Source organism: Amblyraja radiata, chromosome 7 (genome assembly GCF_010909765.2).
Source record: "Amblyraja radiata isolate CabotCenter1 chromosome 7, sAmbRad1.1.pri, whole genome shotgun sequence".
NCBI lineage: Eukaryota > Metazoa > Chordata > Chondrichthyes > Rajiformes > Rajidae > Amblyraja > Amblyraja radiata.
Window position 1 is genome coordinate 87,534,538 of NC_045962.1, and position 65,058 is coordinate 87,599,595.

The following is a 65,058-nucleotide window of genomic DNA, read 5'->3' on the forward strand; positions in this document are numbered from 1 at the left end:
TGCCGCCTCACCTGCTGATTTTCTCCAGCATTTTTGTCTACCTAAGATTTATCTCAGTGCTTTTGAATAGTGAACTGTGCACAAAAATGAATTTCACTGTACCCCGGTGCACGTGACAAATAAAGTACACGGCCAGGAAAACAAAGGCAAGAGATTGTGAAATAAATAGTTTTATTAAAGCTCTGCAAAGTGCTGAATACCATGGACTCTTTGACCCAGAACGGTTCCAGTTCAGAGCACTAACCTGGCACTTAGACCAACACACAGGCAAATGCCCTGTGAACCAGACCCACTGGACTCATGTTGAATCAGTGAGACACAGAACGCGTACCATCAATATACAGATTTCATAGAAACAAGATTATTGGTAACAAACCGAATATAAACATGGCTTTCTTTTACAATAAGTACAAAGAACTAATAAAAAGCAGTGAAGGTAAATAATAATGACAAATAAAAATCCCAGACATTTTATACACCTATACAAGTTAAAATGTAATACAGTCAAAAATGTACAACCAGTCAAGGATTCCTGTACATGGAATTTCTCAATGTGGCCTTGTTAACAACTGGCGTCTCTCAGTGCATTCGATGCCTCTTTGCCTCTGCCCACAGATTCTCCCATCTTGTCCATCTTGCCTTAGATGAACACTAAGAAGTTGGAGTAACTCAGTGGGTCAGGCCTGGGCAGCATCTCTGGGGGAAAGGAATAGGTGACGTTTCGGGTCGAGACCCATCTTCAACGCCTTGTCAAGGGAGAATATTTGGATTGAGTTTGAGCTTCAGTCGCTGGCCCACCTGGCAAGATTCTGCCCACATCGAACAAAATAAAAAAGCTAAGGAACTGCTGTGAGCCACTCTCTCGTACAAAATGGGGGCTTGTTTAAAAAAAAAAATCCTCTCTCTCTCTACGCGGAATCACTCAATCATTTCCAGACATTGCTTCGTTTAGTTTGGAGATACACAGCTCGGAAACAGGCCCTTCGGCCCGTCGAGTCCGAGCCGACCGACGATCACCCCGTGCACTGGCACATCAGGGACAATTTACAATCTTTACCGAAGCCAATTAACCTACAAACCTGTACGTCTTTGGAGCGTGGGAGGAAACCGCAGCACACGGGGAAAACCTAGGGAGAACGTGCAAACTCCGTACTGACAGCACCCCGAAGTCCGGATCGAACCGGTCTCTGGCGCTGGACGGCAGCAACTCTGCCACCGTGCCGCCCTACACCTGCGCCAACATGCACACGCGCGCACACACACAAACACAAACACACACACACACTCTTCCATTGCATTGGTTGAATGGGTGCCTGGATGCGACACCATGAACTAGGGATGAGTATTTCTGACCCAGAATTGTGCCGTACCTCCATTGCAAACGCTACCATTCCAGCCACTAAAATGTGCCATTTCTTCTAATAGCCTTAAAAACTAAACGTTTGAATTAAACACTGTTTGTGGAAGGGGGAGGGAAAGGGTTGCTGGGAAGGGAGAAGCAACCGATTCAAGGTGACCCAGGGGAACTGGAATGTTTGTTGAAGGGAACGGGTTGTCAAGATGGTCGGGAAATCCTTCTCTCGACTCATCTCAGTTACATTATAACATATAACCATATAACAATTACAGCACGGAAACAGGCCATCTCGGCCCTTCAAGTCCGTGCCGAACACTTATTCTCCCCTAGTCCCATCTACCTGCACTCAGACCATAACCCTCCTTTCCTTTCCCGTCCATATACCTATCCAATTTATTTTTAAATGATAAAATCGATGATCATTTGCATAACATTTGCAGCCGATCGCCCCTAGTTCCCCCAACACACAACACCAGAGCCTCCCATCTCATCTCACTGCTACCGTCAGGAAGGAGGTACAGGAGCCTGAAACCTGGCACCTCCCAGTCTAAAAACAGGCTCTTGAACACTATGTAGACACAAAAAGTTGAAGTAACTGCAGTTGTATAGGGTTCTTCTGCGGTTGTATAGGGCTCTGGTAAGACCACATTTGGACTATTGTGTACAGCTTTGGTCTCCGAATTTGAGGAAGGACATCCTTGTGATTGAGGCAGTGCAGCGTAGGTTCACGAGATTGATCCCTGGGATGGCGGGACGGTCATATGGGGAAAGATTGAAAAGACCAGGCTTGTATTACTGGAGTTTGGAAAGATGAGGGGAGATCTTATAGAAACATATAAAATTATAAAAGGACAGGACAAGCTAGATGTAGGAAAAATGTTCCCAATGTTGGGAGAGTCCAGAACCAGGGGCCACAGTCTTAGAATAAAGGGGAGGCCATTTAAGACTGAGGTGAGAAAAAACTTTTTCACCCAGAGAGTTGTGAATTTGTGGAATTCCCTGCCACACAGGGCAGTGGAGGCCAAGTCACTGGATGGATTTAAGAGAGTTAGATAGAGCTCTAGGGGCTAGTGGAGTCAAAGGATATGGGGAGAAGGCAGGCACGGGTTATTGGTTGCGGACGATCAGCCATGATCGCAATGAATGGCGCTGCTGGCTCGAAGGGCCGAATGGCCTCCTCCTGCACCTATTTTCTATGTAACTCAGCGGGACTATCCTACACCAGGGACAATTTTTACAATCTTACCAATGCCAATTAATCTACAAACCTCCACGTCTTTGGAGTGTGGGAGGGAACCGAAGATCTCAGAGCAAAGCCATGCAGGTGAACGTACAAACTCCGTACAGACAGCACCCGTCGTCGGGATCGAACCTGTGTCTCTGGAGTTGCAAGCGCTGTAAAGCAGCAATTCTACCGCTGCCCCACTGTGTACCCTTTACAAATAGCTCAGTCTAGTAGCTTTAACTGTTTCGCGGTAAAAATAACAGAGTGCACAATCTATAGGGACAACAGCTGGAAAGGCTGCAGAGAAGATTTACGAGGATGTAGCCAGAACTCGAGGGTCAGAGCTACGGGGTGGGGAGGTTGTGCAGGCTGGGAGTTTATTCCGTGGAGTGCAGGATACTGAGGGGTGATCTGATAGAGGTGTATAAAACCATGAGAGGAATAGATCGGGTGAATACACAGTCAGAGTACTAAATTAAGAATCAGAAGGCGGAGGTTTAAGGTGGGAGGTGAGGAAAGATTTATAGGAACCTGAGGGGCAGGTGGTGTATGAAACAAGCTGCCAGCGGAGGTAGTTGAGGCAGATACCATAACAATATTTGGCAAAAGACATTTGGACAGTGACAATGAGAGGACAGGTTTAGAGGGATATGGGTCAGACACAAGCACGGTGGGACAATCATAGATGGGCCATTTTGGGTAAGGGTTATTTCTATGCTCTGTGACTTTATCTCGTCAGCCGTTCAAATTCTGTTGACTGTGGGTTACAACAAAATGCGACAATTATTTGGCTCGAAGGGCCGAATGGCCTCCTCCTGCACCTATTTTCTATGTTTCTATGATTAGTTTCACTTGGCATCATGTGTGGCACAAACATTGTGGGCCGGAGAGTCTGTTCATGTGATAGGAGTAGAATTAGGCCATTCGGCCCCTCAAGTCTACTCCTCCATTCAATCGTGGCTGATTTATCTCTCCCTCCAAACCTCATTCTCCTGCCTTATCCCCATAACCCCTGACAACCGTAATAATCAAAGCACAAGTTCCTGTGCTGTACTGTTTTATGTTTTATTATTTGTGGGTTTTTGGAAACGTGTGATTATCAGTTTGCCTCTGTGTAAGAACAAAAATGGAAGTTAAAAGCTGAACTATACAGCAACAAACGAGAACACTGAAGAACAATACCGCTCATAGAACTCTAGAAGTCTTCTGTTCCTTTGCATGGTGTCGATTTAGTTTAGTTTAGGAACATAGACAATAGGTGCAGGAGTAGGCCATTCGGCCCTGCGAGCCAGCACCGCCATTCAATGGCTCATCATCCACAATCAGTACCCCGTTCCTGCCTTCTCCCCATATCCCCTGACTCCACTATCTTTAAGAGCTCTATCTAACTCGTATCCCTTGATTCCGTTAGCCCAAAGAGCTAAATCTAACTCTCTCTTGAAAACATCCAGTGAATTGGCCTCCACTGCCTTCTGAGGAGGCCAATTAGTTTAGTTTAGAGATACACAGCGCGGAAACTGGACCTTTGGCCCACCAAGTCCACACCAACCGGCAATTCGAGCACAGGAACACTATCCTACACACAGGGGACAATTTATATTCACACCAAGCCAATGAATCTACAAACCTATCTTTGGTGTAAATCAGCATCTAGTGTACCTTCCTGCACATGGATTGAATGGCACCTGATTTAGATTGAGGGGGCAATGTTTTTGGTTCCTGAGATTAAACAAACTCAGATAACTTAAATTGCAGGTGAGCAGAATTGGAGAACATTGTGGTTGGCACAGCAGGGAATAACATGAAAGCACCAGTGATTTTGCTGCAATGTTCACGCTTTTGATGTGACCAGTGATTTTGTTTCGTGTCAGCATGGCGTGCCGGAGCCTCTAAACAGTCAAACACTAGATTTTCGCTGTAATTTAGAAGATTGTGAGGGGATCTTATAGAAACTTACAAAATTCTTAAGGGGTTGGACAGGCTAGATGCAGGAAGATTGTTCCCAATATTGGGGAAGTCCAGAACAATGGGGTCACAGTTTAAGGATAAGAGGGAAGTCTTTTAGGACCGAGAAGAGAAAAAAAAGAATTCACACAGAGTGGTGAATCTGTGGAATTCTCTGCCACAGAAGGTAGTTGAAGCTAGTTCATTGGCTATATTTAAGAGGGAGTTAGATGTGGCTAAAGGGATCAGGGGGTATGGAGAGAAGGCAGGTACAGGATACTGAGTTGGATGATCAGCCATCATCATGTTGAATGGCGGTGCAGGCTCGAAGGGCCGAATGGCCTACTCGTGCACCTATTTTCTATGTTTCTATGTTTCTAATTTTTAGAATTGTAGATACAAAAGCATGAGAGGAATAGATCGGGTAGACGCACAGAGTCTCTTGCCAAGAGTAGGGGAATCGAACACCAGGGGACACAGGTTTAAAGTAAAGGTTTAAAGAAAAGATTTTATACGAATCTGAGGGGTGGCATTTTCACGCAAACGACTCTACCAACCGTGCCACAGTGCCGCCCTCAAAGCGCCTCCTATCTGTCTGGAAATAAAATACAATGGGTATACTGATGTCTATTTGGCAAGGGGGATAGCACCAAGAAACAGACAATGATCAAACTTGGATCAGACAGTGCAACGGGCAAACCTGACCAGATGCCAGCCGTGGCCAGACAGAGTCTGTGTCACAGACAGTCACACACAGACAGCCCTGGTCACACACAGACAGCCCTGGCCAGACAGAGTCTGTGTCACAGTCACACACAGACAGCCTTGGTCAGACAGGGTTTGGTCACACACACACACACAGCCGTGTCCAGACGTGTCAGACAGTCACACACAGACAGCCGTGGTTAGACAGTCACACACAGACAGCCCTGGTCAGACAGGGCTTGGTCACAGACAGTCACACATACACACAGCCGTGGCCAGACGTGTCACAGACAGTTAGACACAGACAGCCGTAGCCAGACAGGGTCTGTGTCACAGACAGTCACACACATTCAGCCATGGTCAGACAGGGTTTGGTCACAGACAGCCGTGGTCAGACAGGGTCTGTGTCACAGACAGTCACACACAGACAGCCCTGGTCAGACAGGGTTTGGTCACAGACAGTCACACACAGACAGCCGTGGCCAGACAGGGGTCTTACCTCAGCAGAATCCAAGGACAAAGACACAGAGAACAAAGACACGGGCCTGTCTGGAGTGTTGCCTGTGACAGGAGCTGTAGACAAGTGCACCAACGAGAGGCTCCACACACCGACTCTACATCAACAACCACCCCTTCAAGGAGGACACATTAGCTTTTGAGACACAGCACGGAAACAGGCCCTTCGGCCCACTGAGGCCCCGCTGACCAGCTATCACCACGCACACTAGCACTATCCTACAGGGACAATTTATAATCTTACCGAAGCCTATTAACCTACAAACCCGCACGTTTTTGGAATGTGAGAGGAAACCGGAGCACCCGGAGAAAATCCACGGAGTCACGGGGAGAACGTACAAACTCCGTACAGACAGCACCCATAGTCGGGATGGAACCCGGGCCTCTGCCGCTGTGAGGCAGCAGCTCTACCCGCTGCGCCATTCTTCCACCATTTCGTCTGGGGCAAGCGGCTTGCTGATGTGGAAGTAGGAGGAAGGAGTTTGGTTACACCGTGCCCTTTCACCCCTCTCACCATAATTCTACGCGGCAATGCTGGAACATGAGCTGATCAGCGAAGATTCTAGAGGACTGAAGATAGACACAAAATGCTGGAGTAACTCGGCGGGACAGGCAGCATCTCTGGATGGAAGGAATGGGCGTTTCGGGTCGAGACCCTTCTTCAGACTCGACCAGAAACGTCACCCATTCCGACAAAGGATACAAAGGACATTTATTATCACATACACCAATTGGTTCCCTCCAGAGATGACAATAGACAAAAGACTATAGGTGCAGGAGTAGGCCAATTCGGCCCTTCGAGCCAGCACCGCCATTCAATGTGATCATGACTTATCATCCACAATCAGTACCCCGTTCCTGCTTTCTCCCCATATCTCCTGACGCTATCTTTAAGAGCCCTGTCTAGCTCTCTCTTGAAAGTATCCAGAGAACCGGCCTCTGAGGCAGAGAATTCCACAGACTCACAACTCTGTGTGAAAGTGTTTCCTCGTCTCCGTTCCAAATGGCTCACCCCTTGTTCCTAAACTGTGGCCCCTGGTTCTGGACTCCCCAAACATTGGGAACATGCCTGTCCGGCCGAGTTACTCCAGCCTTTTGTGTCTACCTTCAGTGTAAAGCTGCACCTGCAGTTCCTTCCTACACATTCTAGAGGACAAACTGTACACAGCTAATCAGCAATGGAGGAGAGACTCTCCTCTGCAACTTACTGAGGGCAAACACATTCGGGGGGGGGGGGGGGGGGGGGGGTTCAGTCTTTGCCCTCGGCAGGCGATAGATAAACTCTTACACTTAAGGGCCTGTCCCACTTACGCGGTTTCTTCGGTGACTTGCCGGCACCCGTCATTAGTTGCAGCAGGTTGCCGAAACTTTCCAACATGTTGAAAATCCAGCGGCGACCAGAAAAATGTACGACTCTTTTGACAATAGACAACAGGTGCAGGAGTAGGTCATTCGGCCCTTCGAGCCAGCACCGCCATTCAATGTGATCATGGCTGATCATCCCCAATCACGACCCCGTTCCTGCCTTCTCCCCATATCCCCTGACTCCGCTATCTTTAAGAGCCCTATCTAGCTCTCTCTTGAAAGTATCCAGAGAACCGGCCTCCACCGCCCTCTGAGGCAGAGAATTCCACAGACTCACCACTCTCTGTGAGAAAAAGTGTTTCCTCGTCTCCGTTCTAAATGGCTTACCCCTTATTCTGAACTACTCACGACCATACAGGCCTCACCCCGCGACTTGTGGCCCCTGTCGCGGGGTGAGGCCTGTATGGTCGTGAGTAGTTCAGAACAAGCCTGAAGACTTGTCGCGGGGTGACGCCTGTATGGCCGTGAGTAGTCGCCCAAAGAGTCGTGCCTTTTTCTGGTCGCCGCCGGATTTTCAACATGTTGAAAATTTCTGTTCATATCCGTTCAGGTCGTGAGTAGTCGCCCAAAGACGCGAGTGGTCGCTCAAAAAGTCGTACCTTTTTTTCTGGTTGCCGCTGGATTTTCCACACGTTGAAAATGTTCGGCGACCGGCTGCGACGAATGACGGGTGCCGGCAAGTCGCCGGGAAAAAAATGGCGTAAGCGGGACTATCCCTTTCGTGAGGGAAAGAGGGGGGTCGCCACCGAACCTGGCGATTAGTGATCAGGAATGAGTTATGTAATAAAGTGCTTTACCTTGAACATCAGAATACCGTGTGAACATACTGTAAAAAATCTTCCGATCGTTCCCCTTTTGCGGGAATGCAAAAAAATCTCATTATAAATACAACTCGAAGTATAAATTACACCCTAGGGAACCACCTAGAATCACCAAAATTATACGGTAAAAAGTGCAATCAGATAGAAAAAACAAACGCGTCAGATGTTGAGGTTGGCCGCTAGTGAGAGTGCACAAAGGTGTGGCGTAAGAGTTCTTCCGCTGGCGGCCTCTGCTTCATCGGAACAAAGATCTTTTTCAAAAAGTCCCGGCAGTGTTCGGACACGTGGGGAGGCAGCTGAGGGTTGGTGGGCTGGGTGGCGATCTTGAAAATGGCCGCCATGGCTTCAAACTCGGCCCAGGGGGGCTTCTCTGTCAACATCTCCACCACCGTGCACCCAACGCTCCTACACAACGCAGGGGGGGGGAGGGGGAGGCAAAGAGGCAAACGTCAACGGTGGTCGGAGCACCCGGAGAAAACCCACGCGAGAGGAAACGACTACAAAAAGTAGTAATCACTGCCCAGTCCATCATCGGCTCTGACCTCCCTTCCATCGAGGGGATCTATCGCAGTTGCTGCCTCAAAAAGGCTGGCAGTATCATCAAGGACCCACACCATCCTGGCCATACACTCATCTCCCTGCTACCTTCAGGTAGAAGGTACAGGAGCCTGAAGACTGCAACGTCCAGGTTCAGGAATAGCTATTTCCCCACAGCCATCAGGCTATTAAACTTGGCTTGGACAAAACTCTGAACATTAATAGCCCATTATCTGTTATTTGCACTTGATCAGTTTATTTATTCATGTGTGTATATATTTGTACAATGGTATATGGACACACTGATCTGTTCTGTATTCATGCCTACTATGTGCTGAAGCAAAGTAAGAATTTCATTGTCCTATCAGGGACACATGACAATAACTCTCTTGACTCTTGAATCTTGGGTCACCGGGGGAGGGGGGGGGGGGTGGTGGTGGGGGGGAGAGAACATAGGCCCAAGACCTGAACATTAAGGGCCTGAGGGAGCGTTAGACCAGTGGAAAGCCCTGGGTGTCACATTAATCAGCAGGCAGCCAGTTCAACAGCAGAACATAGAATAGTACAGCACAGGAACAGGCCCTTCGGCCCACTATGTCTGTGCCAAACAAGATGCCAAGATCAACTCTTATCTGCTTGCACATAATCCATATCCCTCCATATCAATGTGCCTATCCAAAAGCTTCCAGTTCATTCCCCAACCTCCACTTTCAGTCTGAAGAAGGGTCCTGACCCAATACACAATGGACAATAGGTGCAATTCGGCCCTTCAAGCCAGCACCGCCATTCAATGTGATCATGGCTGATCATCCCCAATCAGTACCCCGTTCCTGCCTTCTCCCCATGTCCCCTGACTCCGCTATCTTTAAGAGCCCTATCTAGCTCTCTCTTGAAAGCATCCAGAGAACCTGCCTCCACCGCCCTCTGAGGCAGAGAATTCCAAAGACTCACAACTCTCTGTGTGAAAAAGTGTTTCCTCATCTCCGTTCTAAATGGCTTACCCCTTATTCTTAAACTGTGGACCCTGGTTCTGGACTCCCCCAACATCAGGAACATGTTTCCTGCCTGTAGCGTGTCAAACCCTTAATAAGATGCCCTCTCATCCTTCTAAACGTACAAACGTACAAACTCCGTACAGGCAGGGTGCCGGCGTCCACTGAACTGCAGATTAATGTGACATCCAGAACTTTCCATCGTCAGCAGCAGTGCCAGAGAGGGTCAAGAGGAGGTTTACAAGAATGATCCCAGGAATGAGTAGGTTAATGCCTGATGAGCGTTTGACGGCACTAACTCCATTTAGAAGGATGAGGGGGCACCTCATTGAAACTTACCGAATAGTGAAAGGCCTGGATAGAGTGGATGTGGAGAGGATGTTTCCACTAGTGGGAGAGTCTAGGACCAGAGGTCATAAACTCAGAATTAAAGGACGTTCCTTTAGGAAGGAGATGAGGAGGAATTTCTTTAGTCAGAGGGTGGTGATTCTGTGGAATTCTTCGCCACGGAAGGCTGTGGAGGCCAAGTCAATGGATATTTTTAAGGCAGAGATAGATAGATTCTTGATTAGTACGGGTGTCTGAGGTTATGGGGAGAAGGCAGGAGAATGGGGTTAGGAGGGAGAGATAGATCAGCCATGATTGAATGCCGGAGTAGACTTGATGGACCGAATGGCCTAATTCTGCCCCTATGACCTCGGACTATTTTTAATCGGACCTGACTGGACTTTACCTTGCACTAAACGTTATTCCCTTTATCACTGTGGACGGCTCGATTGTAATCATGTATTGTCTTTCCACTGACTGGTTTGCATGTAACAAAAGCTTTTCACTGTTCCTCGGTATACGGGACAATAAACTAAACTAAACTACACTAAAACTAAACGCAGCGGGTTCTGCAGCCTGTGATAAAAAGGACCGGCAGAAGCGGGTTTATACCAAAGACAGATACTAGAACGCTGGAGTTACTCAGCGGGTCAGGCATTTCAGTTTTGTTTATTGGCACATTGGTAGGCATTGTGGGCAGAAGGGCCTGTTCTTGTGCTGTATTGTTCTATATTCTACTTTCTCCAGAAGTCATAACTAACCACTGGCACACAAGGGTCAATACCAATTCTAATTAAAGGGCCTGTCCCACTCTCACAACCTAATTCACGACCTCTGCCGAGTTTGCCCTTGTCTCATACTCGCAGCATGGTCGTCACGAGATCGTAGGTGGGTCGTAGCAGGCCGTGATGCTAGTCGTGGGTACTCGTGGCAACAAGTAGGTTGGGGCATTTTTTCTAGCATGATGTAAAATGTCCACGAGTAAAAAAGGTCGTGAATTAGGTCGTGAAAGTAGGACAGGCCCGTAAGGAGGATTGAAATAGTTGAAAAAGACCAATTTTCCTTCCGGTGTGTTAACATTTTCTTTCTGGTGTTAACGCAGCGTTTATGAAACATTTAGACAGGTACATGGACAGGTTAGGTTGAGAGGAATATGGGCCAAACGCGAGTGGGTGGGACTAGTGTAGATGGGACATGTTGGTCAACGTGGGCAAGTTGGGCTGAAGGGCCTGTTTCCACGCTGTGTGACTCTGCCTCAGAGGGCGGTGGAGGCCGGTTCTCTGGATGCTTTCAAGAGAGAGCTAGATAGGGCTCTTAAAGATAGCGGAGTCAGGGGATATGGGGAGAAGGCAAGAACGGGGTACTGATTGGGGATGATCAGCCATGATCATATTGAATGGCGGTGCTGGCTCGAAGGGCCGAATGGCCTACTCCTGCACCTATTGTCTATTATCTATTGACCGGCTGTTTCTCTGAAAGGAGGTGTGCTCGGAGGTCAGGGCAGCAGGATCAAATTGGCCGTTGAAATGAAGCTGGGTTGAGCAGTAAACACGAGGAAGCAACACACGGAAATACTGGAGCAAACTGGGCAAATAATGTGGCATGGTCCATGCAAAATGGAAACATTTGCAACACAAATTATGGTTTGGAAAGGACAAGTCTCACCCCGGTCACTCTCTCTCCTCCCCTCTCCCATCGGGCAAGAGGTACAGAAGTGTGAAAACGAACGCACACCTCCAGATTCAGGGACAGTTTCTTCCCGGCTGTTATCAGGCAACTGAACCGTCCTCTTAACTAGAGAGTGGTCCCGAGATACTATCTCATTTGTGACCCCAGGACTATCCTTGATTGGACTTTGCTAAATGTTATTCCCTTATGATGTATCTACACACTGTATAAGACTCAATTGTAATCATGTATTGTCTTTCTGCTGACTGGATAGCAGGCAACTAAAGCTTTTCACTGTACCTCGGTACATGTGACCATAAACTGACCTGAACGGAAAGGGCCTGAGGGAGCGTTAGACCAGTGGAAAGCCCTGGGTGTCACATTAATCAGCAGACAGCCAGTTCAACAGCAGAACATAGAATAGTACAGCACAGGAACAGGCCATTCGGCCCACTATGTCTGTGCCAAACAAGATCAACTCTTATCTGCTTGCACATTATCCATATCCCTCCATGTCAATCAGGAGTAGGTGCCTACTCCTGCACCTATTGTCTATTGAGTATTGGGTCGGGACCCTTCTTCAGACTGAAGCTTCTCAGAATGACCCGTCTGCCTGGGTTTCCACCATGGTCGCAGCTACCAAGAAGAAGACAAGACTGATGGTTCACTCTAGACGTTGTCATGGATCTCTTACAAACATCTACAGAGTGTGGGTCCCCAGAGTAAGGGAATCGAGGACCAGAGGACATAGGTTTAAGGTGAGGGGGGAAAAGATTTAATAGGAATCTGAGGAGTAACTTTTTCACACTAAGGGTGGAGAGTGTATGGAACAAGCTGCCAGAGGAGGTAGTTGAGGCTGGGACTATCCCAACATTGAAGAAACAATTAGACAGGTACATGGATAGGTCAGGTTTGGAGGGATATGGGCCAAATGCAGGCAGGTGGGGCTAGTGTAGATGGGACATGTTGACCAGTGTGGGCAAGTTGGGCTGAAGGGGCTGTTTCCACACTGTATCACTGTAACTCCATAACCCAGAAGCTAATGTTATGGAGTGCGGGTCAAATCCTAATGCTGAGGCTGGTATGTTTGACCATCTATGTCATAAGTTCATAAATGACTAGAGGAGAATTAGGCCATTCGGCCCATCGTCTATTCCACCATTCAATCATCGCTGGTCTATCACTCCCTCTTAACCTCATTCTCCTGCCTTCTCCCTATAACCCGACACCCGTACTAATCAAGAATTTATCTATCTCTGCCTTAAAAATATCCACTGACTTGGGCTCCACAGCTGTCTGTGGCAGAATTCCACAGATTCACCACCCTCTGGCTAAATAAATTCCTCCTCATCTCCTTCCGAAAGGAATGTTCTTTAATTCTGAGGCTGTGTCCTCTGATCCTAGACTCTCCCACTAGTGGAAACATCCTCTCCACATCCATCTCCTTTCATTATTTGGTAAGTTTCAATGACGTTCCCCCCTCATTCTTCTGAACTCCAGCGAGTACAGGCCCAGTGCCGACAAACGCTCATCATATGTTAACCCACTCATTTCTGGGATCATTCTCGTAAACCTCCTCTAAACCCTCTCCAGAGCCAGCACATCCTTCCTCAGATATGGGGGTCTAAAACTGTTGACGATGTTCCAAATGTGGTCTGACCAGCACCTTATAGAGCCTCAGCATTACATCCGGTCTTTGTATCTAGTCCTCATGAAGTAAATGCTAGCGTTGCGTAGACCTTCTTCATTACCTCGCTGAGTGAGGGTGTTCACAATAAACCTCCCGGCTCTCTCCACCGGACGCGGCGGCAACTTACCAGATGTCGGCTTTCCTGCCATAGCCCTCGCCGCTGATCACCTCTGGGCTCATCCAGTAGGGAGTGCCGGTGACGGACTTCATCCCCGACCCAGACAGGCAGATGGTCTGCAGCCTCCGGCTCGCTCCAAAGTCTCCCAGCTTTACATTGCCCGCAGAGTCCCGCAGAATGTTCGCACCTATCGAAGGAAGAGCAGGCATCTCAGACACTTCCACACACAGTTCCCCAGCCCCAAACCACGATAACCTCAGACCCTTCCACACACAGTTCTCCAGCCCCAAACCACGATAACCTCAGACCCTTCCACACACAGTTCCCCAGTCCCAAACCACGATAACCTCAGACCCTTCCACACACAGTTCCCCAGTCCCAAACCACGATAACTTCAGACCCTTCCACACACAGTTCCCCAGTCCCAAACCACGATAACCTCAGACCCTTCCACACACAGTTCCCCAGTCCCAAACCACGATAACCTCAGACACCTTCCACACACAGTTCCCCAGTCCCAAACCACCATAACCTCAGACACCTTCCGCACACAGTTCCCCAGCCCCAAACCACGATAACCTCAGACACCTTCCACACAGTTCCCCAGCCCCAAACCACGATAACTTCAGACCCTTCCACACACAGTTCCCCAGTCCCAAACCACGATAACCTCAGACCCTTCCACACACAGTTCCCCAGTCCCAAACCACGATAACCTCAGACCCTTCCACACACAGTTCCCCAGTCCCAAACCACGATAACCTCAGACCCTTCCACACACAGTTCCCCAGTCCCAAACCACGATAACCTCAGACCCTTCCACACAGTTCCCCAGTCCCAAACCACGATAACCTCAGACCCTTCCACACACAGTTCCCCAGTCCCAAACCACGATAACCTCAGACACCTTCCACACACAGTTCCCCACCATCATCAGCTGCCCATGTGAAGTGTGAAAGCGCACACCTCCAGATTCAGGGACAGTTTCTTCCCGGCTGTTATCAGGCAACCGAACCGTCCTCTCACCAACTAGAGAGCGGTCCTGACCTCCCATCTACCTCATTGGAGACCCTCGGATTATCCTTGATCGGACTTTGCTGGCTTTACCTTGCACTAAACATTATTCCCTTTATCCTGTAATCTATACACTGTGAATGGCTCGATTGTAATCATGCATTGTCTTTCCGCTGACTGGTTAGCACGCAACAAAAGCTTTTCACTGTACCTCTAAACTACTAAAGTGAACTGCATGGTGGCACAGCGGTAGAGTTGCTGCCTTACAGCGTTGGAGACCCAGGTTCGATCCCGACTACGTAAAACCCATGTACATATATGCGTGGGTTTTCTCCGAGATCTTCAGTTTTTTCCCACACCCCAAAGATGTACAGGTTTGTAAGCTAATTGGCTTGGTATAAATGCCCCTAGTGTATGAGAAGTGCTAATGTTTGGGGATTGCTGGTTGGCGCTGACCCTGTGGTCCGAAGGGCTTGTTTCCGTGCTGTATCTCTAAACTAAACAAAACAAAACCAAAAGTGAAGGAAGGAACTGCAGATGCTGGTTTAAACCGAAGATAGACACCAAATGCTGGACTGACTCAGCAGGACAGGCAGCGTCTCTGGAGAGAAGGAATGGGCGACGCTTCGGGTCGAGACCCTTCTTGGTTAGGATGACGATGATGTTGGGGTATCACCACGTTCTGGTACCAGGCTTCTTCAGAAAAACACACCAGGGGAGCCACACGATGGCAGCCTCGCCAACAATCTGTCTGTCTTTTTTTTGTTATTTTTAGTGTATGTGAAAGTATGTGTTGATGTACTCTGGTTTGATTTATGTGGGGGGTGAGGGAGGGGGAGGGGGAGGGGGAAACCTTTTTTTCCAATCTCTAACCTTGCCGGAGATGCGATTGTTTTCCAGGTCGTATCTCCGGTCGCTCTGTGGCCTAACATTATGGAGCTGGAGGCCTTGCTCGGGACTGACTTTGAGCCCCACCGCGGGCTTACCATCGGAGCCTGCGATCCCTTGCCTGAGATCGACGCTCCAACCACGGCCTGCGGATTTCAACATCGAGGAGCTCGCGGTCTCGGGCAGAGACCAATGTCGGGAAGCTCCGAACGGTGCAGATTTCGACCAGCCCTGACCCGTGGTCCGATCGCCCGGCGCGGGGGATCTGAGAATCCCCCCCCCCAAAGTGGGAGCTTGATCGCCCCTACGCGGAGGGCCTGACCGCCGGCTATGGGAGCCAAGATCGTCCCGTCAACGGAAGATTGAACTTTTTTTCGCCTTGCATCACAGTGAGGAATGTGGAGGAGTCACTGTGGTGGATGTTCATGTTAAAATGTATTTTGTGTGTTCTGTTGCTTTTTATTGGTATTAATGTATGCCGAATAAAATTCTTTGTATGTTGCAAAACACACTTGGCTAATAAAGTATGATTATGATTACGATTAAACCAGCATCTGCAGTTCCTTCCTTCACTTTCGGTCTAGTTTAATTTAGTTTAGAGATACAGCGCGGAAACAAGCCCTTCGGATCCACCGAGTCCGGGCCGACCAGCGATCCCCGCACATTAACACTATACTACATACACAAAAAACAATTTTTACATTTGCACGAAGCTAATTAAGCTAAACCTGTACGTCTTTGTCCCCATTTTATGTCTAAGCTAAATGTGAAACTTAACTGAACACGGTAGTCCACTTCAACTCCCCCTCACATTCCGAATCCGACCTTTCTGTCCCGGGCCTCCTCCATGGCCAGTGAGTCCCCCCCCCGTAAATTGGAGGAGCAGCACCTCATATTTCGCTTGGGTATGAACATTGACTTCTCTAATTTCAGGTAGTCCCTGCTTTTTCCCTTTTTTCCCCTCCCCTCCCCAGCTCTCACACCGCCCACTGTCACCACCTCATCCTTTCTTCTTCTGCCCGCCCCCACCCCCCCACATCAGTCTGAAGAAGGGTCTCGACCCGAAACGTCACCTATTCCTTCGCTCCATAGACGCTGCCTGACCCGCTGAGTTTCTCCAGCATTTTTATCTACCTACGGTAGTCCGCGCGGTACTCTTATTATTCTGGGAGGAGGGTTCTTTGGCCGTCCAGCCCGTGCTGAGTGTCCGTGATGCTGGTGTGCTGGGCACCTCTGCCACGCTCACCTTTTACATCTCGGTGCACGATCATACTGCTGTGTAGATACGAAACGCCCTCCAGGATCTGCCGCGTGTACCGCCGGGTCACGTTCTCCGTCAGCGCCCCGTAGGCTTTCAGCTGGTCTTTGATCGAACCCTGTTGAGGGACAACACACTTCAGTTCAGTTTATTGTCCCGTGTACTGAGGTACAGCAAAAAGCTTTTGCTGCGTGCTAACCAGCCAGCCAGCAGACCACATTCTTCTGCAGTTGTATAGGGCTCTGGTGAGACCACATCTGGAGTATTGCGTACAGTTTTGGTCTCCTTATTTGAGGAAGGACATCCTTGTGATTGAGGCAGTGCAGCGTAGGTTCACCAGATTGATCCCTAGGATGGCGGGACTGCCATATGAGGAAAGATTGAAAAGACTAGGCTTGTATTCATTGGTGTTTAGAAGGATGAAGGGTTATCTTATAGAAACATATAAAATTATAAAAGGGCTGGACAAGCTAGATGCAGGAAAAATGTTCCCAATGTTGGGCGAGTCCAGAACCAGGGGCCACAGTCTTAGAATAAATGTGGAGGCCATTTAAGACTAAAGTGAGAAAAAACGTTTTCACACAGTTGTGAATTTGTGGAAATCCCTGCCACAGAGGGCAGTGGAAGCCAAGTCACTGGATGGATTAGATAGACAGTTAGATAGAGCCCCAGGGGCTAGTGGAATCAAAGGATATGGGGAGAAGGCAGGCACGGATTATTGATTGGGGACGATCAGCCATGATCACAATGAATGGCGGTGCTGGCGAGTGGCCTCCTCCTGCAACTATTTTCTGTGTTTCTATGTTTCTAAACCTACCTCCCTTCCATTTTACACCTCAATTTACACCTCACGCTGCCTCGGCAAGGCCAGCAGCATAATCAAGGACCAGTCGCACCCTAGCCACTCCCACGGGCAAAAAGTTAAAAAGTGTGAAAACGCACACCTCCAGATTCAGGGACAGTTTCTTCCTAGCTGTTAGCAAGCAACTGAACCATCCCATCACAACCAGAGTGCTGAACTATATACCTCATCCGGGACCCTCGGGCTATCTTTGATCGGACTTTACCTTGCACTAAACGTTATTCCTTTATCGGCTATTCCTGAACGGCTCGATTGTAATCATGCATAGTCTCTTTGCTGACTGGTTAGCAGGCAACAAAAGATTTTCACTGTACCTCGGTGCATGTGACATTAAATAAAACTGAGAAACAGGCCCTTTGGCCCACCGAGTCTGTGCCGACCAGCGATCATCCGGTACTTACCCCTGGCATGTACTCCATGAAGATCGAAAGGGTTCTGTCCTGAGGGTCCCTCAAGCAACCGTAGTACTGTACAATCCTCTCGTGCTGGAGATTCTTCAGCAGTTGGATCTCACATTCCAGAGCGTTTACCTCCTGAGAAGAAATAAACCCCCGTTAGTCCATCAGGAAATCCCAAATGTGCAATCTTCAGGAATCAGTGAATTGATATTTTAAAAATATTTTTTTTGACTGAAAGATATAGTATTGTGCGGCACGATGGCACAACGATAGAGCTACTGCCCTACAGCGCTAGATACCCGGGTTCCATCCTGACTACGGGTGCTGCCTGTACGGAGTTTGTATGCTCTCCCCGTGACCTGCGTGGGTTTTCTCCGAGATCTTCGGTTTCCTCCCACACTCCAAAGGCGTACAGGTTTGTAGGTTAATTGGCTTGGTATAAATTGTCCCCAGTGCGTGTTGGATAGTGCTAGCGTGTGTGGGGATCGTTGGTCAGTGTGGACTCAGTTGGCCGAAGAGCCTGTTTCAGCGCTGTATCTCTAAACTAAACTAAGCATGGAAACAGGCCCTTCGGCCCACTGACTATCAATCACCCGTTCACACTAGTTCTATGTTATCCCACTTTCTTATCCATGCCTGACATACTAGGGGCAATGTAACCTACAATTAACCTACAAACCTGCACGTCTTCGGCATGTGACAATAGACAACAGGTGCAGGAGGAGGCCATTCGGCCCTTCGAGCCAGCACCGCCATTCAATGTGATCATGGCTGATCATCCCCAATCAGTACCTCGTTCCTGCCTTCTCCCCATATCCCCTGACTCCGCTATCTTTAAGAGCCCTATCTAGCTCTCTCTTGAAAGTATCCAGAGAACCTGCCTCCACCGCCCTCTGAGGCAGAGAATTCCACAGACTCACAACTCTCTGTGAGAAAAAGTGTTTCCTCATCTCCGTTCTAAATGGCTTACCCCTTATTCTTAAACTGTGGCCCCTGGTTCTGGACTCCCCCAACATCGGGAACATGTTTCCTGCCTCTAGCGTGTCCAAACCCTTAACAATCTTATATGTTGGGAGGAAAATGGAGCACCTTGAGGAAACCCACGCGGGCACGGGGAGAACGTGCAAACTCCACACACACAGACAGCAGCTGAGGTCAGGCTCGAGCCCAGGGTCTCTGGCGCTGTGAGGTTACGCCACTGTGCCTCCCCTCCTGAGTTTCTCCAGCACTGTGTTTGCCCCGGTGTCCAGGACACTAACTCACCTTGCTGGTCTCCGGGCTGTCGGGGTCGAACTGCACCTGCTTCACGGCCAGCTCTCGGGCTGTGTCCGCGTCGTAGCACAGGTACACCCTGCCAAACGCCCCTTGGCCCAGCAGCTTGCCCAGTCGCCAGTTGGAAGGTGCTCGCGGAGCTGAGGGAAGCAAACAGCAGAGGGTGACGACAGCGCAGTGTCTCATTCACCAACAAGGTGCCATCTTTGCACTGCCATTATGGCGATGGGTGGTGTGTTGCTTCGATGAAAGCAAAGGCTGTCAGGAGTTATGGGGAGAATGGGGTTGAGAGGGAAAGATACATCAGCCATGATTGAATGGCAGAGTAGAATTGATGGGCTGAATGGCCTAATTCTACTCCTGTAACATTATGAGCTTATGAACATGAAATATTAATGCCAATCTAGGTCTACGGTGCTATGCAGAATCCTCAGACTAGAAGGCCCTTGGATCCTGGTAATGTCCTCGTGAATCTTCTCTGCACATCCTTAGACTCAGACTAGAAGAGAAATGGATTGCCGTATGTGATACGGACGGAAAGAGTTCAATTGTTTAAGAATATTTCCATTTGTCTACCTTCAATTGTTTAAGAAAGATGCTGGAAAAATCGAAGGTAGACAAAAAATGCTGGAGAAACTCAGCGGGTGAGGCAGCATCTATGGAGAGAAGGAATGGGCGACGTTTTAGGTCGAGGCTCTGTCTGAAGAAGGGCCTCGACCCGAAACGTCACCCATTCCTTCTCTCGAGATGATGCCTCAACCGCTGAGTTTCTCCAGCATTTTTTGTCTACCTTCGAAAGAGATCAATTGTTCAGTCACTTGGTCAATACAACCAGTCATAGTCACTCAGGCCCTTCGGCCCAACTCATCAATGCCAACCAAGATGCCCCATCAAAACATTTGGCCCATATCCCTCTAAACCGTTCCAATCTGTGTACCGATCCGAATGACTTTTAAATGCTGTAACAGTACTAGCCTCAACTATCTTCTTGTTTCATATACCCACCACCCACTGAAAAAGGTTTCCACTCAGCCTCCTGTTAAATTTAAGGGCCTGTCCCACTTACGCGATTTATCCGGCGACTGCCGGCACCCGTCATTAGTGGCAGTAGGTGGCTGAAAATGTTCAACATGTTGAAAATCCAGGAACGACCAGAAAAAGGTACGACTCTTTGGGCGACAACTCACGGCCATACAGGCGTCACCCTGCGACATGTCGCCCGTATGGCTGTGAGTAGTCGCCCAAAGAGTCGTACCTTTTTCTGGTTGCCGCTGGATTTTCAATATGTTGAACATTTTCAGCCACCTGCTGCGACTATGACGGGCGCCGTCAGACGTCGAAAAAATTGTGTAAGTGGGACAGGCCCATTAATGCTACAGTTGTACACGATGTTGGTGAGGCTGCACTTGGAGTATTTTTGTTCAGTTTTGCTCACCCTGCTGCAGGGAAACAATGTAATTAAGCTCTAAAGAGTGCAGAGAAGATTTACGAGGACATTGCCAGGACCCAAGGGCCTGAGATACAGGGAGGGGTTGGGCAGGCTAGGACTTTATGCACCTTGGAGTGCAGGAGGATGAGGGATGATCTTATAGATATATAAAAACACGAGGGGAATAGATAAGGTGAATGCAGTCTTTTTCCCAGCCTAGGAGAATCAGGAAGTAGAGGGTGTGTAGTTTTGGTCTCCAAATTTGAGGTAGAACATCCTTGCTATTGAGGCAGTGCAGCGTATGTTCACAAAGTTAATGCCCAGGATAGCGGGAATGTAATATGATGAAAAATTGGAGAGACTGGATTTGTATTCACTGGAATTTAGAAGGCTGAGAGGGCATCTTATAGTAACATATAAAATTATAAAAAGACTGGACAAGCTAGATGCAAAAAATATGTTCCCAATGATGGGAATCTAGAACCAGAGGCCACAGTTGAAGAATAAAGGGGATGCCATTTAAAACTGAGATGAGAAAAAATCGTTTTCACCCAGAGATTTGTTAATTTGTGGAATTCTCTGCCACAGAAGGCAGTGGAAGCCAATTCACTGGATGAATTTAAAAGAGAGTTAGATAGAGCTCTTGGGGCTAACGGAATCAAGGGATATGGGGAGAAGGCAGGCAAGGGTTACTGATTGTGGATGATCAGCCATGATCACAATGAATGGCGGTGCTGGCTCGAAGGGCCGAATGGCCTACTCCTGCACCTATTTTCCATCCACCCATCCATCCATCCAGGACATAAGTTTAAGGTGAAAGGGGATGGATTTAATAGGAACCTGAGGTCTAACATTTTCACTCAAGGAGGTGGGTGTATGGAACGAGTTGAGGCAGGGACTATCACAGCATTTAATAGACATTTGGATAGGTACATGGATAGGAAAGGTTTAGAGGGATATGGGCCAAACATGGGCAGGCGGGATCTGTGTAGACAGGGGCATTTTGGTTGGGCAAGTTGGGTAAAGGGCCTCGTTCTGTGCTGAATGACTCCATCTCCTCAGCCAAATTTGCAACAATTGTGCACTGCGAGAGAGCTACTTGTTCGCTACAATAACAATGATTCTCATTGACCATTCCAAAACCGCAATAAATTGCAGAGTTGTGGACGTAGCCCAGTCCTTTTGCTCTGGTATTTTATTTCATTCACATGTTTAATTATTGTTTAATGTTTTGTGTGTCATTCTTAATTGTTACTGTTTGTCGTGTTGTTACTTGCGAGTGGAGCACCAAGGCAGATTCCTTGTATGTGTACATACTTAACCAATAAACTTATTCATTCATTCACACAGACCACACTCCCCACCAATGTAGATGTAGCCCAGTCCATCACACAGACCACACTCCCCACCATAGTAGATGTAGCCCAGTCCATCACACAGACCACACTCCCCACCATTGTAGCTGTAGCCCAGTCCATCACACAGACCACACTCCCCACCATTGTAGATGTAGCCCAGTCCCACACACACCACACTCCCCACCATTGTAGATGTAGCCCAGTCCATCACACACACCACACTCCCCACTATCGACTCCATCTACACTTCACGCTGCCTCGAGAAAGCAGCCGACATAATCAAAGACGTGTCCCTGTCCCACCCCGGTCATTCCTTCTTCTCCCCGCTCCCGTCCGGCAGAAGGTACGGAAGCTTGAAAGCACGCACCACCAGACTCAGGAACAGCTTCTTCCCCCCTGTTATCAGGCTTCTGAACGGTCCTTCCATAAGCTAGGGTACTGTCCGATTCACCTCTACCCCATTGTGGACTTTGGACTTTGTCTCTGGAACTGATGCGTTACAATGCTGAGACTATATTCTGCACTCTGTATCTTCCCCTTTGCTCCACCTATTGGACTGAGTTTGACTTGTTTGTATTTATGTCCAATATTATCTGGTGTGTTTGGATAGCTGCAGAACAAAGCTGTTCACTGTAACTTGGGACACATGACATTTATTTATGGTACTATCTGATCTAGGTTTATGTTTGTTATAGTCACATGTACCGAGGTACAATGAAAAGCTTTGTTTTGCATGCTATCCAGTCAGATCAGATTATACCATACAGATACAATCAGTTCAAACTCAAGTCCAATAGGTAGAGCAAAAGGGAAGACAGAGTGCAGGATATAGTTCTCAGCATTGTAACACATCAGTTCCACAGACTGGTGGATATAAAATGCTGGAGTAACTCAGCGGGACAGGCAGCATCTCTGGAGAGAAGGAATCAGCGACGTTTCAGGTCGGGACCCTTCTACAGATTCCTCTTCGGCCCCCTGCGGTCATGGCTGACCATGGGTGTCTCCAGGGTTGGAGTTCGCCTGTGCGTGACTTTGTTTAACGTGGGGAGACTGGTGCACAGACAGCCACCCCACGGTCCTTGACAGATCTGGGTCAGGATCCAGTGACACGGAGTCCAAGACGACCGGAGACCCTTTTCTGCTGCAGCCTTCATCCGCCTTCCCAGCCGTTGTGACGCTCCACTAAGGTCAGCCATCGTCCTCCGCCTGTTCCACCGTTGAGGTCTTGGTTGGATTGCTCTTTGTCAGAGACCTCCCCCTCGACCATACCGCCATGGGTGGCCCTACCAGGAGCATAGCTCCAGACGGCATCGCTCTCAGGATCTCAGGTCCACACAAGCTTCTCCACCACAAGGTGACAATCCACAGAGACTAATCCACTACAGACTATTGTCCACAGTTCCACAATAGTGGAAACACTCCCAGCGAGACTACGCGTAGACCTGCTGACCATTTTAAATTTGCCTTCCCATTCCCACACTGACATTTCTGTCCTGGGTCTCCTCCATTGCCAGTGAGGCCACCCGCAAACTGCAACTCATATTCCGCTTGGGTAGCTATGGTAGCCAGCGGCATGAACTTTGAATTCTTCAATTAAAGGTGACTCCCTCTCCCCTTCCATAGAAAATAGGTGCAGGAGTAGGCCATTCGGCCCTTCGAGCCTGCACCGCCATTCAATATGATCATTGCTGATCATCCAACTCAGTATCCTGTACCTGCCTTCACTCCATACCCCCTGATCCCTTTAGCCACAAGGGCCACATCTAACTCCCTCTTAAATATAGTCAATGAACTGGCCTCAACTAAACGTCCTCCACTAAACCTCGGATAACTAGTTCCACAGTTTACAACGATGTAATCCCTCTTGGACTCGCACCTGTCTCTAGCCCACAGTCAGCCTATAAGGGAACCTCCTTGCCGACGACATCTGTTGCTGGCACTGATTTGTCCTCTTTATCCTTTACTTCCAGATTTTCCACTCTCCCTACTATAATCAGTCTGAAGGATGGGTCCTGCCCAAAACCTCACCTATCCATGTTCTCCAGTGATAGACAGACACTTGATTAGTGCGGGTGTCAGGGGTTATGGGGAAAAGGCAGGGGAATGGGGCTAGGAGGGAGAGATGGATCAGCCATGATTGAATGGCGGAGTAGATGATGGGCCAAACGGCCTCATTCTGCTCCTGTCACTTATGAACATGATCTTTGTATGTCCTTTGCCCGCAGATGCTGCCTGACCCGCTGAGTTACTCCAGCACTCTGTGATACGTCACGTATCCATGTTCTCCACAGATGCTGCCTGACCCGCTGAGTTACTCCAGCACTCTGTGAAACGTCACCTATCCATGTTCTCCACAGATGCTGCCTGACCCGCTGAGTTACTCCAGCACTCTGTGTCGGTCACTGTATACAGAGCGGTGGGTGAGCTGCTGACGGGGCTGAGGGAGGTGTGGGGCTTACAGTGGCTCGGGGGGCTGATGTCCATGACCGAGAGGATGGGGTTGTCGATGTCGCTGCCTCTCCTCCGCATGCGGCTGTCCTCGTACTCGGGGGTGAAGACGCTGCTGCCGCTGCTGGTGCTGAGCGAGAGGTCGGTGGGGCTGAAGTTGACCGACGAACGTAGCGTGTTTCCGTGCGTCCTCCTCGCCCTGGGGAACGTCTTGCGACCTGCGGCAAGAGGCGGAGAGAAAACACCGGGTTAGCACGCAGTGTTGCAACCCGTCCGCGTCTGACGTCATGGCCAATAAATAGACAATAGACAATAGGTGCAGGAGTAGGCCATTCGGCCCTTCGAGCCAGCACCGCCATTCAATGTGATCATGGCTGATCATCCACAATCAGTACCCAGTTCCTGCCTTCTCCCCATATCCCCTGACTCTGCTATCTTTAAGAGCCCTATCTAACTCTCTCTTGAAAGCATCCAGAGAACCTGATGATTCCCCCAACATCAGGAACATGTTTCCTACCTCTAGTGTGTCCAATCCCTTAACAATCTTATATGTTTCAATGACGTGTCCTTGTGATGTGGATGCCTTTGACAGATATCACAGTGCTTAATTTCTTTGTTTTTGTGACACACAAATGATTTTAGTTTAGTTTAGTTTAGAGATACACCGCGGAAACAGGCCGTTCAACCCACCGAGTCCTCGCAGACCAGCGATCCCCGCACATTAACACTCTCCAGCACACGCTAGGGACAATTTACAATTATACCAAGCCAATGAACCCACAAACCTGAAGATAGACATTAAATGTTGGAGTAACTCAGCGGGTCAGGCAGCATCTCTGGAGAGAAGGAACGGTAGACGTTATGGGTCGGGACCCTTGTTCAGACTGAAACGTCACCCATTCCTTCTCTCCAGAGATGCTGCCTGACCCACTGAGTTACTCCAACATTTTGTGCCTCTGTTTGGTGTTAACCAGCATCTGCAGTTCCTTCCTACACTACCTACAAACCTTTGGAGTGTGGGAGGAAACCCTGGAGAAAACCCACACATGTTAATGAAGAGAACGTACAAACTCCATATAAACCCCCCTTAGTCAGGATGGAACCCGGGCCTCTGGCGCTGTGAGGCAGCACCTCTACCGCGTCTATAGGTGCTGTCTGTATGGAGTTCGTACGTTCTCCCCGTGGGTTTTCTCCGAGAGTTGCGGTTTCCTCCCACACTCCAAAGACGTGCAGGTTTGTAAGTTAGTGTCCCCTTCTGTCCCCTCTCTGTTTTTATTATTTTAAGTATGTCTTAAATGTATGTTTTCTAATGTTTCTTGGTATGTTTTATTGGGGGGGGGGATCGGGGGCAACTATTTTAAGTCACTTACCTCGACGGAGATGCGATTTTTCTCCGTGTGGCATCTCTGCCCCCCCCCCCCCCCGCGGCCTAACAAGGTGTAGTGGTGTGGCCTTTCCTGGAGACCGGACCGGAGCTTCAAGCCGTGGATGCGGTGTTGACTAACCATCGCAGAGCAGGCGATCCTTTGCCGCGGAACGTCAGCGTAAATGCTCCGACCGCGGGGCCTGTGGACTTTAACACCGTGAAGCCCGCGGTCTCCGGTAACAAGAGGCCGATTCGGGAGCTCCAATGGCACGGAGTGTTCCGATCATCCCGACGAGAAGGCACGAACATCGGACCGTCAGCAGCGGCAACTGCGGAGGGTTCAACGTCCCTGACCACGGGTGAACAAAGGAGGAAGATGACTGAACTTTATTGCCTCCCATCAAAGTGAGGAATGTGGAACCACTGTGGTGGATGTTGGTGGTAAATTTATTTTATATGCGTATTGTGTTCTTTGCACTTAGTATGGCTGTATGGTAACTAATCTTTCACTGTACCTTAATTGGTTAAGTGACAATAAACACAAACTTGAACTTGCGAACTTGGCTTAGGTAAAGTTGTAAATTGTCCCTAGTGTGTGCAGGAGAGGGTTAATGTGCGGGGATCGCTGGTCGGCGCAGACTCGGCGGGCCGAAAGGCCTGTTTCTGCACTGTATCTCTAAACTAAATCAAACCTTCCCAGGTGTTTAAGAAAGAACTGCGGATGCTGGAAAATTCAAAGGTAGACAAAACTGCTGGAGAAACTCAACGGGTGAGGCAGCATCTATGGAGCGAAAGAAAAATCAGTCTGAAGAAGGGTCTCGACCCGAAACGTCACCTATAGGTAACTCAGCGAGTGAGGCAGCATCTACGGAGTGACTGAAAAATCAGTCTGAAGAAGGGTCTCAACCCGAAACGTCACCTATAGGTAACTCAGCAAGTGAGGCAGCATCTACGGAGTGACTGAAAAATCAGTCTGAAGAAGGGTCTCAACCGAAACGTCACCTATAGGTGACGTTTCGGGTCGAGACCCTTCTTCAGACTGATTTTTCCTTTGCTCCATAGATGCTGCCTCACCCGCTGAATTACTCCAGCATGTTTGTCTACCTTAAACGTCCCCAGGGGTAGGTGTGGCACATACTCACCATCAGTGTAGTCGTGGTGGTGGTACGGAATGTGGTACCGGCGTGGGTATGTCCCACCTTTCCCGATGTTGTCGAACGATGCAATATCGCAATCTGCAGAAGGGGAGAACATAGTTGATTCGATTTAGCAGCGGAATTTACATCAATAGACAATAGGTGCAGGAGTAGGCCATTCAGCCCTTCGAGCCAGCACCGCCATTCAATGTGATCATGGCTGATCATCCACAATCAGTACCCCGTTCCTGCCTTCTCCCCATATCTCCTGACTCCGCTATCTTTAAGAGCCCTGTCTAGCTCTCTCTTGAAAGTGTCCAGAGAACCGGCCTCCACCGGCCAATGGGCTATTATTATCACATAACTGGGGTGCATTGAAAAGCAGTGTTACCCAAACAGATCAGATAACTGTTCATGCGCATAAATGATAGGAGCAGAAATAGGCCATTCAGCCCATCAAGACATTTAGAACGGAGACGAGGAAACAGTATTTCACACAGAGAGTTGTGAGTCTGTGGAATTCTCTGCCTCAGAAGGCGGTGGAGGCTGGTTCTCTGGATACTTTCAAGAGAGAGCTAGATAGGGCTCTTAAAGATAGTGGAGTCAGGGGATATGGGGAGAATGCAGGAACGGGGTACTGATTGGGTATGATCAGCCTTGATCACATTGAATGGCGGTGCTGGCTCGAAGGGCCGAATGGCCTACTCCTGCACCTATTGTCTAATATCTATAAGTCTACTCCCCATAACCCCTGACACAGACGGCTGTGGAGGCCAAGTCAATGAGCATTTTTAAGGCAGAGGCAGATAGATTCTTGTTTAGTACGGGTGATTTGATTTTGATTTGATTTGATTCCTTTATTGTCATTCAGACCTTTCGGTCTGAACGAAATTTCAAGGGTTATGGGGAGAAGACAGGAGAATGGGGTTAGGAGGGAGAGATAGATCAGCCATGATTGAATGGTGGAGTAGACTTGATGGGCCGAATGGCCTATTTCTGTTCCTATCACTTATGAGCCCGTACTAATCAAGAATCTATCTATCTCTGCCTTAAAAATATCTATTGACTTGGCCTCCACAGACGTGTGTGGCAAAGAATTCCACAGATTCACCACCCTCTGAGTACAGAAATTCCTCCTCATCTCCTTTCTAAAGGAACGTTCTTTTATTCTGAGGCCGTGGCCTCTGATCCTGGACTATCCCATTAAAAGAAATATAATGCTAATACATAAACACAATCAGGTTAATCATTTCAATGAATAAATAATGAATCGATAATGTTTTATTATTAATGTGTGATGTTTTTAATATGTCATTCCTAACTGTCACTTTATGTCATGTTACCACTTGCGGGCGGAGCACCAAGGCAAATTCCTTGTATGTGAATACTTGGCCAATAAACGCATTCATTCATTCATTCATTCAATGCTACATATTTATCTCCTTTTATCTACGTAAGTGGGAAGAGGCCATTCTGCCCCTCTTGTTGCCACTGTCCAATTTAATACAAACAAAGCCTATCTGTTTCCTCAGTGTCACTTTTCTACAATATCCCCCATAGTCCTCGATTCCCTTAATATTGTATTTAGCCCATCGAGTCAACTCCGCCATTCAGTAATCCATGCCTTCATCACGTCTAGGCTGGATTACTGTAACGCACTCTATTTTGGAGTTACTCGATCTTCCCTGGCTCATCTCCAGTTGGTTCAAAATGCTGCTGCTCGCCTTTTAACTGGAACACGTAAGAGGGAGCACATAACGCCAATTCTGGCCTCCCTCCACTGGCTGCCGGTGTACTTTCGAGTTCATTTTAAGATTCTTTTATTTGTTTTTAAATCTTTAAATGGTCTCGCCCCGCCTTACCTCTCTGAGCTGCTTCATCCCTACGCTCCTGCTCGGTGCCTCAGGTCAGCTGATCAGCTGTTCCTGGAGGTACCGAGGTCTAAGCGGAAGCTCAGAGGGGATAGAGCCTTCTCTGTTGCTGCTTTTTTAAATTGTTTTTACTCTCTTTTTTAATGTTTTTATTGTCTTGTAATAATTTTTTGTTCATGATTAGTCATGTACAGCACTTTGTTGCAACAGTGGTTGTTTTTAAAGTGCTCTATAAAGTTATTATTATTATTATTATTCGATCATGGCTGATCTATATTTCCCTTTCAAACCCATTTCTGCCTTCTACCCACGACCTTTGATGCTCTTAGCCCATAATTAACTCTGTGCACACAATGGAGCGTTTCCTTGAGTTTAAAGAAGGGTCTTGACTCAAAACGTCACCCATTCCTTCCATCTCAATCTGTCCCACTGAGTTACTCCAGCACTTTGTGTCTATCTGTGAGGCACTCTTAAGACAGCTGATGTTTAGTTTTATGTGTCGCCTGGACAAGTCAGAGAACCACATAATTGAAGCCCTAGTCAGCCCTCTGAAAAGCTGCTATAGATTCACTTTTAGGCTAAGACGGCATTGGTGCAATAGCTTATATATATTTTAGGCTAATATGCAATTTTGTAATGTATCTTTGTAATTCTTTGTACTGTTTGATGTGTTATATGGGCCTGTGTCTGAAATAAAGCTTTAATAATAATAATATCCTCAGTGTAAACCAGCATCTGCAGTTCCCACCTGCACATTTCCTTGATCATTGTTACTTTTTGCGTATCGTTCACTTCCTTGTTCTATATCTGTGGTCAGGTCGGGGGGAGTTCCCCCCGCCACAGGTACCATGTAATCCCGTGCTACCCGCTCCATGGTTGGATAGTCGACGACTAAACTGTCTCCCCCACCTGGTTTTCCAGGTGAGGAGGGGGCTATGGACCCCCAGCAGGTCCAAAAACAAGGCCGGTCAAATGTCGGATGAGCTCCTAGCGAGCCGACGGCCATCCACACTTCGGTAGAAGTTGCGATCACCGTCGTACACAGCATTGGAAGGAAATTCCCGTCGGAATCGAGCACCACTGCGTCGCTAATGTTTTCAAGGGCGATGAATGAATGAATATCTCTCCACATCACTGTCTAAGTCTCTCGTCTCCCTCTTCCCCTGACTGTCAGTGTGAAGAAGGGTCTCAATCTGAAACATCACCCATTCCTTCTCTCCAGAGATGATGCCTGTCCCGCTGAGTCACTCCAGCACGCTGCTCACAGACGTGCAGCATCCCCAGGTCATCACAGCACTCAGGAATCACACATATCGCAGAGCTGAACGTGGACCTATCGCAACTCACCTGAATAATCCTGATGATTGTCGGGATAGCTCTGAGCCCGAGGCATGCGGGCCTTGGGATAGCTGTCGCTGTGGAGTAAAGCACAGCGTTAGATTGTCCATCCGGCATGTCCCGTCCCATTCTATCCCATGCGGCAATCACAAAACGAAAAATGCAACGGTGGTGCAGCGGGTAGAGTTGCTGCCTTAAGGTGCCTGACCCACTTGGTGGTTTTTTCGTCGACTGCCGGCGTCATAACAGTGTCGCAAAAAGATTTTGAACATCTCAAAATCCAGCGGCTACAAAAAACTTTTTGCGACACTTGGCAAAACACGGCGTGTCAATACGGCATCACGCCGTGTCACTCCACACCATGATGCTAATTTTTCGGTGACCTGATATGTCAATCAATAATGTCGGCAGTCACCGAAAAAAATCATCAAGTGGGACAGGCCCTTTACAGTGCCAGAGACCTGGGTTCGATCCAGTCTACGCGTGCTGTCTGTACGTAGTTTGCACGTTCTCCCCGTGACCTGCGTGGGTTTTCTCCGTGATCTACGGTTTTCATCCCACACACCAAAGACGTGCAGGTTTGTGCGTTAATATCGCTTGATATAAATGCAAATTATACTTAGTATGTGTAGGATAGTATTAGTGTGCAGGGATCGCTGGACACCACACACCGGGCTGGGCTGAGAGCCTGTTCACTCGCTGTAACTAAACTCATAAATCGTAGGAAGCATTTTATGGGGATGATGTATCACAGCATGGTTCAGGATGCATCACTGCTCCAGCCAAGACCGCATGAAAATCCTAGAGTGGTGGATGCGTCACAAGCAATCACAACACTACCGCTGCACCGCTGTGCCACAAATAGACAATAGGTGCAGGAGTAGACCATTCGGCCCTTCGAGCCAGTACCGCCATTCAATGTGATCATGGCTGATCGTCCCCAATCAGTACCCCGTTCCTGCCTTCTCCCCATATCCCCTGACACCGCTATCTTTAAGAGCCCTATCTAGCTTTCTCTTGAAAGTATCCAGAGAACCGGCCTCCACCGCCCTCTGAGGCAGAGAATCCCACAGACTCATAACTCTCTGTGTGAAAAAGTGTTTCCTCATCCCCGTTCTAAATGGCTTACCCCTTATTCCTAAACTGTGGCTCCTGGTTCTGGACTCCCCCAACATCGGGAACATGTTTCCTGCCTCTAGCGTGTCCAAACCCTTAATAATCTTATATGCTTCAATAAGATACCCTCTCATCCTTCTAAACTCCAGAGTGTACAAGCCCAGCCGCTCCATTCTCTCAGCGTATGACAGTCCCGCCATCCCGGGAATTACCCTTGTGAACCAACGCTGCACTCCCTCAATAGCAAGAATGTCCTTCCTCACATTTGGAGACCAAAACTGCATACAATACTCCAGGTGCGGTCTCACTAGGGCCCTGTACAACTGCAGGAGGAGCTCTTTGCTCCTATACTCAACTCCTCTTGTTATTAAGCAGGAGAGAATGTGGAGCAGCAGTCATGGGGTGGGACAGAGGAATGGTGCAAGCTTGGATCTGCACTATAAATACAATGAGGCCATTCGGTCCATCAGGCCTACTCCACCATTCAATCATGGCTGATCTATCTTTCCTTCTCAACCCTATTGCCCGGCCTTCTCCCCACAACCCATGACACCTGCACTAATCAAGAAAACATATCAATATCCGCCTTAAAAATATCCAGTGTCTTGGTCTCCGCAGCCGTCTGTGGCAATGAATTCCACAGATTCACCACCCTCTGACTAAAGAAATTCCTCCTCATCTCCTTCGTAAAGGAACGTCCTTTAATTCTGAGGCTGTGACCTCTGGTCCTAGACTCTCCCACTAGTGGAAACATCCTCTCCACATCCACTCTATCCAGGCCTTTCACTATTCGGTAAGTTTCAATGAGGTCCCCCCTCATTCTTCTAAACTCCAGCGAGTACAGGCCCAGTGCCGTCAAACGCTCATCGTACGTTAACCCACTCATTCCTGGGATCGTTCTCGTAAACCTCCTCTGGACCCTCTCCCAGAGCCGGCACGTCGTTCCTCAGATACGGGGCCCAAAACTGTAAATGCGGCCTGACCAGCGCCTTACCTGTCCAGGGGGCTGTCGAGGGAGGGGCAGCTCCCGGAAGCTGAGTTCTCTGGGCTACTCATCGACAACGGGTCTAGCATCTGTCAAGAAACAGTCGGGGGTTACATGAGAAGTTTCAACGCCAACACTTGGAAGACAAGCAAACAAAAGTGAGCCAGCGGAGAAAGGTTAAAATGTCAGGTTAGTCTTCTTGTACCGAGGTAGCGAGGTACAGTGAAAAGCTCTTGTTGCGTGCTAACCAGCCAGCGGAAAGACAATACATGATTACAATCGAGCCATTCACAGAGTACAGATACATGATAAGGGAATGACATTTAGTGCAAGGTAAAGTCCAATCAAAGATAGTCCAAGGGTCCCGATGAGGAAGATACCAGTTCAGGACTGCTTTCTGGTTGCCGTGGGAAGGTTAATTCCCGGGATGGCGGGGCTGTCATATACTGAGAGAATGGAACGGCTGGGCTTGTACACTCTGGAGTTTAGAAGGATGAGAGGGTATCTTATTGAAACATATAAGATTATTAAGGGTTTGGACACGCTAGAGGCAGGAAACATGTTCCCGATGTTGGGGGAGTCCAGAACCAGGGACCACAGTTTTAGAATAAGGGGTAAGCCATTTAGAACGGAGATGAGGAAACACTTTTTCACACAGAGGGTTGTGAATGTGTGGAATTCTCTGCCTCAGAGGGCGGTGGGGGCCGGTTCTCTGGATACTTTCAAGAGGGAGCTAGATAGGGGTCTTAAAGATAGCGGAGTCCGGGGATATGGGGAGAAGGCAGGAACGGGGCACTGATTGGGGATGATCAGCCATGATCACATTGTATGTCGGTTGTGGCTCGAAGGGCCGAATGGCCTACACCTGCACCTATTGTCTATTGTTTAGTTGCATGATAACAGCAATGTAATAAAAAATAATTGCGGATGCTGGTTTATAACAAAAATAGACACAAAAGAGCGGAGTTACTCAGCAGGTCATGCAGCATCTCTGGAGAAAAATGAATAGGTGAGGTTTCAGGTCGGAAGTGGGGAGAGGTGACGGGTTTCAGGTTTGGCTCCATCGTTCTGGTTTCAGCGCCAGAGACCCAGATTCGATTCTGACCTCTGCTGCTGGCTGTGTGTGGAGTGTGCATACTGGTGCCCAACACGTGCGACTGACTCTGCCAGATGGTCCCAGCAGTGGATCTGCGATCATTAATTATAACCACTCCACTCAACTAAACGTCCACTCCAACCGCAGTATTTCTTACATCCCATTTATCCTGTACACTGTGGACGACTGGATTGCATTCATGTATTTATAGTTTACTTTAGAGATACAGCGCGGAAACAGGCCCTTTCGGCCCGCGCCGACCAGCAATCCCCGCACACTTACACTATCCTACACACACTAGGGACAATTTACATTTACACCAAGCCACTTAACCGACAAACCTGCACGTCTTTGGGGTGTGGGAGGGAAGAACGTACAGACGGCACCCGTAGTCGGGATCGAACCCAGGTCGACGGGGCTGCATTCGCTGTAAGGCAGCAACTCTACCGCTGCGCCACCGTGCTGCCCTTATCTTTCCGCTGACTGGTTAGCACGCAACAAAAGCTTTACACGGGACAATAAACTGAACTGACAATAAAACTCTCTTTGACCAGCACCAGGACCGTATGACTCTGGGAAAGATGGTCGGCTGGTGTGTCCTTCTCACTGAATAGAGGGCGGTTACTCACTTGGTCCATGCTCTCTGGAATGAATTCACCCTCGCTGTTGATGCTGGTGTACGATCCATTGCGTGCCACTTGTTGCTGTCCATCTGGAATGTAACCGGGGGGCGGCGAGCTCCTGTCTGACGTCTGTGAAGCTGAAACACACGACACACGATTCAACGAGTCTCCTCAAAATACCACAGAGACAAGGGCGGCCCATGTAGCGCAGCAGTAGAGCTGCTGCCTCACAGCGCCACCGTGCCTACAGCATGGCAACAGGCCCTTTGGCCCACCGAGTACTCGATGATCATCGATCACCCGATGTTGGGGAGTCCAGAACCAGGGGCCACAGTTTGAGAATAAGGAGTAAGCCATTTAGAACGGACACAAGGAAACACTTTTTCTCACAGAGAGAGGCGAGTCTGTGGAATTCTGTGCCTCAGAGGGCGGTGGAGGCCAGTTCTCTGGATACTTTCAAGAGAGAGCTAGATAGGGCTCTTAAAGATAGCAGAGTCAGGTGATATGGGGAGAAGGCAGGAACGGGGTACTGATTGGGGATAATCAGCCATGATCACATTGAATGTTGGCTCGAAGGGCCGAATGGCCTACTCCTACACCTATTGTCTATTCCGAATCCGACCTTTCTGTCCTGGGCCTCCTCCATGGCCAGAGCGAGTCCCACCGCAAATTGGAGGAGCAGCACCTCATATTTCGCTTGGGTAGTTTACGCCCCAGCGGTATGAACATTGACCTCCAATTTCAGGTAGTCCCTGCTTTCTCCCTGCTTCCCCTCCCCTTCCCAGCTCTCCCACAGCCCACTTTCTCCGCCTCTTCCTTTCTTCTTCTCCCCCCTCCCCTCCCCCCCCCCCATCCCAACATCAGTCTGAAGATGGGTCTCGACCTGAAACGTCACCTATTCCTTCACTCCATAGATGCTGCCTCACTCGCTGAGTTTCTCCAGCACTTTTGTCTACCTTCGATTTTTCCAGCATCTACAGTTCCTTCTTGAACTAGAGCTTACCGATCAGCGGGAGCCTGCTTTTCTTCTCTGCTCCCATGTACACCGTGTTGTTGTCCAAATCATCTAGCATTTGTAGAGTGTCCACATTGCTGAGGCTTGAGACCTGCGTAACAGAGTTTGAAATCGGAATAAATAAAAATGTGAAAAGCAAATCACAGCTAACATATTGTGCAAATATCTAATGCAGGTAAAATGAAGACACAAGAGACTGCAGATGCTGGAATCTTGAGCAAAAAAACACAAAGTATTGGAGGAACTCAATAGGTCAGGCAGGAATGAACATCTGACAATAGACAACAGGTGCAGGAGTAGGCCATTCGACCCTTCGAGCCAGCACTGACATCAATGTGATTATGGCTGATCTTCCCTAATCAGTACCCCGTTCCTGCCTTCTCACCATATCCCCTGACTCCACTATCTTTAAGAGCCCTTTCTAGCTCTCTCTTGAAAGTATCCAGAGAACCGTCCTCCACCGACCTCTGAGGCAGAGAATTCCACAGACTCACCACTCTCTGTGTGAAAAAGTGTTTCCTCATCTCCGTTCTAAATGGCTTACCCCTTATCCTTAAACTGTGGCTCCTGGTTCTGGACTCCCCAAACATCGGAAACATGTTTTCTGCCTCTAGCGTGTTCAAACCCTTAATAATCTTATATGTTTCAATAAGATCCCCTCTAATCCTTCTAAACTTCAGAGTGTACAAGCCAGCTGCTCCATTCTCTCAGAATATGACAGTCCCGCCCTCCCGGGAATTAACCTTGTAAACCTACGCTGCACTCCCTCAATAGCAAGAATGTCCTTCCTCAAATTAGGGGACCAAACCTGCACACAATGCTCAAGGTGCGGTCTCACTAAGGCCCTGTACAACTGCAGAAGGACCTCTTTGCTCCTATACTCAACTCCTCTTGTTATGACAGGCCCTTCGGCCCACCATCGACCAGTAATCACCCATACAGTCGTTCTATCCAACATACTACTGGACAATTTAAAGTGGTCAATTAACCTACGAACATGCATATCTTTGGAATGTGGGGGAGACGGGAACACCCGGAGAAAACTTACAGTCACAGAGGGATTGTACAAACTCCTTAGACAGCACCCGTAGTCAGGATGGAACCCGGGTCTCTGTCGCTGTGAGGCACCAGCTCTACCCGCTGCACCACCGTGCCGCCCTGTTTGCTGATTCACGTTGTTCTCTTTAAACCCCTCACTCTCTGCCCACCTCAGTTACCTAGTTATCTGAAGAACGGGTCCCGTCCCGAAACATGGCCTGCCCATTCCCCCTCCGCAGACGCTGCCCGACCCGCTGAGTTCTAGCGCTTCACCTACCTGGATCTTTGACTGAAGCACCAGCAGGATTTTGAGACTCTTCATGTGGACACTACGATCCAGGAGTTCGATGGCTTTATCCAAATCATCCTGCGTGGTCAGAGGGATGACTAACTGCGGAGCAGATCAGAGACAAGCCGTCAATTAGCACAATTATGGATAAACCATCGTTGTAGCGCGAGATGCACCTCGTGAGATGTGGCACGCGATGCGAGACGTGCCTTCTTTTTTGATTGTACCGCTGTTGACAAATTCATTTCACCGCACTTATATGTGTTTGTGATGAATAAAACTGATTGATTGATCTCATGACCGTCCTCTTAGTTTAGTTTAGTTTAGTTTAGGTTAGACATACAGCGCGGAAACAGGCCCTTCGGCCCACCGACCAGCGATTCCCGCACATTAACACTAACCCACACACGCTAGGGACAATATTTTACATATATACCAAGCCAATTTGCCTACAAACCTGTACGCGTGGGAGGAAAACCGAAGATCTCGGAGAAAACCCACTCGGTCACGGGGGAGAACGTCCAAATCCCGTACAGATAAGCCCCCTTAACGAGGATCGAACCCGGGTCGCTGGCACTATAAGCTCTGTAAGGCAGCAACTCTACCGCTGCGCCAGCGTGCTGCTCTTCTCCTGACAAGAAGTCCCATGTGCACGCTTCATATGCACAATCTTATCCAAGGACCTCTCCTTACTTTGGGCCTGAACAATAGACAATAGGTGTAGTAGTAGGCCATTCGGCCCTTTGAGCCAGCATCGCCATTCAATGTGATCATGGCTGATCATCCACAATCAGTACCCCGTTCCTGCCTTCTCCCCATATCCCCTGACTCCGCTATCTTTAAGAGCCCTATCGAGCTCTCTCTTGAAAGTATCCAGAGAACCTGCCTCCACCGCCCTCTGAGGCAGAGAATTCCACAGACTCACAACTCTCTGTGAGCAGTGAGCATTGGCAGCCAATTCACCTATCCAGGCACCACAATGCACTCCTTAGACTTTAGAGATACAGCGTGGAAACTGGTTCTATGGCCCACCGAGTCCACACCGACCAGCAATCCCCGCACACTAACACCATCCAAAACGCTGAGAACAACTTACAGATTTTAATGAAGCCAATCACCCTACAAACCGGCACGCCTTTGAAGTGTGGGAGGAAACCGGAGATCCCGGAGAACAACTATGCGGTCACAGGGAGAACGTACAAACTCCGTACAGACAGCATCTGTAGTCAGGATCGAACCCAGGTCTCGGGAGCTGTGAGGCAGCAACTCTACCCGCTGCCCCACCGTGCCGTCTATTGCCAATCGTCCTCAAATACCACTCAGGAGTGACATTGATCAATTGTTAAACAAGACACAGTGTGCTGGAGTAACTCAGCGGGTCAGGCAGCATCTGTGGAGAACATGGATAGGTGACGTTCCACAGAGTGCTGGAGTAACTCAGTGGGTCAGGCAGCATCTGTGGAGAACATGGATAGGTGACGTTCCACAGAGTGCTGGAGTAACTCAGCGGGTCAGGCAGCATCTGTGGAGAACATGGATAGGTGACGTTTCACAGTGCTATGCCCTTTGGTCCTACATTCTTCCACTAGTGCTAGGGTTATTGATTGGGGACGATCAGCCATGATCACAATGAATGGCGGTACTGGCTCGAAGGACCGAATGGCCTCCTCCTGCACTTATTTTCTATGTTTCTATGTAGTGGAAATATCTTCTCCACATCCACTCTATCCAGGTCATTCACTGCTCGATAAGTTTCAATGACGTCCCCCTCATCCTTCTAAGAAGGGTCTCGACCAAAAACGTCACCCATTCCTTCTCTCCAGAGATGCTGCCTTACCCGCCGAGTTACTCCAGTATGTTCTGTCTAAACCCCAGCGTGTGCAGGCCCAGAGCCATCAAGGTGAAGTAATCTGAAGAAGGGTTTCGTCCACGAAACGTTGCCTATTTCCTTAGCTCCATAGATGCTGTTGCACCCGCTGAGTTTCTCCAGCATTTTTGTCTACCAAGGTGAAGTCATCCATCAGGGGAAGGGGAGAAAGTGGTTGTACCTCGTTATTGGTGTAGTGCAGACCCATGGGTTGACCAAAGGCGACCTTGGCTTTCGCTGCAATGTCTTCCAGCAGGACTGGTCGTGGAAACTGTAGGATTCTGAAACAAAATGCAAGGAGGTTTAAGTTTACATTTCATCATGGTCTCGGGGCGGGAGATTGCAACCTTCACGTGGTCCGCCCTGTTTTGACGAATGCAATCAACCCGACGTGCACAAACAAGATCAAATAGAACAAATTAACCTACAACTTTAGGCTGTGCACGCCATACACAAGAAGAAGATTGGAGTGTGTGCCAAGGTATACTGAACCACCCTACCAACAACTAGAGAGCGGTCCCATCACGTGAGTGGTACAGAAGTGTGAACTTTTCACACACAGCGTTGTGAATCTGTAGAATTCTCTGCCAAAGAAGGCAGTAGAGGCCAATTCATTGGATGTTTTCAAGAGAGAGTTAGATTTAGCTCTTTGGGCTGAAGGAATCAAGGGATGTGGGGGAAAAGCAGGAACGGGACACTGATTTTGGATGATCAGCCTTGATCATATGGAATGGCGGTGCTGGCTCGAAGGGCCGAATGGCCTCCTCCTGCACCTATTGTCTAGGTTTATGAACAAAAACCCAGAGAAAACCCAATAGGTCGGGTAGATGCACAGAGTCTTTTGCCCAGAATAGGGAAATCGAGGACCAGAGGACATAGGTTCAAGGTGAAGGGGAAAAGATTTAATAGGAATCTGAGGGGTAACTTTTTCACACAAAGGGTGGGGGGTGCATGGAACGAGCTGCCAGAGGAGGTAGTTGAGGCTGGGACTATCCCAACATTTAAGAACGTACAAACTCCGTGCAGACAGCACCCGTAGTCTAGATGGAACCCGGGAGTCTGGTGCTGTGAGGCAGCAACTCTACCGCTGCGCCACCGTGCCGCCCAACCTGAATGGCAAATGGTATGGATCGTGGTTTGTTCCACATGTACAGGGAAAGTTCCAGGCACGATTGCAAGTTAGCATTGGCCGGTTCATTATAATTCCTATTAGTACAAGAATGAGACGTGGCAACTCACCTCTTCTCCCCACGAAACTCAAACTTGACTCGAACATCATTCTGGAATTGAAGTACAGAAGACAAATCAAGGGAGTGTTAGAAGTGAAGGAATTAAAAATAATGAAATAGGATTTTTTTTCCTTTTGAATGGATAACTAATTGGCTCCAAGGAAGCAGAGGGTGATGGTGGAAGGTTGCTTCTCAGAATGGAGGCCTGTGACTAGTGGTGTGCTTCAGGGTTCGGTGCTGGGCCCGTTACTGTTTGTCATCAAAATCAATGATTTGGATGAGAACATACAGGGCAAGATTAGCAAGTTTGCTGATGATACAAAAGTGAGTGGTTTTGCAGATAGTGAAGATGATTGTGATTACAGCAGGATCTGGATCGATTGGCCAGGTGGGCGGAGGAATGGTTGATGGAATTTAATACAGAGAAGTGTGAGGTATTGCATTTTGGGCCGTCGAATAAGGACAGGACCTACACAATAAATGGTTGGCCTCTGGGTAGTGTTGTAGAGCAGAGGGATCTCGGAGTGCAGGTGCATGGTTCCTTGAAGGTCGAGTCGCAGGTAGATAAGGTGGTCAAAAAGGCTTTTGGCACTTTGGCGTTTATCAGTCAGAGAATTGAGTATAGAAGTTGGGAGGTCATGTTGCAGTTGTATAAGACGTTGGTGAGACTGCATTTAGAATATCGTGTTCAGTTCTGGGCACCGTTATAGGAAAGATATTGTCAAGCTGGAAAGGGTTAAGAAAAGATTTACGAGGATGTTGCCAGGACTAGAGGGTGTGAGCAAAAGAGAGATGTTGAGTAGGCTGGGTCTCTATTCCATGGAGCGCAGGAAGATGAGGGGAGATCTTATAGAGGTGTATAAAATCATGAGAGAAGTGTTTCCACAATTACTGCGGACATTGTACATAATGCTCAACATTTAGAACGGAGACGAGGAAACACTTTTTCTCACAGAGTTGCTAATCTGTGGAATTCTCTGCCTCAGAGGGCGGTGGAGGCCGGTTCTCTGGATACTTTCAAGAGAGAGCTAGATAGGGCTCTTAAAAATAGCAGAGTCAGGGGATATGGGGAGAAGGCAGGAACGGGGTACTGATTGGGGATGATCAGCCATGATCACATTGAATGGCGGTGCTGGCTCGAAGGGCCGAATGGCCTACTCCTGCACCTATTGTCTATTGAATAGATCGGGTAGATGCACAGAGTCTTTTGCCCAGAGTAGGGGAATCGAGAACCAGAGGACATAGGTTCAAGGTGAAGGGGAAAAGATTTAAGAGGAATCCGAGGGGTAACATTTTCACACAGAGGGTGGTGGGTGTATGGTACGAGCTGCCAGAGGAGGCAGTTGAGGCTGGGAATATCATTTAAGAAACAGTTAGACAGGTACATGGATAGCACAATTTGGAGGGATATGGACCAAGCGCAGGGTCGAGATGGGCCGAAGGGCCTGTTTCCACACTGGATCACTCCGTGACTCTATAACATTCAACTTTGGACCAGTGACTTTTTTATAATAATAATAATAATAATGGATGGGATTTATATAGCGCCTTTCTAATACTCAATGATTAATTCTAATAATAGTCAATATTCATTCTATTGCTCAATCACAATTTTAAACACCTCTATAAGATCACCAGATTTTAACCCTCTACGAGATCACCTGATTTTTTACACCTTTATAAGATTGTATGAATTTATGCAGCTCTATATCACCCGATTTTAAACCTCTATAAGATCGCCTGATTTTATATACAGTACCTCTATAAGATCACCCGATTTTAACCACCTCTATAAGATCACCCGATTTTATATACCTCTATAAGATCGCCTGATTTTATACACCTCCATAAGATCGCCTAATTTTATACACTTCTATAAGATCACCCGATTTTAAACCCAGGATTCGGCCTGCGAGACTTACCTACCATCACCCGGCGGGGTAATAACATCGGAGGCTTGGATTGCCTCAGCGCAGAGGGAAAGCACGGAGGGAAGAGACAATGACTTTGGGACTTTAAACTGTGTTGAGTATTTGTTATTTATTCTATGTTATGACTGCAGGCTAAACCATATTGTTTGTTTTGTTTTTGTTTTTGTCTTTTGTTTTTTTACCTTGTTTGGGATGTGTTTATTTTGTATGGGACTAAAGATGGAAATTAGCCACTGGCTACAATCTTGCATATTACATGCAAATGTTTTATTAATATGCACTGTCCCTAATAAAATCAAAATCAAAAATCTACACTGCCTGATTTTACGCACCTATTGTGGGTTTTCTCCGAGATCTTCGTTCCTCCCACACTCCAAAGGCGTACAGGGTTTGTAGGTTAATTGGCTTGGTAAATGTAAAAATTGTCCCTAGTGTGTGTGGGATGGTGTTAATGTGCGGGGATCGCTGGTCGGCGTGCGCCTGTTGGACCGAAGGGACTGTTTCCGCTCTGTATCTCCAATCTAAACTTAACTATGTAAGATCACTTGATTTTAAACCTCTATAAGATCGTTTGACTTTGTACACCTCTAGAGAAAATTGCCTGATTTAATACACCCCAATAAGAGTGGCTTAAATGAGGAAAGCTCTGCTCTGTACACAGTAGTGCCTTTACAGTTACTTATGCTCTCTGGGTTTGGAATAATGCACATGCTGAAAGATGAGGATGATTGAAGAGCTAATAGCTCCAGGCTTGTCACAGACAGTGAGTGGGAAACACTGTGAATAGATACCGATACCCGAGCTATGCCGCACACGTACCTTATTACTGGACGCTGTCTTGGGTTTCGCTGTCTCGTGCAGTGACAAGAGAGGCCGACTAGCCATGTGGAGCACAGCCAGATCCTGCATGATGGAGTGTAGAGCCTCCTGCTCATCTGGAAAAAAACAAACTGCGTTTCAGGTCCCACAGCACGGAAACAGGTCCCTCGGCGGCGCAGCGGGTAGAGCTGCTGCCTCACAGCGCCAGAGACCCAGGTTCGACCCTGACTACGGGTGCTGTCTGTACGGAGTTTGCTTGTTCTCCCCGTGACCTGCGTGGGGTTTCTCCGAGATCTTCGGTTTCCCCCCACACTCCAAAGACGTTTTGTCGGGTTTGTCGGTTAATTGACTTGGTAGAAATGTAAAATTGTCCACAGTGCGCGTAGGATTGTGTTAATGTGCGGGGATCGTTGGTCAGTGCGGTCCCGGTGGGCCGAAGGGCCTGTTATAGCGCTGAACTAAAGTAAAAATAATCTAAACTAAACCTGTCCATGCCGACCGAGCTGACCTTCTGAGCTGGTCCCATTAACCCACGTTTGGCCCTTATCCCTCAAAACCTTTCCTATCCATGTACCTGAGCGGGTCATTTAAAAACTGATAACTAAATTTGTAAATCAGCTAATTAGTTAATTGAACAGCAAATAAAAGTAGAGCTTGCTCTAGGGGGAGCAAGAAAGGAGGGAGAGAGAAAACAGGGAATTATAGACCAGTTAGCCTGACATCGGTGATGAGGAAGATGCTGGAGTCAATCATAAAAGATGAAATAGCGGCACATTTGGATAGTAGTAACAGGATCGGTCCGAGTCAGCATGGATTTACGAAAGGGTAATCATGCTTGACAAATTTTCTGGAATTTTTGAGGCTGTAACTAGGAAAATGGATGAAGGAGAGCCAGTGGATGTAGTGTATCTGAGCTTTCAGAAAGCCTGTGATAAGGTCCTACACAGGAGATTAGTGGGCAAAATTAGGGCACATGGTATTGGGGGTAGAGTGCTGACATGGATAGAGAAGTGATTGGCAGACAGGAAACAAAGAGCAGGGATTAACGGGTCCCTTTCAGAATGGCAGGCAGTGACTAGTGGGGTGCCGCAAGGCTCGGTGCTGGGACCGCAGCTATTTACAATATACATTAATGATTTAGATGAAGGAATTAAAAGTAACATTAGCAAATTTGCAGATGACACAAAACTGGGTGGCAGTGTGAACTGTGAGGAGGATGCTATGAGGATGCAGGGTGACTTGGACAGGTTGGGTGAGTGGGCAGATGCAATGCAGATGCAGTATAATGTGGATAAATGTGAGGTTGTCCATTTTTGGAGGCAAGAACCGGAAGGCAGATTATTATCTGAATGGTAGACAAAAAATGCTGGAGTAACTCAGCGGGTGAGGCAGCATCTCTGGAGAGAAGGAATGGGCGACGTTTCGGGTCGAGACCCTTCTTCAGACTGATGTCAGGGGAGGGGGGGGGGGGACAAAGATAGAATGTAGTCTGAGACAATAAGACTGGTGGGAGAACTGGGAAGGGGAAGGGGATGGAGAGGGAAAGCAAGGGCTATCTGAAGTTAGAGAAATTAATGTTTATACCGCTGGGGTATAAATTACCCAAGCAAAATATGAGGTGCTGTTCCTCCAATTTGCACTGGGCCTCACTCTGACAATGGAGGATACCCAGGATAGAAAGGTCGGAATGGGAATGTGAGGGGGAGTTGAAGTGCTGAATGGTGTCAGGTTAGGAAAAGGGGACAACAAGACCGGGGTGTCCTAGTACATCACTCACTGAAAGTAAGCATACATGTACAACAGGCAGTGAACAAAGCTAATGGGATGTTGGCCTTTATAACAAGAGGAGTTGAGTATAGACGCAAAGAGGTCCTTCTGCAGTTGTACAGGGCTCTAGTGAGACCACACCTGGAGTATTGTGTACAGTTTTGGTCTCCTAATTTGAGGATGGACATTCTTGCTATTGAGGGAGTGCAGCGTAGGTTTACAAGGTTAATTCCCGGGATGGCGGGACTGTCATATGATGAAAGAATGGAGCAGCTGGGCTGTTATTCATTGGAATTTGGAATTGGAATTTAGAAGGATGAGAGAGGATCTTATAGAAACATATTAATTTATTGAGGGATTTGTCACGCTAGAAGCAGGAAACATGTTCCTGATGTTTGGGGAACTCCAGAACTAGGGGCTGCAGTTAAAGAATAAGCAGCAAGCTATTTAGAACTGAGATGAGGAACTTTTTCACCCAGAGAGTTGTGAATTTGTGGAATTCCCTGCCTCAGAAGGCAGTGGAGGCCGATTCACTGGATGCATTCAAAGGAGTTAGATAGAGCTCTTGGGACTAGCGGAATCCAGGGGTATGGGGAGAAGGCAGGAACGGGGTACTGATTGTGGGTGATCATATTGAATGATGGTGTTGGCTCGAAAGACCAAATGGCCTACTCCTGCACCTATTATCTATTGTGTACGTATCTATGTAAATGCTGTTATTGTACCTGCCTCAACTACCCCCTCTGGCAGCTCGTTCCATGTATACCACCATGTGGAAAAAGTTGTCTCTCAAGTTGTTCATGGAGACATAGTGACATAGCATTGAAACAAGCCCTTCAGCCCAACTACCCCACACCGACCAACATGCCCCATCTACATGGGTCCCAGCTGCCTGCGTTTGGCCCATATCCCTCGAAACCTGTCCTGTCCATGTACCTGTCCAAATGTTTCTCAAGCGTTGTCATTAAATCTTTCCCATCTCACCGTAAACTTATAAGTTCATAAGTTCACTCGTGACAGGAGCAGAATTAGGTCATTCTGCCCATCAAGTCTACTCTGCCATTCAATCATAGCTGATTATGTCAAGTGCTTGATTCTTCTACTCTGGATAAAAGACTCCCCATCTATTCCCCGCTTGATTTCCGCTCAGTTCGTATTAACCAACCTGATCTCCCGGTGGCCCATCACTTCCCCTCCCATTCCGAATCCACCCTTTCTGTCTGGGCCTCCTCCATGGCCAGAGTGAGTCCCACCGCAAATTGGAGGAGCAGCACCTCATATTTCGCTGGGTAGTTTACACCCCAGCGGTATGAACATTGACTTCTCCGATTTCAGGTAGTCCTTGCTTTCTCCCTCCCCTTCAGGTAGTCCTTCCTCCATCCCCTCCCCTTCCCAGCTCTCCCACAGCCCACTGTCTCCGCATCTTCCTTCCTTCTTCCCGCCCCCCCCACATCAGTCTGAAGAAGGATCTCGACCAGAAACATAACCCGTTCCTTTGCTCCACAGATGCTGCCTCACCTGCTGAGTTTCTCCAACATGTTGTGCATTTATCCGATCTATTCCTCTCACGATCTTGTACACCTCTGTAAGATCACCTCAGCCTCCTGCACTCCAAGGAATAAAGTCCTAGCCTGCTCACCCTCTCATAAACATGCTCATAAATCCGCTCTGCAACCTTTCCAGCTTAATGACATGCTTCCGCAGTTCAGTTTAGTATCACATGTACCGCAGAGAAAGTACAGTGAAAAGCTTTTGTTGCCTGCTACAATGTCACCCATTCCTTCTGTCCAGAGATGCTGCCTGCCCAACTGAGTTACTCAGCATTTTGTCAGCAGAAAGACCACACGTATGATTACTGTTTAAGAAAGAACTGCAGGTGCTGGAAACATCGAAGGTAGACAAAAAATGCTGGAGAAACTCAGCAGGTGAGGCAGCATCTAGGGAGCGAAGGAAATAGGTGACGTTTCGGGTCAGCTCCACTGAATGAATTTAGAATGGCGAGGGTAGACAAAATTGCTGGAGAAACTCAGCGGGTGAGGCGGCATCTATGGAGCGAAGGAATAGTTGACGTGTCGGGTCTCGACCCGAAACGTCACCAATTCCTTTGAAAAAGGTTCTCGACTCGAAACGTCACATATTCCTTCGCATCCGCACCCGCTGAGTTTCTCCAGCATTTTTGTCTACCTTTAAAGCTAAAGGTGAATTGGTGGTTTCAGATCTGAAGATAAGTTCCTGCTGACTTAATAGCATGCAATAAACGTTTTTCACTGCACTTCGAACACGTGACAATAAATGAAACTAACTAAACTAAACTAACTACTGTGGGGGAAGTGGGGTGAGTTGGGTTTGTTCCGGCCCCTGCAGTTGGGGCAGAGCAGCGGTAGAGTTGCTGCCTCACAGCGACAGAGACCCGTTATTTGATTCTGACTACGGGTGCTGTTTTCTCCCAAGTCCTCCGGTTACCTCCAACACTCCCAAGACGTGCAGGTTTGTAAATTAATCGGCTTGGTATACGTGTAAATTGCCGACCTAAAGCGTCACCTATTCCTTCGCTCCATAGATGCGGCCTCACCCGCTGAGTTTCTCCAGCATTTTTGTCTGCACACATGATTACAATCGATCCAGTGCATAGATGCATGATAAGAATTGTTTTCTTTTAAAAGCAGGGTGACCAAAACTGAGCACGGTACTTCAAGAGTGGCCTCGCCCATGTCCCGAGTGGGTAGGACAAATACTCGTTATGGTACCCTGAGCCGCTGCTTCCCAGCATTGCCCCGTTCCTTCAGGCCGTTACCAAGACTTCAACTTGCTTAAAAAAGGAACAGACTGAAGAGGAACAGATGCTCGACTCACCCATACTGGCAGCAAGCTGGCCAGATGAACCTCTAACGGACAGGTAATGCTCCCATCAATACACTGGGGTTACCTGAAACACAAAATGAATTAAAGAATGTCAAAACAATGAAGGCTCTGGCCTCAACATCACCGGTCCATCACACCATCCAGGGCAGCACGGTGGCTCAGCGGTAGACCTGCTGCCTCACAGCACCAGAGACCCAGGTACAGCAGGCAGTGAAGAAAGCAAATGGCATGTTGGCCTTTATAACAAGAGGAATCGAATATAGGAGCAAAGAGGTCCTTCTGCAGTTATACAGAACCCTAGTGAGACCACACCTGGAGTATTGTGTGCAGTTTTGGTCCCCTAATTTGAGGAAGGACATTCTTGCTATTGAGGGAGTGCAACGTAGGTTTACCAGGTTAATTCCCGGGGTGGCGGGACTGTCATATGCTGAGAGAATGGAGCAGCTGGGCTTGTACACTCTGGAGTTTACAAGGATGAGAGGAGATCGCATTGAAACATATAAGATTGTTAAAGGATTGGAGGCAGGAAACATGTTCCCGATGTTGGGGGAGTCCAGAACCAAGGGGCCACAGTTTAAGAATAAGGGGTAAGCCATTTAGATCAGAGATGAGGAAACACTTTTTCCACACAGAGAGTTGTGAGTCTGTGGAATTCTCTGCCTCCGAGGGCGGTGAAGGCCGGCTCTCTGGATACTTTCAAGAGAGAGCTAGATAGGGCTCTCAAAGATAGTGGAGTCAGGGGATATGGAGAGAAGGCAGGAACGGGGTACCTGGTCAGCACCACCGTTCAATGTGATCATGGCTGATCATCCCCAATCCTCATCCGCCGCCTAGGAGCTGCACAGAAACCCCCTACCCAAAGCCGACCTTCTGTCACACCCAACCAGGTTGCATCCCACCTACTGAATATTGCAAAAGCACCCCAAGACAAGTCCACCAGAAGAGCTGTCGCAACAGAGCTAAGGACACTTCGACGAACACCTGGAAAGGAAAGAAACCCTGAGCCCTTCAAGGTGGCTGAACTGGAGAAGGTCCTGCAGGGCCTGAAATGTGGAAAGGCAGCAGGTTATGATAACATCTCTCCAGAGTTCATGAAACACCTGGGCCCCCGAGCTCTAACCTGGCTGACCCAACTCTACACTAGGGCTATACAGACTAACTCCATCCCAAAGATATGGTGGACAGCAAAAGTCATTGCTATACCAAAACCTGGCAAAGACGAAAAACTACCAGCAAGCTACCGTCCATTCTCTCTACTCTGCGTCCCACTCAAAATCTTAGAACGCCTTATACTACAACGTATATCTCCAGGAGTAGAAGATATTCTGTGTGGATCAGGCAGGTTTCCGCAAGGACCGCAGCACAGGAGAACAAGTTCTGGCCCTAACCACCTGCATTGAAAACGGCTTTGAGAACAAACTGAAGTGTTCCTTGATCTCACCGCAGCCTATGACACTGTGTGGCACAAAGGCCTCCACCTAAAACTCACCAAAGCACTCCCTGCCTGGGCATCAGAAACCATCAAATCTCTGCTCTCCAACCGCAGGTTCAGAGTTCACCTTGGACAGAACAAGAGTGCATGGAGAATGCAGAAGAATGGGCTCCCGCAAGGGTCAGTTTTAGCCCCAACCTTGTTCAACCTTTACACAAATGACCTACCCACCACCAAATCCCGCAAATTCATCTATGCAGATGACATCTGTTTGGCCTTCCAAGCACCAGATTTTGGTACATTGGAACAGGTGCTCAATGAAGACCTTGCTAAACTGGACGAGTACTGCAAAACCTGGCGCCTAATACCAAGCCCAGCAAAAACGGTCTCCAGTGTATTCCACCTCCATAATGCAGAAGCCACAAGAGAACCAAACATCTATCTGAGCAGGACCAAACTGAAGTATGCCCCCACTCCAACCTACCTCGGCGGAGTGACCCTTGACAGGACCCTATCCTTCAAGGAACATCTTAAAAGAACAGCAGCTAAGGTGAAGTCCAGAAACAATCTCCTCAGTAAGCTTGCTGGCTCAAAGTGGGGGGCAGCAGCCCCCACACTGCGCATTTCAGCACTAGCCCTTGCATTTTCTTCAGCCGAATATTGTGCCCCTGTTTGGTCCAGGTCATCCCACACACACCATGTGGATACCCAGTTGAACTCAACAATGAGGATCATCACAGGAACAATCCGCTCAACACCACTCCCCTGGCTCCCTGTCCTATCCAACATAGCCCCTCCACACATCCGGCGAGTAGTCCTCACTCAAAGGATGCTCCAAAAGACCAAAAACTCCCCTCATCTGCCAATTCACATGGACATCTTCAACCCACCCACTGCTCGACTTCCATCTAGACGACCAATTTGGAAGAACCCACCACCAGCTGATTTCACCATCCAATCAGCTTGGAAAAGGGAATGGGAGTCCAAGGACGTCCCAAATAAACATCTGGTGTCAGACCCCACCCTACCGGTCCCTGGCACAAATCTCCCAAGGAAGCAGTGGACGACGCTGAATAGATTCAGGACTGGACATGGCCCCTGCTTGGCCAGCCTTCACAAATGGGGCAGCAGTCCAACCCCATGGTGTGCTTGTGGAGAGCAGCAAACAATGCAACACATCATTGAAGCATGCCCTCAACAAAGACTCAAAGGAGGACTTGTCACCCTTCATACAGCAGATCAAGAGGCAACTGCTTGGCTAAAGGACTTTGCATTCGCTAAATAAATAAATCCCCAATCAATACCCCGTTCCTGCCTTCTCCCCATATCCCCTGACTCCGCTCTCTTTAAGAGCCCTATTCCACACTCACAATTCTGTGTGAAAAAGTGTTTCCTCATCTCCGTTCCAAATGGCTTACTCCTTATTCTTAAACTGTGGCCCCTGGGTCTGGACTCCCCCAACATCGGGAACATGTTTCCTGCCTCTAGCGTGTCCAAACCCTTAACAATCTTATATGTTTCAATAAGATTCCCTCTCATCCTTCTAAACTCCTGAGTGTACAAGCCCAGCCGCTCCATTCTCTCAGCATATGACAGTCCCGCCATCCCAGGAATTAACCTTGTGAACCTCCGCTGCACTCCCTCAATAGCAAGAACAAATGGTCTCCAGTTGTTCAAATGTAACCTAGACGATAGGTCAAAAAGATTTCAGCTCCATAATGCCTAAAGTGTCCTCCAGTCCAGCATTTTTCGGTATACTCGCTTAGTTCTGGTTATTTTACACTTCCAAAACATCCTTCTCTTCAACATCTACCATTCAGTGATAGATCTTTCCTCCGTATCACCTCTATACAATTGTTACCACCTCTCCCTGGCCACTAACCTCCTCACGCCTTCAGCTATTTGAAATAAAAAACATTCAGCAGGTCAGGCAGCATCCGTGGAAAGATAGATGTAGGATCAAGAAAGCTGATTTAAAAAAAACAAAAACATCCCAAAAAGCTAGAGTAACCCAGCAGGTCAGGCAGCATCTCTAGAGAACATTGGTAGGTAACGTTTTGGGTAAGACACTTTGTAAAACTCAGATCCTTCTGAAGACGGATTACAAACTGAAAAGTCACCTATCCATGTTCTCCACAGATGCTGCCTGACCCGCTGAGTTACTCCAGCACTCTGTGAAACGTCACCTATCCATGTACTCAAGATGGTGCCTGACCCGCTGAGTTACTCCAGCACTTTGAGATTTTTTTTCGAGAAAAAACAAAGTTGACATTTCATGGTGAAGATCGCTCACTGGAACTGAGAGGTTTAATTTTTCCAAAATACTTTCTTATCCTGTTTATGGTTTCCTATTTACTTTAGACTTTAGAAATACAGGCCCTTCAGCCCATCAAGTCTGTGATAACCAGCGATCACCCCGTACATTAGCACTACCTAACATACTGCGGACAATGTTTACAACACACCAAATTAAACATACTGATTAACCTACTAGCCCATACCAATGGGACGAGACGCGATCTACAGTGCCCTCCATAATGTGTGGGACAAAGACCATTCATTTATTTATTTGCCTCTGTACTCCACAATTTGAGATTTGTAATGGAAAAAAAATCACATATGGTTAACATAGACATAGAAACATAGAAATTAGGAGCAGGAGTAGGCCATTCGGCCCTTCGAGCCTGCACCGCCATTCAATATGATCATGGCTGATCATCCAACTCAGTATCCCGTACCTGCCTTCTCTCCATACCCTCTGATCCCCTTAGCCACAAGGGCCACATCTAACTCCCTCTTAAATATAGCCAATGAACTGGCCTCAACTACCCTCTGTGGCAGAGTTCCAGAGACTCACCACTCTCAGTGTGAAAAAAGTTTTCCGGGTGTGGTCTCACCAAGACCCTGTACAACTGCAGTAGAACCTCCCTGCTCCTATACTCAAATCCTTTTGCTATGAAAGCTAACATACCATTCGCTTTCTTCACTGCCTGCTGCACCTGCATGCCTACTTTCAATGACTGGTGTACCATGACACCCAGGTCTCGCTGCATCTCCCCTTTTCCTAATCGGCCACTATTTAGATAATAGTCTGCTTTCCTGTTTTTGCCACCAAAATGGATAACCTCACATTTATCCACATTATACTGCATCTGCCAAACATTTGCCCACTCACCCAGCCTATCCAAGTCACCTTGCAGTCTCCTAGCATCCTCCTCACAGCTAACACTGCCCCCCAGCTTAGTGTCATCCGCAAACTTGGAGATATTGCCTTCAATTCCCTCATCCAGATCATTAATATATACTGTAAATAGCTGGGGTCCCAGCACTGAGCCTTGCGGTACCCCACCAGTCACTGCCCGCCATTGTGAAAAGGACCCGTTTACTCCTACTCTTTGCTTCCTGTCTGCCAGCCAGTTCTCTATCCACATCAATGCTGAACCCCCAATACCGTGTGCTTTAAGTTTGTATACTAATCTCTTATATGGGACCTTGTTGAAAGCCTTCTGGAAGTCCAGATACACCACATCCACTGGTTTTCCCCTATCCACGCTACTAGTTACATCCTCGAAAAATTCTATAAGATTTGTCAGACATGATTTACCTTTCGTAAATCCATGCTGACTTTGTCCAATGATTTCACCACTTTCCAAATGTGCTGCTATCCCATCTTTAATAACTGACTCTAGCAGTTTCCCCACTACCGATGTTAGACTAACTGGTCTGTAATTCCCCCTTTTCTCTCTCCCTCCCTTTTTAAAAAGTGGGGTTACGTTTGCTACCCGCCAATCCTCAGGAACTACTCCAGAATCTAGAGTTTTGAAAGATTATTACTAATGCATCCACTATTTCTGGAGCTACTTCCTTAAGTACTCTGGGATGCAGCCTATCTGGCCCTGGGGATTTATCAGCCTTTAATCCATTCAATTTACCCAACACCACTTCCCGACTAACCTGGATTTCACTCAATTCCTCCAACTCCTTTGACCCGCGGTCCCCTGCTATTTCCGGCTGATTATTTATGTCTTCCTTAGTGAAGACGGAACCAAAATAGTTATTCAATTGGTCCGCCATATCCTTGTTCCCCATGATCAACTCACCTGTTTCTGACTGCAAGGGACCTACTTAAAGTGCACATTGTCAGATTTTACTATAGGGTATTTTTATACATTTTGGTTTCACCATGTAGAAATTACAGCTGTGTTTATACATAGTCCCCCCCATTTCAAGGCACCATAATGATTGGGACACATGGCTTCACAGGCGTTTGTAATTGCTCAGGTGTGTTTAATTGCCTCCTTAAGGCAGGTATAAGAGAGCTCTCAGCACCTAGTCTTTCTTCCAGTCTTACCATCACCTTTAGAAACTTTTATTGCTGTTTATCAACATGAGGACCAAAGTTGTGCCAATGAAAGTCAATGAAGCCATTATGAGACTGAGAAACAAAAATAAAACTGTTAGAGACATCAGCCAAAATCAACAGTTTGGAACATCATTAAGAAGAAAGAGAGCACTGGTGAGCTTACTAATCACAAAGGGACTGGCAGGCCAAGGAAGACCTCCGCAGCTTATGACAGAAGAATTCTCTCTCTAATAAAGAAAAATCCCCAAACACCTGTCCGACAGATCAGAAACACGCTTCATGAGTCAGGTCTTGATTTGTCAATGACCACTGTCCGCAGAAGACCAAATGAACAGAAATACAGAGGCTACACGGCACGATGCAAACGACTGGTTAGACACAAAAATAAGATGGCCAGGTTACAGTTTGCCAAGAAGTACTTAAAAGAACAACCACAGTTCTGGAAAAAGATCTTGTAGACAGATGAGATGAAGATTAACTTATATCAGAGTGACGGCAAGAGCAAAGTATGGAGGAGAGAAGGAACTGCCCAAGATCCAAAGCATATCACCTCATCTGTGAAACACGGTGGTGGGGGCATGTATGGCTGCTAAAGGTACTGGCTCACTTATCTTCATTAATGTTATGTTCCCGATATTGGCGGAGTCCAGAACCAAGGGCCACAGTTTAAAAATAAGCCATTTAGAACGGAGATGAGGAAACACTTTTTCACACAGAGAGTAGTCAGCCTATGGAATTCTCTGCCTCAGAGGACGGTGGAGGCCGGTTCTCTGGATACTTTCAAGAGAGCTAGATAGGGCTCTTAAAGATAGCAGAGTCAGGGGATATGAGGAGAAGGCAGGAACAGGGTATTGATTGTGGGTGATCAGCCATGATCACACTGAATGGCTATGCTAGCTCGAAGGGCCGAATGTCCTACTTCTGCACCTATTATCGATTATTTATTGCTGATGGTAGTAGCATAATGAATTCTGAAGTGTATAGACACATCCTATCTGCTCAAGTTCAAACAAATGCCTCAAAACTCATGGGCCGGCGGTTCATTCTACAGCAAGACAATGATCCCAAACATACTGCTAAAGCAACAAAGGAGTTTTTCAAAGCTAAAAAATGGTCAATTCTTGAGTGGCCAAGTCAATCGATCTGAACCCAATTGAGCCTGCCTTTTATATGCTGAAGAGAAAACTGAAGGGGGCTAGCCCCCAACACAAGCATAAGTTAGAGATGGCTGCAATACAGGCCTGGCCAGAGAAGACACCCAGCAACTGGTGATGTCCATGAATCGCAGACTTCAAGCAGTCATTGCATTCAAAGGATATGCAACAAAATACTAAACATTACTACTTTCATTTACATGATATTGCTGTGTCCCAAACATTAAGGTGCCTTGAAATGGGGTGGGGGGGGAGGGAACACTATGTATAAACACTGCTGTAATTTCTATATGGGAAAACCAAAATGTATAAAAATGGCCTTTATTAAAATCTGACAATGTGCACTTTAACCACAGGTGATTTTTTTTCTATTACAAATATCAAATTGTAGAGTACAGAGGCAAATAATAAATGAAGGGTCTTTGTCCCAAATATTATGAAAGACACTGAACGCCTTTTGGAGTGTGGGAGGAAACCGTTGTAAGGCAGCAACTCTACCGCTGTGCCACTGTGCTGACCTTGGTTGCAATATTGGATCAAGGAACACCATTCATACAGTGTGTAAACAGGCCCTTCGACTCAACTTGCCCACACCGGCCAACATGTCCCAGCTGCCTGAGTTTGGTCCATATTCCTCCAAACCTGTCCGATCCATGTATCTGTCTAACTGCTTTATGTTTCAATAAGATGCCCTCTCATCCTTCTAAACTCCAGAGTATACAAGCCCAGCCACTCCATTCTCTCAGCATTTGACAGTCCCGCCATCCCGGGAATTAACCTTGTGAACGTACGCTGCACTCCCTCAATAGCAAGAATGTCCTTCCTCAAATTAGGGGACCAAAATTGCACACAATACTCCAGGTGTGGACTCACCAATGCCCTTATAAACTGCAGAAGGACCTCTTTGCTCTCAAACTCAAATCCTCTCGCAATGAAGGCCAACATGCCATTGGTTTTCTTCACTGCCTGCTGTACCTGCGTGCTTACTTTCAGTGACTGATGTACAAGCACACCCAGGTCTCGTTGCACCTTCCCTTCTCCTAATCTGACACCATTCAGATAATAATCTGCCTTCCTGTTCTTGCCACCAAAGTGGATAACCTCACATTTATCCACATTATACTGCATCTGCCATGCATCTGCCCACTCACCCAACCTGTCCAAGTCACCCTGCAGCCTCATAGCATCCTCCTCGCAGCTCACACTGCCACCCAGCTTTGTGTTATCTGCAAACTTGGAGTTGTTACATTTAATTACGTCATCTAAATCGTTAATAGATATTATAAACAACTGGGATCCCAGCACCGAGCTTTACAACACTACCCTAGTCACTGCCTGCCATTCTGAAAAGATGTGAAAGGGGGATCGATGGTCGGCCTGGGCTCGGTGGGCTGAAGGGCCTGTTTCCATGCTGCATCTTTTTATCAATCAATCTCGGTAAGTTTGTCTGGTTACAAATTTTAGGGAAGCTAATTAGAGAACCAAGTAAACACTTCGATAATTGTAAATGTTTAATCAAGGGGCTAATAGGATGTTCTCACATCGATCAATGCACTCAATCGCTGAGTCAATGCAAATATTTTCACGCTGATAACCAACTTTGCTTTACATAGTTCAGAAGTTCTAGGAGCAGAATTAGAGCCTTTGGTCCATCAAGTCTACTCCACCATTCAATCATAGCTGATCTATCTTTCCCTCTCATCCTAATTCTGCTGCCTTTTTTCCCCCGTCTGAAGAAGGGTCTCGACCCGGAACGTCACCCATTCTGTCTCTCCAGAGATGCTTTCAATCAATCATGTCCCGCTGAGTTACTCCAGCTTTTTGCGTCTATCATTACTTTTACATACATGTCCTGCTTGCTCTTATGGGGAGGATAGGGTGGTGATTGAAGTTGCCTTACACACTTTGTGAATGGTTGTATTCATACATTTTGTGGGGTCTGGCCTAAGCATGAGCAAGAGCTGATGAATGTATCATGATATGGTCTGACCTGTCTGCTCTTGGGTTAATGTCTAGTGAGTCTCAATACAGCATCACTCTAATGCATCATGACGTATATCGGGCTCTTTGGGCCTGACTGCTTGGAAGACGTTCTCCGACAGGAGTGTTGTGAGACCATCTCTCACTGCTCCCCTTCTGTAATTCTTAATCTGCCACTATGTTCTAACCCAGCCCAGACCATCACACAAACCAACCTCCCTTCCATCGATTCCATCTACACCTCACGCTGCCTTGGCAAGACCAGCAGCCCAGACCATCACACAAACCAACCTCCCTTCCATTGCCTCCATCTACACCTCACGCTGCCTCGGCAAGGCCAGCAGCATCATCAAGGACCAGTCTCACCTCTGGTCACTCCCTCTTCTCCCCTCTCCCATCGGGCAAGAGGTACAGAAGAGTGAAAACGAACGCATACCTCCAGATTCAGGGACAGTTTTTTCCCGGCTGTTATCAGGCAACTGAACCGTCCTACCACAACCAGAGAGCAGTGCTGAACTACCATCTACCTCATTGAAGTCCCTCAATCTATCTTTGATCGGACTTTACTGGAGCGAGTGATTAGATGATGGGGAGAATTTAAAAAAGTGGGGGGATTAGTGTAGTCATGCAGCATGCAAACGAGTCCTTCGGCCCAACATCCACATCAACCAAGATGCCCCATCTAAGCTAGTCCCAGAGAAGATTTACGAGGATAAAACCAGGAATCGAGGGCCTGAACTATAGGGAGAGGTTGAGTAGGTTCGGACTCTATTCCTTGGAGTGCAAGAGGATGAGGAGTGATCTTATAGAGGTGTACAAAATCATGAGAGGAATAGATCGGGAGGACGCAACGTCTCTTGACCAGAGGTGAAGAATCAAGGACCATAGCTTTAAGGTGAGGGGAAGGGGGAAAGATTTAATAGGAATCTGAGAGGTAACTTTGGGTGTATGAAACTGGGTATATGGAATGAGCTGCTGGAGGAGGTAGATGAGGCAGGGGCTTTAGCAACATTTAAGAAACATTTAGACAGGTACATGGATAGGATAGGTTTAGAGGGATACGGACTAAACACAGGCAGATGGGACTAGTGTAGATGGGGCATGTTGGCCGGTGTGGGGAGGTTGTGCTAAAGGGCCTGTTTCCACGCTGTGTGACTATTTGCCTGTATTTGGCCCATATCCTCTTAAATCTTTCCAGTCCATACATGCTCGGCATGGACTTCCATCGGCTAAAGGGCTGTATCTCACCATAAATCTATAACACTTCTGTAGTGCCATACTGAATGTAAAATATTGTTCCCAGGCACAGCAAAAGGCTAAAGCAATTGCACTGTTAAGCAAACGTCAAAGTTCAAAGGCGATTGATTGATTGATTGAAAGAAACAGCATGGAAACAGGTCCTTCGGTCCACCGAGTTCTATGTTATCCTACTTTCTCACCTATTCCCTACGGTGGTGCAGCGGTAGAGTTGCTGCCCCACAGCACCAGGGACCCGGGTTTGATCCTGACTACGGGTGCTGTCTGTACGGAGTTTGTACGTTCTCCCCGTGACCCGCGTGGATTTTCTCCAGGATCTCCAGTTTTCTCCCACACTCCAAAGACGTGCAGGTTTGTGGGCTAATTGGTTTGGTATAATTCTAAATTCCTTGTGTGCGTAGTGTAGCGTTTGTGTACGGGTATTTCAGGTCGGCGGGGTCTCGGTGGGCCGAAGGGCCTGTTTTCCGCGCTGTATCTCTAAACTAAGCTAAACTAGGGACAATTTACAGAGGCCAATTGACGGACAAACCTGCACACCTTTGGGCTGTAGGAGAAAACTAGAGCATTGGGAGGAAGGAAGGAAACCCACGCGGTCACAGGGAGAACGTGCAGACTACACACAGGTAGCAGCTCGACCAGCTGGCATTCCCATGCGGTCTCCCATCCAAGTACTAACCAGGTCCGAGCCTGCTTAGCTTCCGAGGTGAGATGATACTGGGCGTTTTCAGCCTCGGATAACTGTCGATATGTACTTCACCTCAGTCCAGGAACAAACACCTTTACGAACAAATTATGTTGCTAACACGCAAACTCCTTGTGTTTGCATTACTGAGATGATCAGTTTGTTCAATCTACTTAACAGAAGTTTAACTAACAGTCTGAAGAAAGGTCTCGACCCGAAACGTCGCCTATTTCCTTCGCTCCATAGATGCTGCCTCTCCAGCTGAATTTCTTCAGCATTTTTGTCTACCTTCGATTTTCCAGCATCTGCAGTTCCTTCTTTAACTAACAGCAAAAGATTTCCTTCTATTTTAAGTATATATCATTATTAGGATCAAATTGAGTATATTTGCTGCCTCGCTCCACCGCGCCAAAATACACAGTGCACCTTTAAATGCAACTCTGGTTACATCGAACACTCTAATGCAGAGGTTCCCAACCTTTTTTGTCCCGTTTACCCCAGGCAACTTAAATAGCACATAACAATGTTATTTCACTTATTTATGAACAACTAATGATGAACAGATACCTGTATACCAGAACCAAACACAGTCAGTCAACGAGAAAAAAAATGTACAAATCCAGAAACAACTAATTTACCCCCTGGGGGTGAACCCTTCCATAGAAACATAGAAAATAGGTGCAGGATGAGGCCATTCGGCCCTTCGAGCCAGCACTGCCATTCATTGTGAGCATGGCTGATCGTCCCCTATCAATAACCCGTGCCTGCCTTCTCCCCATATCCCTTGACTCCACTAGCCCCTAGAGCTCTATCTAACTCTCTCTTAAATCCATCCAGTGACTTGGCCTCCACTGCCCTCTGTGGCAGGGAATTCCATAAATTCACAACTCTCTGGGTGAAAAAGTTTTTTCTCACCTCAGTCTTAAATGACCTCCCCTTTATTCTAAGACTGTGGCCCCTGGTTCTGGACTCGGCCAACATTGGGAACATCCGGTCTGAAGAAGGGTTTCGGCCCGAAACGTTGCCTATTTCCTTCACTCCATGGATGCTGCTGCACCCGCTGAGTTTCTGCAGCATTTCTGTGTACCTTTCCTGCATCTAGCTTGGGAACCCTTGCTCTAATGAAGAACACTCTATCAGAATACTCTATTAGTATTCTAATACTCCAACCAGTTTCCCTCTCCCCCGAGTCTCAGTCTGAAGAAGGGTCTCGACCCGAAAGGTCCCCTATTCCTTTTCTCCAGAGATGCTGCCTGACCCGCTGAGTTAGTCCAGCATTTTGTGTCTACCTTCGGTGTAAACCAGCATGTGTCTTTCCTTCCTGCACCATGCTCTATTGAACCTCTACACATGTAGGGTGGAGAACATACTAACTGGTGGACAAAGAAGCTGGAGAAACTCAGCGGGTGAGGCAGCACCTATGGAGCGAAGGAATAGGCGGCATTTCGGGTCGAGACACGTCGCTTATTCCTTCTCTCCATAGATGCTGCCTCACCCGCTGAGTTTATCCAGCATTTTTGTCTACGTTCGATTTTTCCAGCATCTGCAGTTCTTTCTTAAACATACTAACTGGTTGCATCACTGCCTGGTTCGGTAATTTGGATGAAGGTGGCAGAACGTGGCAGACACTGCCTGGTCCATCACGGGCACTGACCTCCCCACCATCGAAGGGATCTACAGGAGTCGCATCATCAGAGACCCACACCACCCTGGCCATGCTCTCATCTCGCTGTTACCATCGGGAAGAAGGTACAGGAGCCTGAAAACCGTGACCTCCAGGTTCAGGAACAGCTTCTTCCCAACAACCTTCAGGCTGTTGAATTGAATCCTTTATTTGAACACAGCACAACACTAACCTCAGCGTTTGTAATCTTTATGGACCTTGTCTTTGGTTGCACTGCGGACTTCGGTGTTACACTATTATTTTATTGTATTATTCATGATGATATTTTTTATCAGTGTATCATTGCGTTTATGGGCAAGTTGGAGTTTTATTGCTCTATTGCCGTTACATAAGACTTTTATGTGCAGGAAGGGACTGCAGATGCTGGTTTGAACCGAAGATAGACACAAAAAGCTTGAGTAACTCAGCGGGACAGGTAGCATCTCTGGAGCGAAGGAATGAGTGACGTTTCGGGTCGAGACCCTTCTTCAGACACGACCCGGAACGTCACCCATTCCTTCTCTCCAGAGATTCTTCCTGTTCCGCTGAGTTACTCCAGCTTTTTGTGTCTACTCTTTATTTTTAGTTTCGTTATACCACAGGGAAACAGGCCTTTCGGCCCACCGAGTCCGCACCAACCAGCAATCCCCACACATTGTAACACTATCCTACACACACTGGGTTCGATTTACACTTGTACCATGCCAATTAACCTACAAACCTGTACGTCTTTGGCGTGTGGGAGAAAACAGAAGATCTCGGAGAAAACCCACGCAGGTCACGGGGAGAACGTACAAACTCTGTACAGACAGCACACGTAGTCAGGATGGAATCCAGGTCTCCAGCGGTACAAACGCTGTATCGCAGCAAGTCTATAGCAGTGCCACAGTGCTGCCCTAACACAGGCATGCATGAAGCCTTTCTGTGGATGTTACAAATTATTTTACGGCCCGTGTAGATTTTGTTTTGATCTGCGGTCTTGCAGGAAGCGTACAGCACGCTCGTGTTAAGACACTTCCCACACGACATCAACATGACAGCAAAGGAGGAAGTAGGGAAACAGGCAGTAAGTCAGGCACCAAGTTCAGAGACAAACAGACTGATCAACTGGTCACTAAACCTCCCTGTCAGGTCGTGCCACTGCAGACGCTGGCCAGTTTTCCCAGAATGACCTGCATGAATCACCAAATCCAATCCCACTTTCTCCAAATACAAGGCGTAGCCATGGGCACTCGCATGGGCCCCAGCTCTGCCTGCCTCTTTGTAGGGTGCATCCAGCAATCCCTGTTCTAGGCGTACACTGGCCCGATCCCCGAACTCTATCCCCACTACATTGACAACTGCATTGGGGCTGCCTCCTGCATTGCAGTCGTCAATGTAGAACTCATGGACTTCATTAATGGGCCTGTTCCACTTAGGTGATTTTTTAGCCGACTACAGGCGACCAGTTTGTCGCCACATGTTCGCCGGCGGTCGCCGGCAGTAGTCGCCTCAGTCGCGCAAAAATTCGTAGCGTCTTTCTGGTCGCCGTTAAATTTTCGACATGTTGACATTACAAATTTCATATGGGATTATAAACCCCATAGAATACAAAGAACACACCTTAATAAACGAAAAGAGTGGGGGGGTCTAGCGCTCCCTAACTTTATGTATTATAATTGGGCAGTAAATATTAAAAATATGATTCACCTGCTGGACAATTCTGCCCAGCAGGCGGACTGGATTGTAATGGAAAAAGGGGACTGCTCCCCGAGTATTATAGGAGCGATTATCCTCTCACCAATAAATCTGAATAATAAAAATTATAATAAAAACCCAATTATACATAGCACAATTAGAACATGGAAACAAATAAAACAGAACCTAAAATTAAGAAACCTATCTCTCTCAATACCAATAGCCAATAACCCATCGTTTAAACCATCAATCATAGACAAATCATTTATACAATGGGAAAGAATGGGAATCAAAACGCTCGAAGATCTGTATGAAGTGGGAAAATTACTATCATTTCAACAACTACAACTGAAATATAATTTGAAAAATAACCAATATTTTAAATATCTTCAAATTTGTGATTATTTGAAAAAATACACAAAAGACTATCATAATATGCCTTCCGACTTACTGAATGAAGCAATGAAGACAAAGGTGGAATCAGCTAATTTAATATCGTACTTATATAATATCATTTTAAACATAGAAATACCCACAACAGATGGAATTAGAAGAGACTGGGAACAAGAATTAGCTATAAAAATTTCAAAAGAGAGCTGGGATAATCATTTACTACAGGTGCATAAATGCTCGATCAATGTACGACATACGCTTATCCAATTCAAAACATTACATAGACTATATTATTCAAAAACTAAATTAAATAAAATCTTTCCTAATGTTTCACCAATCTGTGATAAATGTCTGTGTCAAGAAGCTACCATAGCGCACTCTTTTGTTTTTTGTACAAAAATCCAAAAATTCTGGCATGGAATATTTGATATTTTTTCAAAATTAACTAAAATAAAACTGGTACCAAAACCAGAATGGATCATTTTTGGGATATCGGAAGGTATCCCTGAATTAAACGTGTATCAGAAGAATTTACTCAATTACGGGCTAATAATGGGAAAAAAGCTCATACTTAAATTCTGGAAAAATGCGCCCACACCAACAATAAAAATGTGGACATCAAATATGTTTGAAACATTACATCTGGAAGAGATGAGATTCCTCTTAGCAGGAAAAGCAAACCAATTCCAAAAGACGTGGTCTACGTTTATGGACCTATTACAAGCATGAGGTGCAATAGTAATTTTAAAAATAAATAAATAAATAAATGGTGTCAGGACCTGGCAATGGGAGGTAAAACAACAAAAACAGACTTGGTTGGTAGTCTTTCTGCGGAGTTTAATGTTATAATAGAGCGATTGTCCTTACTTTCTTTTTCTTTCTTTTCTAGGGTCTACTTTCTTACTTTACTTCCTTCTCTAACTTCTTTTCTAAGGGGCTTTCTTTTCCCAACACTCTCTTGCACTTCACGACTCTTGCGCACCTTCTTTACTTTCCTTACTTCTATCTTTTTCTTAAAGCTTAAAAAAAAAATGAAGCTGTACAAAAAATGTATTAAGATATATGTGTTGTGTGTTATTGTAATTTACCGTACTTCTAATAAAAAAAAAAAAAAAAATAAAAAAAATAAAACGACAACCGACGACAGTGGGTTTGACGCCAATGAGCGTAGCTTGACTTCTCCTGACGTAGGTGCTGTCGTAGGTTGTCGTCAGCATGACGTAGGTTGTCGCCGGTTTTTCAGCGACCTGCTACGACTATGACAGTCGCCGGCAGTTGCCTACAAAAATCGCCAAGTGGGACAGGCCGATTAACTTCACCACTAATTTCCATCCTGCACACAAATTCACTTGGACCGTCTCCGACATCTCCCTACCGTTTCTTGATCTCACCGTCTCCATCACAGGAAACAGACTAATGCTTGACATCTATTATGAACCCAATCCCACAGCTATCTAGACCACAGTTCTTCCCACCCTGCTTCCTGCAAAGACTATCCCCCTACTCCCATTCCTCCGTCTACGCCGCATCTGCACGCAAGATGAGGTGTTCCATGCTAGGAGACCTGAGATGTCCTCATTCTTTAGGGAACGGGGGTTCCCCTCTTCCATCATAGATGAGGCCCTCACTAGGGTCTCCTCGATATCCCGCAGCTCCGCTCTTGCTCCCTCTCCCCCCCCCCAGTCGCAACAGAGACAGAGTCCCATTCAGTCCTCGCCCTTCACCCCATCAGCTGCCACATACAGCATATAATCCTCCGACATTTTCGCCACCTCCAACGGGATCCCACCACTACTCACATCTTTCAATCTCCACCCCTTTCCGCCTTCCGCAGAGACCGTTCCATCCGAACTCCCTGGTTAACTCGTCCCTTCCCACCCCTTCCCCAAGTAGTTTCCCCTGCAACTGCAGGAGATGCAACACCTGTCCCTATACCTCCCCCATCGATTCTGTCCAATCGACAGTCCTTTCAGGTGAGGCAGAGGTTCACTTGCACCTCCTCCAACCTCATCTACTGTATCCGCTGTTCCAGGTGTGGACTGCTGTATATCGACGAGACCAAGGGCAGGCTCGGCGATCGTTTCACTGAACACCTCCTAAGCCACCTAAACCTACCTGATCTCCCGGTTGCTAACTCCCCTCCCATTCCTACACTGACCTTTCTGTCCTGACTCTAACTGTCCCTGATTACATTTTATCTGTTTGCTTTGTTGTTACCTTTTCCTAGCCAACAATGATCTACATTATCCTTGAACTTCACTCCCTTTGATGTCTCGTTCTCACACCTTACACATCCTTATCTCTGTATCTCCCCCTCCCGACATTCAGTCTGAAGAAGGGTCACAATACGAAACGTCACCCGTTCCTTCTGCCCAGAGATGCTGCCTGTCCCGCTGAGTTACTCCAGCATTTTGTGTCTATCTGTGAAGGTCCAAACGTGGTTTGACTTCCGAAAATCCACTCTTCAGCAGACTGGCACTACCAGTTTGCGGTTGCAGCACCTAGACTTAGGTATGTTGCAAAGCCTACCTGAAGCGTCGGTGAAAATCTGTCGTTGCGGGTGTGCGCGATTTTGGCGCCGTTTAGAGGGGGCGGGTTTAAAACGCGATTTTCTCTAAGCTGTTCCAATCGAAAATGTTCAGCCTAGTTAATTATTAACGAAAAATCGCTGAAAGACCCCGTCGCAAAAGCTATTATTAGGTTTAAAGGCCTTGAATAATAGTTATAGTAGTTTAAAAATCAATCTCTAAACCCGCGACCGCCAGTAACCGCAGGGTCCCATAAAGCAAACCACAGAAGGTTGGCTGTATATTTTTACATTAAAAAGGGCTTCTAAAGATCCCTTTATACAAAGTTTAATATTGCGAGTAGCTCAATTTGGGCCCATTATATCGCGCAGTATTTTTCTCGGCATTTGGGGCACAAATCTACCGCAATGTGAACGTTCTAAACCAGCGCGTTCCACAGGGACCCACTGGAAAGCTGATTTAAATGGGCATTTATTTACAGCAATTAAACACGAAATTCCTTCCATTTGGCCTATAAATTAATGTAAATGAGATTTTAAAATCATGTTTTATTGTGAATTATTTGTGAATATTATTGGACATTTAGGCTATTTAAAAATGTTAATCATTTATTAAGAAATGGATAGATGTTTAGATCTAGTAATTGAAGTCTGAAATTAGCTACAATTAGGTAACTAACTAATTATATGCTTTAATTTCAGGTCATCCAAGTAAGATTATTTTATATTTGTTTCAGAATGCTTCAATCTATGATAACTGAAAATTTCATTCAGTTCTCTTAATTTTTAAGAAAGTTATGGGCTTTTGACTGTTCACGATCACAGCTTTTTTGTTATGTCCATAGAAAATCAATAGGGAACAAGATGCTCATTTCCCAGTATGAAAATGGCCATAACCTTTTAAATACTTGAGATATGAAAGTGAATTAGGTGTCAAATTAAACTTATTTTTATGCTTTATCTGATGGGATAAATTACAGACTTGATTTTTAAAATCTCAAAATTTTGTAACATTGCTACAGACTGTGGAACAACATCCCTCTCCTCATCAGAACTGCCCCCTTCATCGACTCCTTTAAATTGAGGCTCAAAACCTATTTCTACTCCCTAGCTTTTTTGAGGCCCTCTGAGAGGGCGCTGTAAACAGTTTATGATATATTGTTAGGTCTGTGTCCCATTGTTTGCAGCACATTAGTATCTGCACTGATGTACAGCACTTTGGTCAACGCGAGTTGTTTTTAAAAGTGCTATACATATAACATTGATTGACTGACTGACCAGACTCAGGAACAGCTTCTTCCACTCTGCTATCAGGCTTCTGAACAGTCCTTCTATAAGCTAGGGTACTGTCTGATTCACCTCTATCCCAATGCGGACATTGGACTTGATG

At 47.3% G+C, this 65,058-nt stretch overlaps 1 protein-coding gene across 1 annotated transcript; it reads right to left on the reverse strand.

Moving 5' to 3' along the window:
- Positions 1-7,651: 7,651 nt before the first annotated feature.
- Positions 7,652-46,604, reverse strand: map3k2 (mitogen-activated protein kinase kinase kinase 2). Its single transcript, XM_033024957.1, has 16 exons — positions 46,532-46,604; positions 41,912-42,027; positions 39,172-39,212; positions 38,114-38,213; positions 36,054-36,167; positions 34,727-34,829; positions 33,730-33,860; positions 32,014-32,093; positions 29,913-29,980; positions 26,701-26,793; positions 24,204-24,410; positions 18,949-19,097; positions 17,689-17,820; positions 16,414-16,543; positions 13,275-13,452; positions 7,652-8,338 (listed from the first exon to the last, which is right to left on the reverse strand). Exons 1-16 carry the CDS (start codon positions 46,533-46,535, stop codon positions 8,113-8,115), a joined length of 1,872 nt encoding a protein of 623 aa, XP_032880848.1. The 5' UTR covers positions 46,536-46,604; the 3' UTR covers positions 7,652-8,112.
- Between the last annotated feature and the right edge of the window lie 18,454 nt (positions 46,605-65,058).

What these genes read in the sequence shown, in the direction of transcription:
- map3k2 (XM_033024957.1), bottom strand. An exon ending in CAATCATCAGGATTATTCAG is followed by an intron (nt 26,794 to 29,912) that starts GTGAGTTGCGAT and finishes CCCCTTCTGCAG; the next exon opens with ATTGCGATATTGCATCGTTC. An exon ending in TCATGGAGTACATGCCAGGG is followed by an intron (nt 16,544 to 17,688) that starts GTAAGTACCGGA and finishes GTCCCTCAACAG; the next exon opens with GGTTCGATCAAAGACCAGCT.